This window comes from Mauremys mutica, unplaced genomic scaffold, assembly GCF_020497125.1.
Source record: "Mauremys mutica isolate MM-2020 ecotype Southern unplaced genomic scaffold, ASM2049712v1 Super-Scaffold_1427, whole genome shotgun sequence".
Lineage (NCBI taxonomy): Eukaryota > Metazoa > Chordata > Testudines > Geoemydidae > Mauremys > Mauremys mutica.
This window is the reverse complement of record NW_025423352.1, coordinates 35,483-106,720: the sequence shown is the minus strand read 5'-3', so window position 1 is coordinate 106,720 and position 71,238 is coordinate 35,483. Positions and strand designations below refer to the sequence as shown.

General features: G+C 50.9%; 3 non-coding genes across 3 annotated transcripts; 2 read left to right on the top strand and 1 right to left on the bottom strand.

Annotated features, from left to right (window-relative positions):
• Positions 1-11,015: 11,015 nt before the first annotated feature.
• TRNAT-AGU lies at positions 11,016-11,089 on the bottom strand. Its single transcript has one exon. It is a non-coding gene; the product is annotated as a tRNA-Thr (tRNA).
• A 17,515-nt stretch (positions 11,090-28,604) lies between these two features.
• Positions 28,605-28,686, top strand: TRNAS-GCU. Its single transcript has one exon. It is a non-coding gene; the product is annotated as a tRNA-Ser (tRNA).
• A 17,899-nt stretch (positions 28,687-46,585) lies between these two features.
• TRNAT-AGU lies at positions 46,586-46,659 on the top strand. Its single transcript has one exon. It is a non-coding gene; the product is annotated as a tRNA-Thr (tRNA).
• The last annotated feature ends 24,579 nt before the right edge of the window (positions 46,660-71,238 follow it).

Below are 71,238 nucleotides of genomic sequence, written 5' to 3'. Positions count from 1 at the left end.
GGGAGCTGCGCACTCCCCCCACCCTCAGTTCCTTCTTGGCAGACAACTCCGACAGAGGGGAAGGAGGCTGGGATGTGGACGAGACAAGAGCAACACATCTTGAAGGACACCAGTTACGGAACAGGTAACTATCCTTTCTTCTTCGAGTGACTGCTCCTGTGTATTCCACAGTAGGTGACTCCAAACTATATCTGATGGAGGTGGGTAGGAATTTAAGGGTTATCAGGACGGAGTACCACGCTACCAAACCCGGCGTCATCCTGTGCTTGGGAGACGATCGCATAGTGCGAGGAAAAAGTGTGGACAGATGACCATGTGGCAGCCCTACATATGTCCTGGATAGGGATGTGGGTGACATAGGCGGCCAACGAGGCTTGCGCTCTCATAGAATGCGCCTTCACTATAGGCGGTGGGGTAACCCCTGCCAAGTCGTAACACGTGCGTATGCAGAAGGTGATCCAATAGGAAATGTGCTGGATGGAAACGGGTTGCCCCCTAATCCACTTGGCTGATGCAACGAATAGTTGCAAGGACTTCCTGACCAGCCTGGTTCAGTACAGGTAGAAGGCCAGCACATTAGCCAGGAGGAAGCAGATCGTGAGTGTTTTCGACCACAAACCCCATCCCTCCAGATTTGCAACCATCCCTGGACCAGTGACAGGTGCACAACCATCCCCGGACCAATGAAAGGGGCCACTCTGGTTATCACCTTGGGGTCAGGGGTGTGCTCTGTACCCCCAAACCTTACCTCCCTTTTCACGTATTCATACACAGAAAAGTGAAAGCGCGTGCCGCAATCTTCCAAAAGATCACTCTCCTGGTGCACAGAGACCGATCAACCCCCCGCCTGCCCCACCGAAGAACTTGGGCAGCAGAGGCTCAGGCAGATTGAGGGGAACCCCCTGGGTGTGCCAGTGTTGGCCAGGGTTTGTACAGCACCTAGCGCAATATGGGGTTCCCCGAGCCGTAACTAGCTATTTTTGTGCCCTAAGCAAGAATATAAAATTACGCCCCCCCTGCTGTGCCACCCAGCCCCCTTGAAACACCTACCCAGTGCCGCCCAGCCCTGTGGAAACACCCCCGCCCCCAGCACCGCCCACCCCACAGAAACAAACTCTTCTTCCCCAGCGCCGCCGCACCAAAACAGCTGTGGGCCGAAAAGGAAGGTTTGGGGGTGGGGGAGAAAAAACGGCACCCATAGGGTGACCAGATCACAGCAGTAAAATTCCCCAGAGAAAGAAAGAGTGGAACAAAAGAATAACAAAGGCACCTCAACTTTTCCTCATTTATGGAGGACAGTCTTACAATATTCATCCAGATCTCCTCCAATCACACAAGCTGAAAATTGTTCCACTTTACTGCAGTTCTGTAACCATATGGGAACCAATCCTGTCTGTGTTCTGTGCACATCCAAAATTCCTGCTGAATGACCTGCCCTGGGAGCGAGTTACCAGTGACCCAGGGCTGGGGCGGAAGGAGGGTGTAGGTGTGTGGTGGGGAGCCCAGGGCTGGGGCAGCAGAGGATGTGTGGATGGGGGAGCACTGGTGGGGAGGGGGTAGCACAGAGCTGGGGCAACACGAGGTGTGTGTGGGGGATAGCCCAGGGCTGAGACGGCAGGGGTGTGTGGGTGGAGCCCAGGGCTGGGATGGGGGCAGCCAAATATTTTTTTGCTTGGGGCGGCAAAAAACCTAGAGCCGACCCTGCCTCCACGCACTGTGAGGTAGGTAGGAGTGGATCATTATTATCCCTACTCGAAAGAGGGAGAAGCTAAGGCTGAGAAAGGAGAATTGACTTGTCTGAGGTCACACAGCCAGTCAGTGGCAGAGTTGGGAATAGGACCCAAGAGCCCTGATTTTCAAACTAACCGTCGGATCTTGAATTTCAGACATTGAATGACCTCAGTAAAGTGCTCTCAGATGAGCTCCAGACCAACAACAGTGCACAGGAATTATTCAGCAAGTATTTGAGGAGAACTGCAATGTTAGAGAGAATCATGAACTGCTCAGAGACCATTAATGCAGAGAAGCAGCAAAATTCATCAAACACAGAACTGGTTCTGACTTATTTCCTTGGTCTTAAAAGAGAACAAGGACCTGAGTCTCCTCCCTGTCAATAACCCCCTGCTCAGCCAATCAGGGTAGAGACTGAGGACAGGAGGCTGAGGGTTCTCACCAGAGAGCCCAAAGGATGGCCCAGGTCATTGGTGGGGATCACTGCCCGAGCACTAGTTCAGCCCCACATTTTTAGGTGGACCTCCCACAGTGGGAGCTGCAGAGCACTCCCCCAAAACACACACACACACACACACACACACACCCACACACACACACCCTCTCCTGGTGTTGAGAGGGGAACAGGAGAAAGGACAAAAGAAGCAAGGGAAGAAGAGAAAGGAGGGAGGGATGGAGGAAAAGGGGAAACAAAAAGGACAAACCCCAATGTCCCCAGTGATTCTAAGGGACAAAATCCCAGGTGCGGAATAAAATTCTGCCTCCTTAAGCTCGTGTTTTCCATGCCTAGAATTCAACTCTCACCAGATGGATCAGACTGAACAGGTTTCAAACCTCGAGGAGGCTCTTACCTTCTAAACAGGGACGGCTGTTTTCTAGTAAAATCATTAAAAGGGAAGGAGGAAACTCGAAAGAGGTTCCTCCTGGCGCTCACGTCCATGAACCCGAATACTCCCTCGGTCCTCAGAGAGAGACCTGGAGAAGGAGACTTGCTGCAGCAAAGCCACAGGGGGTCTCTGAGGTCTCCCTGGCCCCTCGCCCCTGTCCTGCCTGGCTGATGTCAGCATCTCTCTGTGAGGTCACCACCTCCCCACCACCTTGGACCAATAGGCTGAGGTCCTGCAAAAGGCCTTTGTGATGTCACTGCCCCACCCCTCCCTTGCTGTGCTAATGTCCTGCCCCCGGCCAGGCACTTTGGAGGTTTGAGCTACTCCCTGTGGATCACCCCACTCCAGGAGCATTCGTTCTAGGCAGCAAGCCGGCTGGACAGGAACACATCAGACGCTGCTCCCAAAGCTACACTCAGTTTGTCAGAAATTAGTCCACTTTATGGCCAGAAGAGACCCTTAGAGCATCTGATCTGACCCTCTGCGTATCACAGGCCTCCTGTATGGCACAAGAGCTACTGTTGGGGCCAACACATTCCAGAAAGTCATCTAGTCTTCATTAAATGACATCAGGAGATGGAGAATCCACCACTTTCCTTGGTAGCTTGTTCCTGTGGTGAATCATCCTTGCTGTTGAATTTTTGTGCCTTAGTTGTAATATGAATTTGTCTCTTTTCACCTTCCAGCCATTGGGTCTTGTTATGCCTTTCTCTGCTTGATTCAAGAGCCCTTTAATACCCAATCCTTTCTCTCCATTAAGGCACTTCAATGAAGTCACCTTTCAATCTTCTTTTGATCAGCTAAACAGGTTGAGCTCTTTCAATAGCTCCCTAGAAGGCATTTTTTCCAGTCCTCAGAACATTTGGTGGCTCTTTGCTGCCCCAGCTCCAATTTCACAACATCTTTTTCAAATGAGGACACCAAAACTGGAGGCAGTATTCCAGTATCAGTCTCACTGATGCCGTGTCACCTCCTGTGACGTTATTGACATAATCTGTAACTGTATAGATCACCGTTGTGACCGCTGTTCTATATTTGCAGCCAATATTACAGAGAAGTGGTCGTGTAAGGGGTCTATGGAGAGGTGCTGATTATAATGATGCTATCTCTAGATGTGTATCATTTTTTGTAGTTGACATTATGAATTTTGGCTTTATGCTGCCTGTATTTCAAACTTGTGCTCTGCTTCAGGGAATGATACCTTTGTTTAATTGATGAAAACATAAACTAGACACTTAGAGGCTTGGAACTGATTTCAGCTGATGGACAGGTTTGCTAGGTTTTTATGCATTTGGACAGCAAAATGTTGAGTGTTCACATTCAGTTCAAGCATCCTCGTATGGTGGAGCTCCTGAACATAATGGAGAAGAATTTTTTTTTCTTTTTTTTAAGAGGGCACCTGGGTTTGAACAAAGGAGCACTTGAGCTGCAATCAAACACTCTACCACTGAGCTGTACCCCCATTACAACAGGAGTATGGAATCGTGATCTCCAGGACTTTGAAGGACAGACCCTGCTTCATCGAGCTCCTTTGCCATTCCCAGACCACAGGTGGTTTTAAAAATGGGGTTTGATTAAACTTCTTAAATGTGGTAAACACCACAGCTTGCACCCCCACTGACATAGCTTCTCCCCATGGCAGAGCTGCCACCTCCTGGGGAAGTGGACTGACTACACCAACAGGAAAACTCTCCCCCCTCAGCATGGAGCAGTGGTTCTCAAGCTGTGGGTCAGGACTGCAAAGTGGGTCGTGACCCTGTTTTAATGGGGGCATCAGGGCTGGCATTAGACTTGTTGGATCCTGGGGCTGAAGCCAAAAGTCTGAGCCCCCCCCCCCACCCAGGGCTGAATCCCTCAGGCTTTGGTTTTGCCCTCCCCCCACTGGGGCTCAGTCTTTGGCACTTCACCCCCCCCCCCCGAGTGGAGGGGCTTGGTGCTTCTTTCCAGGGCTACGTATTAAGTTATTTTGGCAGAAGGAGGTTGCAGTGAAAGGACGTTTGAGAAACGCTGGCACAGAGCATCTCCATTACTGAGCTGCAGCAGCATAGACTCACTGTTTGAAACATTGACCTGGCCTTAGCCTCTGAATATGTCTAGGCTTGGCTCCCTATGGCACTGTCGTGATCAGACCCTGAAAGTGCAGCCATGGAGACACCACACACCAGCCTCGCCTAGCTGGCAAGGATCAGACCTTCACAGAAAGGCCCCCATGGTTTTCTAGCCCAGCTACCTAAGGCCTCAGCCACAACCACTTAACACAGGGGCCGTTCTACACTCTGGTTCTGTTCTCACTGAAGGGTCATTTCCAATTGTTCACTCGGACCAGCTTCCCCAGCACCCTCACTGCTGTGCATCTCTGTACGTGTGGCCATGGCTGAACAGCCAGAGTTCCTGCCCATTTCCCCACTGGCTGGAGCATGATTAGAGTGTGTTTGTGGTTAATGATGTTGCTGTAGATTGTTCATTCCCTGCCTTGGCAGGGACAGTCCCTTTTCCCATTGTATCGCCAGCACCTCTGTGATTCCAATAACAGAGGCAGGTTTTCTCTGGGCATTGAGATTTTTGAGGGCGTTGGTGGCTCCGTTCTTTCCTCACCCTGGAGTAAACTCAGCTTTTTATTCCATCCTTGATGACTCATGGAATAACAGCAGCAGCAAGAAGAGGAGAGTGAATATCTCATTGCCAGGGGGAAGGTGGACGCATTTCCTCTGTCTGACCATTGCCATTGCAGGAGAGAAGGTTTCAGTGGAATCGAATGCCATGGCTCAGACAATAGGCACAGGGAGGTTTTGCTGTTCATGGATCTGTGCAAAGGAAATTATGTGTCTGTGTGTGAAAATGAGGAGGGATATGAAATGCCCATGTGGTGGTGCCTAAGGCAAAAGGGAACCCTAGAGGATTGGAATAGGATAAATTCTCAAGCAACATGTTTCTTACTTTGCCCATCTGTTAGGTTTGATTATTATCGATGGAACGATTTTGCCATTGGGTTGTGTTTTTACACAGAAATTGACATTTACCAACAAATACGTAATTCTTCCAAGCCTGCCTAGTCTGCTGGTGGTGAGTTTAGAGGGACACATTCACTCTCCCCACCCCCATGCCAGGCCTGTGCTCTCCAGAATGTCAACTTCCCACAGAGCTGGGATCCTTCCCTCATCTCCCCCCAGACCGCTGCCCCACCCCCACTTCTGGGTTCCCCTCCCAACACTGTCCAACGCCCCTGCTGGCAGGATCCCTTCCCATTCCTTTCATTTCCTGCCGCCCCTCTGAGCAAAAGCTCTGCATTGTTCCCACACTAGGAATTGAACCCAGGCCGCCTGGGTGAAAACCAGGAATCCAGATCACACGGGACTTGTATAGTCAATAGCACGTTTACACATTCACACCCAACAATTCAAAGTAGCCATTCAAAAAAACTTCAAAAACAGACTTCAAAGAGAAATTGCAGAGTTACAATTGATTTGCAAACTTAACACCATTAATTTGAGCTTGAATAAGGACTGGGAGTAGCTGGCTCACGACAAAAGCAATTTTCCCTCTCTTGGTATTGACACCTCCCCATCAATTATGGGGAGAGGACCACATCCACCCTGACTGAATTAGCCTTCAACACTGGTTCTCCCCTTGTACGGTAACTCCTGTCACTTCATGTTCCAATCTATATTTATGCCTCTATCTGTAATTTTCACTCCATGCATCTGAAGAAGTGGGCTTTTTACCCACGAACTCTTATGCCCAAATAAATCTGTTAATCCTTAAGGTGCCACCGGACTCCTCATTGCTTTTAATTCTAAGCTGATCTTAACCCTTTCAGTACCCTTACAAACTCAGATGCTTCTCACCACAGGCTGGCTGGTGGCTTTTCAGCCAGGCTCTCCCCTTTCATCAGCGCTTCAGTTGCTTGGTGTGGGGGTGGCTGTAGACGCAGATGGCAGAGAGAGATAAAGCCTGGCAAATGTCTCTCCTTTTATCATGTCCTTTCTTCCCTCATGGCTCCCCCACCCCCCCTTCAGAGTCAGGTGAGCATCACTGCGTCTCTCCAAGCAAGTCTGAGCAATTCCCCTGGGGTGTCCTCATGCAGGTGAGTCATTGCATTGTAGCTCTCTTGCTGGACAATGGCTGTTGATGGGTTGTTTGACACCCTGTCCGGGTGTTGGTTACTTTCCTTGCTGTTGCCACTGGGAAACTAATATTTGGCTGACTCCCCACCTTACAGCACAGTGACAACCACACTGCACAATTCTCATAACTTCATATGCATGAATGGTCTACATCTATGGGTAGAGAAATGCCTTTCAGCAGATCATATCCTTTCCCTGATACCTTACAAGTCATGCTCTATATGTAAGATCACGATGACATGAAAATGAGGATTATGGGAGTTACAGCTGCTCCCCCAAAGGTATAGAATGTCACACTGAGATTCTATTTTCCTTTGTTCTGTAACAGCATTACAGAGATCCAATGACTGACCAATGGCATTTCCAAGTGCTAAAATAGCAAGCGATGTCGGTCTCTCATTGGCCATCAGCAACTGAAGATGTGGTTTAATGAGCCAGAGCTCCAAGGCGAGGGTGGCTCTGTCCACTGCCTTCCGTTGCGCTGCTGGGCCCCAAGTCCCTGGTGGCCAATATGTGACGCTGGGAGAAGAGAGTGGGGTGGCAAGTGGTAGCAGGACTTTTGCCACCAGGGTCTAGCTGCCCAACTTCCTCCTGTTACTGCTGGCCCCCCGTCACCTTCAGGAAACCCAGGAACTAAGGCAGGAATAGGGCGAGGAAGCAAGTAAAGCTGAGCAAGGAAGGCAAAAGTGAATCTTGTCTTCATGGGCCGCTCGCAATGACGTCCTTTTTCTGTGCCACAGCTGACAACAACATCCCAGACAGAAAAGCAGGAGGCCAAAAAGAAACCGAGCAGCTGCTGAAGTAGTTCAGTTGGGAGCATGCTAGACTAACAGGCTCTTCTGTCCCCCTGTGTGCACGGGTGGGATGTTTTCTGAAAGAGCAGCAGTTCCTTTAACTGCCACGAGTCCCTCATTTCAGGCTATGCAGCAGGAAAAGGCAGCATGGGCTTCTGATTTAGTTGGGTTTGGTCCTGCTTTGAGCAGGCGGTTGGACTAGATGACCTCCTGAGGTCCCTTCCAACCCTGAGATTCTATGATTCTATGATTCTGCACGGAGCTGGCCCACCTGACCTTTCATTCTTCTCTTGCTCTTTGTCAGCAAGGGGAAGAAAAAGAAGCTCTCCCTCAAGCTGGAGTCACAAGGGCGACGTAAGGACGACTTCCTGAGTCCCGGCTCCAGTCCTCTGCTCTGCCAGCTGACCCATCAAAGGGCTGCCACCACTTTCTCTAGGTTTGTCCATCGGTCTGTGCTAGGGTGAGCAACAGCCAAGCAGATGGAGTTTCTGTAGTGTAGTGGTTATTGCATTTACATAACATGTAAAATGTCTCTGGTTCAAAACCAGGCAGAAACATGCTGGCTTCCTTTTGCCAGATCCCCTTGCTGTTCAGGAAGATGCTCCTCCTTCTCCTATTGGCCTGTCCCTGGGATAACTCCAACCCCCGCATGACAGAGGGTGCTGACAGCAGTGGAGAAAGCACCTTGGCGTCAGGCTGGAGAACCTAGAGGAGTGCGGTGTGTCACCTTTTGGAGGCTTGTGGCTTGGCCTCCTCTGCTGTTGGAGGTTGGCCGGTGGAGGCCGGCTCTTCCTGCTGGCCTCCACTGCGTGACTTGCCAAAGGAGGAAGTGAGGCAGGAATGGGGCAAAAGAGGAAAGTCAAGCTGAGAAAGGCAGGGCAGAAAGTAAGCACCTCAGTGCGGCTAAGTGGGGTTAGTAGAGCATCACCATTCGTTCTGCAAAGCCGGGGGAGGTGCGGTTGGCTGCTGGGAGGCAGAATCCTGTGCCTGCCTCTTGGCTTCCCAGGGGTGGCTCCTTGCAGCCCAGGAGAAGCGGGCTTCTAGGGGGACGGAAAAGCAGCAATGGCGAGGCTGAGTGGGCTCCTTTCTGGCCGAGATGGTGGGCTGTGGTGGGTTTGGGAGTTACCTGTAAGCCATAAGTGGACTTGGTGCAGTGAAAACCGCTGCTCCATTCTGGCTGACCTGGGGGCGCCATTGATGACTTGGGAGTGGGGGCAGGGCGCTGGCTGTGAGCAAATGGGATCCAAGAAGCCCCAGCCTGCCCCTCCAGGGGCCCAGTCTTCTTCTTCTCTCCTGCCATGGGGAGCCCGGCCTAGAGCCTGCCCAGCCTGTGCTGCAGCTCGAGCATTAAGCCTTCCTGTGTGGCCTGTGCTGGAGCTGACCCTGGACCCCTGTGGGGCACTGTTGGGGGAAATCCCGACTGCGAATAATTCTGGCCACAAGATCAACCCATTGGGTTGAATGGGGCAAGCTGGAGGCCTGGTGCCTTAGTCTGTGGGGCCAGCAGGTCAAGCCATTTTCCTGCATGTGGGGGAGGCAGCCGCTGTGGTTCGCCCTTCCTGCTCCCTGCGCTGATGCACCCTAAAATCCCTGTCGGCCGGCAAGATGGACTGAGAGCCTGGAGAGAGGAGGCAAAGGGGTGGCCCGAGCCCCCTCGGCCACTGCCCCTGCCCCAGGCAGCCCACAGAGACCTGATGCCTCCCCAACTGACACACGGAGATGTGCCGGCAGCGCTAAGGCGGCTCCCTGCCCACTCTGCCGCCTCCCTCCCTGCCACACTGCTCCTGGAAGTGGCCGGCATATCCCTGCAGCCCTGAGTGCAAACACCACAGCTGACCCACCCCCATATCCCACTGCCTAGGAGCCACTGCCGGAAGGGAGTGTGTGCCAGTCACTTTGGGAGCTGTGCTGCCCGAGGTAAGCACCTCCACCCCCAACCACCTCCTGCAGCCCTACCCCTGCCCCAGCACAGAGGCTCCCTGTGTCTTGAACAAGCACTTTCAAGGATTGGCCAAGAACTTCTGCTCTGTTTCTGTGAAAGAGACACAAAAAAGGGAGCCCAACGGACAAGTTTAGTTCACACGCACAAACTGGCAGGGCCAAGCCTGGATCTCTCAGTTACTCAGAAGGCTCTTCAGCCAGCTCTTCCCAAAGGCCAGTCTCTAGAGGCTTTTGTGACATGATGTACTTCAAAATAGCTCCCTGTAGCTCACATAGTCAGCATTCATATATGGCTGTGATATGTCCTACCAACCATTCCATGTAAGTTATCGTATGAAAAGTCATGATCTGCTGAAATCGGTTAGTCTGTCCAAATATGTATAGCATGAGGGTGTGTGAAGTTATGCATTTTGCTGTATGGTTGTTACTGAAATAGGCTATAATATTGCTAGTGACCCCTGCCGAGGAGGGTGTTCAACAGCCATGAATCAGCAGAGGAATTGTAATTAAGGGATTTCCAATTCAGTGACAGATGCCCAAACACAACACTGTGGGGACCGCTCAAGTCTATGACTCAGTTGCACAAGACCACACCAGGAGGATTCCCCAACCTAGTGACTCAGCAGAGCCCACCCGGACACGTCTGGGCAAGTGTCTTCTAGACACTTGAACTAAGGATATAAAATAGGAGACTGTGGCATCATGTTTTTGCCTTTCTCCTCCCCCACCTATGCTGGAAGCAGCAGGAATCCTGAGAAAATGAAGGTCATCTGAGGACAGTAATCCAGGTTTTAGGGGGAATTCTATGTATTAAGGAGGGTAAGATCCAGTAGGATGAGAAAATTGCTTGACCTAACTACTGCCTAGTGTAATAAGGTGTAAAGTTTAGATTTTGCTGTGGTCATACAGTGCTTAGTGCTCTGCGTTCTGGCCTCAAGAGCCATGGATGCAAGTTGAGTTACGATGACCTTTTCCTTGTCTCCACATTTCTTATGTGCCTCCTTCTGACACTTGTCAGAAAAAACAACTGGTTTCTTTTGCAAGCATTTGCATTGCAAGGCAGAGGCAGTCTTCTCTGTTTCCGCAAAAGATTCACCAAAAGGTGGGAAGAGCAGACACATTTGTTAAGGCACCACTGGGAGCTGCATCCCTAACTCCACTTTACCTGGCAGGTGAGTCACCCAGCTTAGCCATGGTGCGACTCTCTGGGACTTTTCTCCCAACCGCTCCATTTTTCATCAATGACAATCAAAAGGAAGGTGACATGACATCTGTGTGTGAACATCTCCAGGGAATCACAAGGATGTGTGGCGCAGGCTCTCGTGTTGCAGCAATTGCAGTCGAAGCAACCGCCATGCCAATGCCAGTCATAGCAGCGTTTTCATCAACTCCAGGTTTGTGATTTGATTGTTTCCAATGCTTCTCTCCAAAGAAGCCTTTTCCTTAGCAAGCAATGACTTGGATACCAAGGGAGGCCTCTTCTGTTTCCTAGGAAGACACAGGAAAATGTGAGCAGAGGAGACAAAAGCCATACACCAAGGCACCACTGGGAGTTGAACCCAGGATCTCCTGTTTACTAGACAGGTGCTTTAACCAGCTAAGCCATGGTGCCTACCTGAAGAAGCCATTTGCAACTGTTTCATTTGATGGTTCAAGTCAACACCTGCAAATTCTAAAGTACAGACGTTCCTCATTTCCCTCAAGACTTGCAGACCTTGAGGTGTCTGGCTCTCTGTGCACACAAAGCCACAGCTGAGTAGACAGAGGGCTTCTAACATGTGCCTCTCCCACCAGTCACTGTGATCATATAATGATTAGTGATCTGTGTTTCAGTCGCAGCAACCTCGGCTCAGTTCTGAGTCATGGTAACCTTTCCTTCAGCTCCAATCAGGAGAAGGCTTGCTGGAGCAGCCCATATATAAAGAGCTGCTCAGCACAGCAAGAGTTAGTCACTCCTTGGAGTTTGAGGAGGGAGGCTTGGCTGCCAGGAAGGAAGGAGCAGGGAGGGCACCATGATCAGAGTAGTGCTGGGGTAAGGGGTGCATGAGTGACCTCCTGGCTGACTACTGCCAGACTAAGGCCCTGATACAAAGGTGGAGGAAGGTTCTAGGTCTGTTGGGAAATGGTCCAGGGAAACAGATGGCAGAGTTGGAGGTTCACACCTTTTGCCTCAGTAGCCACTGACACAGGTGGCTACACCCTAGACTGCAGCCGGCCACTGAGGCAAGTGTCTGGGTAGAGGACATCCCCCCACCCCACCCAGCAGGGGGGAGAGAACTGAGTGGGGCACAGCCAGAGGGCTGTGTCCATAAGAGGACACTGAAGTCCTGAGAGCGACATGGGTCCTAATGATAGAACAGATGGTGGCCAGACGCTACTAGATGAAGGTGCACTGGTGAACCAGAGCTAATTGCGAGGATGGTCAGCAGGAGGTGCTGCAGTGAGGCATGCCCCATGGCACCAAGACTTAGCCGCAAGGAAGGCTCTCTCTGTCTTGAACAAGCACTTAGAAGGATTCTGCTGACAGATCTTTTCTTTTTCTGAAAAGAGATACAAAAAAAGGAGCCAACAGACACACTAGGTTCGGCAAGGAAGAACTGGCAGGCCAAGCCAGGCTCTCCTGATTAGTAGGAAGGTTCTTCAGCCAGCTCTTCACAAAGATCACTATCTAGAGACCTTTTAATAGCCACTGCAGATGTTCACCACAAAAGAGATGCCAAAATGGAGTTCTCCACTGCCTGCAGCCATCACGCTACCAGGAGTTCTGTGCACAGAGAGGCCCCTGCTGGTGGGAAAAGGCGTTGGTAGAGATTCTTCTGACACCACCCGTTCTCATACAGTGTTTAGCGCTCTGTGTTGTGGCTTCAGCATCCACAGATGCCAGTTCAATTGGGGGACATTTTTCCTGTCTCCACATTTGTCTAATGGCTCCTTTCAACACTTGTCACCAAAAAGACCTGTTTCTTTTGCAAGCGATGTACAGCCAGGCAAAGGCAGTCTTCTCCATTTCCTCAAAAGATCACCAAGCTGTGGGGAGAGGAGACACATTCAGCCAAGCTGGATGCTGAATCTCCTCTTTATTCAGCAGGTGTCTGTGAAGGACATAAATCTACACCGTGTAGAGGTCAGGAATAGGACTTTATTACACACAGTGCTGGTGGAGTGGGCTTATTAGGCTCAGAGACACTGTTAATTAATTAATTACAATAGAATATATAGATTTTCCATGGGCGGGGGAAAGTGACAGGCTAGGCAGTTCCACACCCCGGGATGGGTTTTGCAAGACAGGATAAGCACATTAGCCAATGGTTAACAGATTAGATAATGTCTCCACCCATGGTCTCAAGTTAGCAAGTTAACTTTTCATTAATACTTTGATAAAATGCTATTAGTATAAAATATATATGTTGAATTCTGATTTGGGATCCATAGGAATGGAGCAACTCCTTTGATTGTCCAACAGGTACATTCCTGTGGGTTAAAGCAAAGAAAGAGTGAAAGTATATGGCAATAAAGATTGTTTTCTGTGTGTCTTAAGGCAGGCATTGGTCCCTTGGAAGGGAGGTGGAAGGATGCCATATCTTATACTGACGTGCCAACTTTTCATAAACTCAAGTTGGATGTGTGGGAAGAATGTCTCCCTAGAGAAGAAACAAACACAATAGGAATAGGGATTCTTTGTTCAGTCTGCAATTCTGAATAAGACACAATCATTTAGTTCTAAGCTCCAACACCTGGCAATTTGCTGACCAGGCCTATCTTAGCAAGCAAGGCTTTCTGTTTACCCCAGCTTTCTCTTAGCTGGTCACTATCTGGACTTTGGGTCTGGAAAAGAACTGGCACAATCCATAGACCAGGTTGTTATATAAAATGCACATGGCTTTGAACCCTTCACATACAGTAATGGCAAAGTTCTTGGTTCAGGCTTGTAGCAGTGATGGAATAAACTGCAGGTTCAAATCAAGTCTCTGGAGTCTATTCAAAGCTGGGATGGGTCATTCAGTCTTTTGTACAGAGCTTCAGTTTGTAGCAAAGTCCCTCCAGAGACATGAAGCAGGACTGAAAATAAGATGGAGACGAGGCATCCGCCTTTTATAGCCTCTTGCCATGTGGTCTTTGCTTTCTTTGTCCCAAGGACACTCTATCCAGGACGTGGCACAGTAAAACCTTAGAGTTCTGTCCATAGGCAGGTCCCTGCAGACCTTGCTGAGTCACAAGGCATATCTGCCTTCTCTCAATGGGGCGATTGTAGAGCTGATGGTCCTTAATGGGCCATCAAGCAGGCTAGACAGAACTGACACCGGAAGCAGAGCACAAGATTGAAATACGGGCAGCATAGAGCCAATATTCATAACATCAACTAAAAAAATGATACACATCTAGAGATAGCATCATTATAATCAACCAATCAGAACCTCTCCATAGACCCCTTGCACGACACCTTTCTATAAGATTGGCTGCAAATATAGAACAGTGGTCGCAACGGTGATCTATACAGTTACAGATTATGTCAATAACGTCACAGGAGGTGACACGGCATCAGTGAGACTGATACTGGAATACTGCCTCCAGTTTTGGTGTCCTCATTTGAAAAAGATGTTGTGAACCTAGTTAACCTAGTGAGGAGAGCTAACCTAGTGAGGAGGGCTTTAAACTAGGTTCACCGGGGGAAGGAGACCAAAGCCCCGAGGTAAGTGGGGATGTGGGATACCGGGAGGAAGCACAAGCAGGAGATTACAAGAGGGGAGGACTCCTGTCTCAGACCAAGAAAGCGGGACAATCAGCGGGTTATCTTAAATGCCTATACACTAATGCAAGAAGCCTGGGGAACAAGCAGGGAGAACTAGAAGTCCTGGCACAGTCAGGGAATTATGATGTAATTGGAATAACAGAGACTTGGTGGGATAACTCACATGACTGGAGCACTGTCATGGATGGATATAAACTGTTCAGGAAGGACAGGCAGGGCAGAAAAGGTGGGGGAGTTGCGTTGTACGTAAGAGAGCAGTATGACTGCTCAGAGCTCCAGTATGAAACTGCAGAAAAACCTGAGTGTCTCTGGATTAAATTTAGAAGTATGAACAACAAGGGTAATGTCGTGGTGGGAGTCTGCTACAGACCACCGGACCAGGGGGATGAGGTGGACGAGGCTTTCTTCCAGCAACTAACAGAAGTTGCTAGATCACAGGCCCTGGTTCTCATGGGTGACTTTAATCACCCCGATATCTGCTGGGAGAGCAATACAGCGGTGCACAGACAATCTAGGAAGTTTCTGGAAAGTGTAGGGGACAATTTCCTGGTGCAAGTGCTGGAGGAACCAACTAGGGGAAAAGCTCTTCTTGACCTGCTGCTCACAAACAGGGAAGAAATAGTAGAGGAAGCAATAGTGGATGGGAACCTGGGGGGCAGTGACCATGAGATGGTCGAGTTCAGGTTCCTGATACAAGGAAAAAGGGAAAGCAGTAGAACAGAGACCCTGGACTTCAGAAAAGCAGACTTTGACTCCCTCAGGGAACTGATGGACAAGGTCCCCTGGGAGAATAACATGACGGGGAAAGGAGTCGAGGAAAGCTGGCTGTATTTCAAAGAAACCTTATTGAGGTTGCAGGAACAAACCATCCCGATGTGTAGGAAGAGAAGTAAATATGGCAGGCGAGCAGCTTGGCTTAACAGTGAAATCCTTGCTCGTCTTAAACACAAAAGAACAGCTTACAAGAAGTGGAAGATTGGACAAATAACCAGGGAGGAGTATAAAAGTATTGTTCAGGCATGCAGGTGTGAAATCAGGAAGGCCAAATCACACTTGGAGTTGCAGCTAGCCGGAGATGTTAGGAGTAACAAGAAGGGTTTCTTTAGGTATGTTAGCAACAGGAAGAAAGTCAAGGAAAGTGTGGGCCCCTTGCTGAATGAGGGAGGGAACCTAGTGACAGAGGATGTGGAGAAAGCTAGTGTACTCAATGCTTTTTTTGCCTCTGTCTTCACAGACAAGGTCAGCTCCCAGACAGCTGCACTCTGCAGCACGGTATGGGGAGGAGGTGACCAGCTCTCTGTGGAGAAAGAAGTAGTTCGGGGCTATTTAGGAAAGTTGGACGAGCACAAGTCCATGGGGCCGGATGCGCTGCATCCGAGGGTGCTAAAGGAGTTGGCCGATGAGATTGCAGAGCCATTGGCCATTATCTTTGAAAAATCATGGCGATCGGGGGAGGTCCCGGATGACTGGAAAAAAGCTAATGTAGTGCCCATCTTTAAAAAAGGGAAGAAGGAAGATCCAGGGAACTACAGGCCAGTCAGTCTCACCTCAGTCCCTGGAAAAATCATGGAACAGGTCCTCAAGGAATCAATCCTGAACCACTTAAAGGAGGGGAAAGTGATCAGGAACAGTCAGCATGGATTCACCAAGGGCAAGTCATGCCTGACTAACCTAATTGCCTTCTATGACGAGATAACCGGCTCTGTGGATGAGGGGAAAGCAGTGGATGTGCTATTTCTGGATTTTAGCAAAGCTTTTGATACAGTCTCCCACAGTATTCTTGCCAGCAAGTTAAAGAAGTCTGGGCTGGATGAATGGACGGTAAGGTGGATAGAAAACTGGCTAGATGGTCGGGCTCAACGGGTAGTGATCAATGGTTCCATGTCTAGATGGCAGCCGGTATTAAGTGGAGTGCCCCAAGGGTCGGTGCTGGGGCTGGTTTTGTTCAATATCTTCATTAACGATCTGGAGGATGGTGTGGACTGCACCCTTAGCAAGTTTGCAGATGACACTAAACTGGGAGGAGTGGTTGATACGCTGGAGGGTAGGGATAGGATACAGAGGGACCTAGACAAATTAGAGGATTGGGCCAAAAGAAATATGATGAGGTTCAACAAGGACAAGTGTAGAGTCCTGCACTTAGGACGGAAGAATCCCATGCACTGCTACAGACTAGGGACCGAATGGCTGGGTAGCAGTTCTGCAGAAAAGGACCTAGGGGTTACGGTGGACGAAAAGCTGAATATGAGTCAACAGTGTGCCCTTGTTGCCAAGAAGGCTAATGGCATTTTGGGTTGTATAAGTAGGGGCATTTCCAGCAGATCAAGGGATGTGATCATCCCCCTCTACTCAGCACTGGTGAGGCCTCATTTGGAGTACTGTGTCCAGTTTTGGGCCCCACACTACAAGAAGGATGTGGATAAATTGGAGGGAGTCCAGCGGAGGGCAACAATAATGATTAGGGGGCTGGAGCACATGACTTATGAGGAGAGGCTGAGGGAACTGGGATTGTTTAGCCTGCAGAAGAGAAGAATGAGGGGGGATTTGATAGCTGCTTTCAACTACCTGAAAGGGGGTTCCAAAGAGGATGGATCTAGACTGTTCTCAGTGGTAGAAGATGACAGAACAAGGAATAATGGTCTCAAGTTGCAGAGGGGGAGGTTTAGGTTGGATATTAGGAAAAACTTTTTCACTATTAGGGTGGTGAAGAACTGGAATGGGTTACCTAGGGAGGTAGTGGAATCTCCTTCCTTAGAGGTTTTTAAGGTCAGGCTTGACAAAGCCCTGGCTGGGATGATTTAGTTGGTGTTGGTCCTGCTTTGAGCAGGGGGTTGGACTAGATGACCTCCTGAGGTCCCTTCCAACCCTGAGATTCTATGATTCTATGATTCTATGAACTTGATTGATTTTTTCCCTTGTTTGGATTTTCAGGGGAAGAGGATGGGGAAAAAGTGAATCCCTCTTTGTTTGATTCAATAAGCTTGAATCAAGGTATCTTTCCCAAGGACTAGGGGAGGGGAAGGGAAGGGGGATAGGGAATCCCTGTTTGTGTTAAGATTCAAGGAGTTTGGATCTGTGTTCCCCAGGGAAAGTTTGGGGGAACAGGAAGTGTGCCAGACGCTAAAAACTTGGCTGGTGGCAGCTTTACCAGATCTAAACTAGGATTTTAGTTTAGAGGAGTCCATGCAGGTCCCCATCTTGTGGACGCTAAAGTTCAAAGTGGGGAACAAACCTATGACACAGTGGAATTAGAGCAGGGAGGGATAAGTCTCATGATTCGTCACTAACCAAAGGCTTTGTAGACAGAGCGATAATGTTACTGAATGGTCTGGCTAACCCTGCAGTTAGAAACAATCAACTCTACGGGTGGTAAATTTACAGAGGCTCTGCTGCTGATCATGAAGTAGAAGCACATTACCTTTAAACAGCTGCTATTTCAGTGCCTCTGGAAGTACAGAAAACAATGATCTGTGTTAAAGGAAAGTTGCCATTTCTCAGAGCCCCAATTTCTGTTTTGTGTGTACAGGAGGGTTTGAATGTGTAGCAGGTAGTTTGGTCAAGCTTAGCTATTTTATGTGTGTAACAGGCTCCTGCCCACCTCCAGCAGAGGTTTCAGTCACATACGATGGCAACTTACCGAATGTCACACAAATTAGTCCATCCCTCCCCATATTCAGTCTCTGACCGGAATGTTAGAATGAGGCAGAGAAATGGGAAAGTATCGCGGTAGGAATACACTAAAAAGTGGGATTAATCAGAGCTGGGCTGCAGACAGAGCCTGTTCTACAGCTGGTGAAGTGACAGGGACACCGTCCCGCTAGTGCCGGCTCTGAAATAACAGCAGAAGCAGATCGAAGAGAATGAGCTCATGGGCAGCTGCCCTGTCAGTGCATCACTCACCTGGCAGGTATTACACAAAACACAGCATGGTCCATGGTGATTCATAACAGAGCCATTGGGGAGCAGGAGTCATCCCAATGGAAATCTCTCCACTTCTTTCTCAGTGTTACCTTCTTAGCCCTGGCTTTGGAGATGACCTTAGCCTTATCCTGTCTTGATTTTAGGTAGGATTTTGATCACCTTCTGGGGCTTGGCAACTTAGAACTTTTGAGGGCTTTTCTCTGCCTTTTTGGTCCCCGCTGCAGTCAGTACATTCTAGACATGGGCATGGTGACCTCCCTGGGGATCTTGACCGCTTTAGCCAGCTTCTTGGTGGCTATTTTCCTGCTCACAGCCACTGTCTTCTTCTCATGCCTTGTCCTGGGGGCCCAGCTGCTGGTTGAATGGGAAGGAGCCAAAGTGCTGGTGACTTTAGCCCGCACCAAGTTGCCTTTGCTCGTCAGACTCCTGAACCCCAACTGGATGTGGTTCTTGTTCTTCTGCACAGCACAGCCTGGAGAAGAGGGATCTGCAAATGTACATTCATTTGATCCCTTTGTTTAATTGATGAAAACATAAACTAGACACTTAGAGGATTGGAACTGATTTCAGCTGATGGACAGGTTTGCTAGATTTTTATGCATTTGGACAGTGAAATGTTGAGTGTTACATTCATTTCAAGCATCCCCATATAGTGGAGCTTCGGAACATAATGGAGAATGGAAATCAAAATGTTTTCCCTTTTTTCAAAAATAAAAAAAAAAGAGGCTTATTAGAGGGCACTTGGATTTGAAGCAGGGACCACTTGATCTGCAGTCAAACACTCTACCACTGAGCTATACCCCCATGAGAGCAGATGCTTTCCCCATTGTAGCTGAAGCACATCAGTGATTCCAATAGCAGGGGCAGGTTCTCTCTGGGGCACAGAGATTTTTCGGGGAGTTGGTGGCTCCTTTCTTTCCTCACCCTGGAGTAAATGCAGCTTTTTATTCCATGATACATGTTTTATGGACTAACAACAGCAGCTTGAAGAAAAAGGAGAGTGAATATCTCACTCGCAGGGCTGAAGGTGGCCACGTCCCCTCTGTCTGGCCGTTGCCATTGCAGGAGAGAAGGTTTCAATGGAGTTGAATGCCCTGGCTCAGACTAGAGACACAGAAAGGTTTTGCTGTTCGTTGAACGGCAAAGGAAATTGTGTCTGTATGTGAAACTGAGGAGGGACATGAAACGCCCACAGGGTGGCGCAATGCCCTAAGCTAAGGCAGGAGGGTGAAGGAATGGGGCTGAGGAATGACTGAAGTGGACTCACCTGGGATTGAAATGACATTTGTTTGTGTCGGGCAGTGAGAAATGTGACATTAATTCAGATGCAGGGTTGAGGCTTCTTTAGCTGCTTGTAGAACTTGAACTTGATTTCCCAGAAGGGAGAAGGGGAAAGTCTGGGGCGGCCTTTAGTCCCTGGCTGGAGCAGTGTATGAAAAAGGCTCCAGAGACGCAGCTGGCAATTACAGGCCACTGAGCCTAACGTCAGTACCAGGCACATTGGGTGGAATTGTAGAGCCCAATGATTAGACACATCGGTGAACGGAATTTGCTGGGTGTAGCGGGTGGTTACCTGCTCCTGCCCTGCGGGGCTTGAAGCGCCCAGGAGAGGGCTGGGGCTGGGGTAAGGAGCCTGGGCTCATTGGGGGAAGCAGGCTCAGCTGTGGCCATGCCCCAGTCAGGCCCAGCTGGCCCCTAGAAGGGGCTGTGAGCCAGGAGCCCGGTCAGTCTCCCTCTGCTTGTAGCGAGAGAAGGGCCTGGCTGCAGGGACCCAAGAAAGACACCTAGATTGGGAGCAGGGCTGGGGAAGAGACAGAGGAGCTGGGAGCTCTGGCCTGGAAAGCCCCAGGCTGCAGGCCTGACTATAGGCTGAATAGGTGCAGGGCTGCAGTGGGGCAGCCCAGGGGGAAGCAGAGGCGGAAGGTCCAAACCCCTTTGCCTGTGATGAGTGGCTCATACTGCAGTCTGCCCCAGTGAACGGGGGCTGGATGGAGACTGGGCAGTAGCCAAGACGGAGGTGACGTGGGGATAGTGGGTGGGGGTTCCCCTGGGAGGGGGAGACCCAGAACTGGGGGGGTACTGCCAGGGGGTACTGCCAGGGTAAAAGGGTCACTGGGGTCCTGGGAGGAACGGGGCAAGCTGTGGTAAGGCGGATCACCAGCCTGCAGAGGGTGCTCTGAGGGCTGGAGAGCTAATTCCCAAGACGACCAGCAGGAGGTGCCGCCGAGTGAGTCTGCCCCCGTTTACATTGGGGAAGAATGAACATGGTTTTTGTAAAGGAAAATCATGCCTCACGAATCTACTATAATTCTTTGAGGGAGTCAACAAGCATGTGGCTAAAGGTGATCCCGTGGATATAGTATACTTAGATTTTCAGAAAACCTTTGACAAGGTCTCTCCCCAAAGGCTCTGAAGCAAAATGGGATAAGATGGAAGGTCCTCTCTGGGATAGGTAACTGGTTCGAAGGCAATAAAGAAAGGGACGGATTTTCAGAATGGAGAGAGGTAAATAGTGGTGTCCCCCTGGGGTCTGTACTGGGACCAGCACTGTTCAACATACTCCTAAGTGATCTGGAAAAAGGGGTAAACAGTGAGGTGGAAACATTTGCAGATGATACAAACCAACTCAAATTAGTTACATCCAAAAGAGAGTGCAAAGTGTGACAAAGGGATCTCACCAAACTGAGTGACTGGGCAGCAAAAAGGCAGATGAAATTCAATGTGGATCAATGCAAAGTAATGCACATGGGAAAACATGATCCCAATTCTACATCTAAACTGATGGGGTCTAAATTAGCTCTTACAACTTAAGAAAGAGATCGTGGAGTCACTGTGGATACTTCTCTGAAAACATCTACTCAATGTGCATCGGCAGTCAAAAAAGCGAACAAAATGTCGGGAAGTCATTAGGAAAGGGATGACTAGCAAGACAGAAATATATTGCCTGTGTATAAATCTGTGGTATGCCCACATCTTGAATACTGGAGCTGGTCCCCAATCTCAAAAAGATATATCGGAATTGGGAAAGGTACAGAAAAGGGCAACCAAAATGATTGGGGTGTGGAACAGCTGCCATGTGAGGTGAGATTAATAAGACAGAGGAGTTTTCGGCTTGGAAAAGAGATGACTAAGGGGGGGCTAGGATAGAGGTCTATAAAATGATGACGGGTTTGGAGAAAGTAAATAAGGAAGTATCAGAGGGGTAGCCGTGTTAGTCTGGATCTGTAGGGAAGTGCTATTTACTCCTCATAACACAAGAACTAGGGGTCATCCAGTGAAATGAATAGGCAGCAGGTTTAAAACAAACCAAAGGAAGTATTTCTTCACCCAACACCCAGTCAACCTGGGGAAACTTTGCCAGAGGATGCTGTGAGGGCCAAGACTATAACAGGGTCCACCAAAGAACTAGAGAAGTTGATGGAGGACGGGTCCATCCTTGGCTATTAGCCAGGATGGCCAGGGATACAAAACCATGCTCTTGAAGTGTCCCCAGCCTCTGTTTGCCGGAAGCTGGGAATGGGCGACAGGGGATGGATCACTTGATGATTCCCTGTTCTGTTGATTCTCTCGCGGGCACCTGGCATTGACCACTGTGGGAGGACAGGATTCTGGGCTGGCTAGACCTTTGGTCTGATCCAGTATGGCCGTTCTGATGACCAATAGAGGGCAGTCCCCACCAGCAATATGTATATTTGGTGCACTGAAAGGGCCAAGTTTCCAAAGCTGACCCAAAGGTTTAGTAAAAGTGTTTTGGAGAAAAACACTAAACAGAACAATGCGAATGAAAACTGGGAGCTATTGTTTAAGGAGCTTGTTAGATGGGGCATAAGCCACATTGCCTAATTAGCTGAGCTTGCAATGGCCTTCCACTCAACTCCCTGACATTTCTCCGTCTGCAAATGTGGTAACTGTTTTAAAACCTAGATCCAATCAATTACAACATGTCAGGGAAGATTCTAGGCATCAGTGAGCTGATCATTGGGTTGATGGAGGTAAACAAGACATTCCCATAAGGCTCCCTCCCTCCCTCTTCCCAAGAGCCACCCTTATCCTCTCTCCCCTTTCTGCTCCCACAGCCTCTGCAAACTTTCGAAGACAGATGTCTTGTGATGGCCTTCGCTCATGGGGATGTTGCCTAATGGTCAGGGTTTCAGTCCTTCGGGGTGGAAGGACGCAGCAGATGGCAGGGGAGCCCAGGGCCCCCCATGGGCTCTGACCCAGGCCACTCTGAGGGCAACACTTCCTACCACCCTGCTATTGTCCAAAGTTTGCAGTTTGTCACAGGAAGCTCTGAACGGTGTCAGCTCACTGCTTGGCACCTCTTTGTGGCTGGGTATGGCATGGCAACTCTCTCCTTCTTGGGGTGGCAGCTGTGTCTGTTACGCTGACAGATCCGGGTCAGTGACTTGTCGGTGGGTGGGATCGAACTGGGAACTCAGGAGCTTAGTGCATGGGCCTCCACAACATGAACTAAAAGCCACCTGGCTGCTAGCTAAGACTATAGAGAAGACTTGTTTTATCTCTCCCTCTAAGTGATCTTGGTGCCACTAGTTGGGACACACCACCACAGCCTGGAGGTGTGTCAGTTACATACTTCCCCTAGCTGAGGAAGCGCATCCTGAGCTTCGGAGAGTTCCCAGTTGTAATCCCGGACGACCCCTGTAACAACGCAGCCTCTAGCAGGACACTGCTGAGAGTATCAATTCAGGATAAATTGCTTGGAGCAGGGCAGTCACAGCTCGAGGCTGGGTGCCCTTTACTATTAAAGCACGTCACACCAGCCATGCAGAGAGGACTTTGGTTTTACCCCACTGGCTAATCGGACGTCATAGAATCAATTCCCTCAGCTATTCCAGTTCTCTTCTGTTAGGTTCTATGGGAGCGGTAGGCCCTCCCAGGGTGCTCTGCAAGAACGAGGCCCGCACACACTGTGAGTTATTGGCTTTAATGAAGGTAAAGTGACACACCTGCAAGGGAGACTCCAAGCATTGCTGTCACGGAGGCGGGGAACCCAGCGCCCTGGAGCTCGGCCTGGTACGGAGTCCAAAAGCAAACACAAAGCATGCTCATATTTATATAAACAGCAGCAAGCCAGCTCATACATAATGCAATAAGGACTTTCCACCCTCCGGGGCCGCCCCCTTGGCCAACAGCCTAGGCCCGGATTAAAGAATCCTTATTGAGGTTGCAGGAAAAAAAATCCCCATGTGTAGAAAGAATAGTAAATATGGCAGGCGACAAGCTTGGCTTAACAGTGAAATCCTTGCTGATCTTAAACACAAAAAAGAAGCTTACAAGAAGTGGAAGATTGGACAAATGACCAGGGAGGAGTATAAAAATATTGCTCAGGCATGAAGGAGTGAAATCAGGAAGGCCAAATCACACTTGGAGTTGCATCTAGCAAGAGCTGTTAAGAGTAACAAGAAGGGTTTCTTCAGGTATGTTAGCAACATGAAGAAAGTCAAGGAATGAGGGAGGTAACTTACTGAATGAGGGAGGTAACTTAGTGGACAGAGGATGTGGAAAAAGCTAATGTACTCAATGCTTTTTTTTGCCTCTGTCTTCACAAACAAGGTTAGCTCCCAGACAGCTGCACTGGGCAGCACAGCATGGGGAGAAGGTGACCAGCCCTCTGTGGAGAAAGAAGTGGCTCAGGACTGTTTAGAAAAACTGGACAAGCACAAGTCCATGGGGCCGGATGCGCTGCATCCGAGGGTGCTAAAGGAGTTGGCGGATGTGATTGCAGAGTCATTGGCCATTATCTTTGAAAACTCATGGCGATCGGGGGAGGTCCTGGATGACTGGAAAAAGGCTACTGTAGTGCCCATCTTTAAAAAAGGGAAGAAGGAGGATCCGGGGAACTACAGGTCAGTCAGCCTCACTTTAGTTCCTGGAAAAATTATGGAGCAGGTCCTCAAGGAATCAATTCTGAAGCACTTAGAAGAGAGGAAAGTGATCAGGAACAGTCAGCATGGATTCACCAAGGGCAAGTCATGCCTGACTAACCTAATTGCCTTCTCTGATGAGATAACTGGCTCTGTGGATGAGGGGAAAGCAGTGGATGTGCTATTTCTGGACTTTCGTAAAGCTTTTGATACAGTCTCCCACAGTATTCTTGCCAGCAAGTTAAAGAAGTCTGGGCTGGATGAATGGACGGTAAGGTGGATAGAAACCTGGCTAGATCGTCAGGCTCAACGGGTAGTGATCAACGGCTCCATGTCTAGTTGGCAGCCAATTTCAAGTGGAGTGACCCAAGGGTCGGTCCTGGGGCCGGTTTTGTTCAATATCTTCATTAATGATTAGGAGGATGGCGTGGACTGCACCCTCAGCAAGTTTGCAGATGACACTAAACTGGGAGGAGTGATAGATACGCTGGAGGGTAGGGATAGGATACAGAGGGACCTAGACAAATTAGAGGACTGGGCCAAAAGAAACCTGATGAGGTTCAACAAGGACAAATGCAGAGTCCTGCACTTAGGAAGGAAGAATCCCATGCACTGCTACAGACTAGGGACTGAATGGCTAGGAAGCAGTTCTGCAGAAAAGGACCAAGAGGTTACAGTAGATGAGAAGCTAGCTATGAGTCAACAGTGTGCCCTTGTTGCCAAGAAGGCTAATGGCATTTTGGGCTGTATAATTAGGGGCATTGCCAGCAGATCGAGGGACGTGATCGTTCCCCTCTATTCGACATTGGTGAGGCCTCATTTGGAGTACTGTGTCCAGTTTTGGGCCCCACACTACAAGAAGGATGTGGAAAAATTGGAAAGAGTCCAACAGAGGGCAACAAAAAATGATTAGGGGATTGAAGCACATGACTTATGAGGAGAGGCTGAGGGAACTGGGCTTGTTTAGTCTGCAGAAGAGAAGACTGAGGGGGGATTTGATAGCTGCTTTCAACTACCTGACAGGGGGTTCCAAAGAGGATGGATCTAGACTGTTCTCAGTGGTAGAAGATGACAGAACAAGGAGAAATGACCACATGTTGAAGTGGGGGAGGTTTAGGTTGGATATTAGGAAAAACTTTTTCATTCAGAGAGTGGTGAAGCACTGGAATGGGTTACCTAGGGAGGTGGTGGAATCTCCTTCCTTAGAGGTTTTTAAGGTCAGGCTTGACAAAGCCCTGGCTGGGATGATTTAGTTGGGGATTGGTCCTGCTTTAAGCAGTAGATTGGAGTAGATGCCCTCCTGAGGTCCCTTCCAACCCTGATATTCTATGATTATATGATTAGATGCTCTAATGGTCTCTTCTGGCCATAATTACTGAAAAACTGAGTGTAGCATTGGGAGCAGCGTCTGATGTTTCCCTGTCTAGCCGGCTTGCTGCCTAGAACGAACGCTCCTTGAGTGGGGTGATCCACAGGGAGTAGCTCAAACCTCCAAAGTGCCTGGCCAGGGGCAGGACATTGGCACAGCAAGGGAAGGGTGTGGCAGTGACATCACAAAGGCCTTTTGCAGGACCTCAGACTATTGGTCCAAGGTGGTGGGGAGGTGGTGACCTCACAGAGAGATGCTGACATCAGCCAGGCAGGACCGGGGCGAGGGGCCAGGGAAACCTCAGAGATCCCTGTGGCTTTGCTTCAGCAAGTCTCCTTCTCCAGGTCTCTCTCTGAGGACTGAGAGTATTCGGGTTCATGGACGTGAGCGCCAGGAGGAACCTCTTTCGAGTTTTCTCCTTCCCTTTCAGTGATTTTACTAGAAAACAGCCGTCCCTGTTTAGAAGGTAAGAGCCTCCTCGAGGTTTGAAACCTGTTCAGTCTGATCCATCTGTTGACAGTTGAATTCTGGGCATGGAAAACATGAGCTTAAGGAGGCAGAATTTTATTCCACACCTGGGATTCTGTCCCTTAGAATCACTGGGGACATTAGGGTTTGTCCTTTTTGTTTCACCTTTTCCTCCCTGCCTCCCTCCTTTCTCTTTATCTCTTGCTTCTTTTGTCTTTTCTCCTGTTCCCCTCCCAACACCAGGAGGTGTGTGTGTGTGTGTGTGTGTGTGTGTGTGTTGCGGGGGAGTGCTCTGCAGCTCCCATTGTGGGAGGTCCACCCAAAAATGTGGGGCTGAAATAGTGCTCGGGCAGTGATCCCCCACCAGTGACCTGGGCCATCCTTTGGGCTCTCTGGTGAGAACCCTCAGCCTCCTGCCCTCAGTCTCTACCCTGATTGGCTGAGCAGGGGGTTATTGACAGGGAGGAGACTCAGGTCCTTTTTCTCTTTTAAAACCAAGGAAATAAGTCAGAACCAGTTCTATGTTTGATGTATTTTGCTGCTTCTCTGCATTAATGGTCTCTGAGCAGTTCATGATTCTCTCTAACATTGCAGTTCTCCTCAAATACTTGCTGAATAATTCCTGTGCACTGTTGTTGGTCTGGAGCTCATCTGAGAGCACTTTATTCAGGTCATTAAATGTCTGAAATTCAAGATCCGATGGTTAGTTTGAAAATCAGGGCTCTTGGGTCCTATTCCCAACTCTGCCACTGACTGGCTGTGTGACCTCAGACAAGTCAATTCTCCTTTCTCACATGTAGCTTCTCCCTCTTTCATGTAGAGATAATAATGATCCGCTCCTACCTAGCTCAACACACTCACTCTTCCCCAACACACTCACTGTCTCTCCCCACACACACACACAGTCTTCACACTGCAGTTGAAAAGCAGCTGGCAATCTAGTAGGATGCCCATGGAACAACGGGAGAGAGAAACCTGCATCCCTGAAAGTGCAACCATGGAGACACCACACACCAGCCTTCCCTAGCAGGGGCAGGGGGGCGAGAAGGGACGTCATCCGAGCTCCCTGCATCCAGGTCACTTTCCTCAACCGGGCTGCGTCAGGGGAGGGCAGAGAGCAGCAGCTTCTGATGCTCCCCTCACAGCCCAGCCCAGGTGGGGAAAGTGACCAGGACGCAGGGAGCTCGTAGTGTTGCTCCTCGCTCCCCCCAGCCTCTATGGGGCCACGGAGGAGCATTGGGGCAGGGGAGAGCAGTGAGCACCTTTGCACTGGCACACGGTGCCCTTTGACCCCTGGAGCCCTGGGCGGCTGCCGGGGGCCCCACCCCTAAGGCCGGCCGGGCTCCCCAGCACGAACAGCACAGACACAGGGAGACTGGCCACCCACTGAGCAGAGGTAGCCTGGGCGGCTCGTAATGAAGGCTCAGGGGGGCTCAGCCTCCCCAAACCTTGCGTTGCCAAGGGGGCAGTGGGGCCCATGACTAGGGGCCCTGGCCAAATTGGGCCCCCTGGGAAAGTCTCCCCCATGTGGGCCCCAGGGCTGGAGGAGCTCCCACTCCCTGCTACGGCCTGGGGGCTGCAGCAGGGCACAGAGCTTCTATGGTCTCGGGGCCGCAGCGGGGCTGGGGTAAAGGAGTGACCGGATGGGGCCAGTGGGGGAAGGGGTGGAACAGAGGTGACAGTGGATGGGGCCGTGGGTGGAAGGTGTGGAAGGGGGCGGAGCCACACACAGAAGTGGGGGGGGCAGGGTTCCAGTGCTGGGGCCCCCGCACTTGTTCTCCCTTTCCCTGGGCTTTGGCATCACTAGCCCCTGCTGAGCGAGTAGGGGTCAGTGGTCCCCATAATGTGGGGCGTGACTCCTAGGGGGACACAGAGGAAGATTGATGGGGGCACCTCAGGGCCTGAGCCAGCCCCCATGGAGGGCAGGGAGGGAGCCCCACTCAGCCCCACTCTGTCCCAGCTCTTCCCCAACCCCACCCTCAGCCTGGGCCCCGGATCCCAGCCCGGCCTCGACCCCCTGACCCCTGTCCGCACCCCTCTCCCCAGCAAGCAATGGCCCCACTCCCAGCCCCGGTTCTCGATCACGGCTTCCGAGGGGCCACAGCCATGGGTATGAGGGCGCAGTGTGAAATGTCTGTGTTGTGTATTTGGTTGTCATGGTTTTTGTTGCTCTGGCAACTGAGTTATATTATTATGGGTTAGCTCAGCCAGCTTCAGCCGGCTGAGTGAGCTCTCTGTCTCTGTAAATAAAATGGTGGTTTTGTTAGCTGTCAGCTCTCTGGCCTCAAGTGATTTCTTCCTAAACCGGCTCCCCACAAGGATATAACAAGTGGTGGGTTAGGGTGACGTCCTCAATCACTTCTCTGCAGTCCAATGAAAGCGATTCCTCCCCCACCCACCCCTCCGTCAGGACGGCCTAGGTACGTTCCACTGCCCTTCGCTCGTACAGGGAAGAGAATAACATTTCATTGCACTCAACCCTAAAGTGATTTGCAACCCACCACCATCCCAAACTGGTCATTTTGGGGAAGCGGCCCCCTCATGCTACATAGCTAGGCAGAGTAGGGGTGTCTGTGCAAACACGGCCTGTTCCTGAAGTCTTCCCCCAGCTCCTCACAAGATGTGATGGGGGAGCTCATTCAGCCCCTGCTTACGCTTAGTATTGGGAAACTTCTTAGTATCCCTATCTCTGCTGGCCTTAGATTTCTCCTCCTGTCCCTATCTTAAAAGCTCAGATGGGGTGGCCGAGTGGTTAAGGTGATGGACTGCTAATCCATTGTGCTCTGCACGCATGGGTTCAAATCCCATCCTCATCGGCTGCATTTAGTCTTCACCCTCCTTTATAGACAACCATCTCCCCCCCTTGGTACAATGACAGATCAAACAATGTTGCTTCTTGCAAACAAAAACCTTCTCAGAATCTCAGCTCCGCCCCCCTTGCTTCAAATAAAATGTCTAAATCACAGATTTCTAAAAAAATTCTCTAGTCCGGCATTTCTTAGTTTTTATCTCAAAAGGGAACAGCCTCACGATCTCCTCCAAAGACCCTGGGACCTCCCCAAATAATTAAAATACCCCCAACCTGAGCAAGGCCACAACAGTGAACCAGAGCTAGTGTCTAGGCCAAGCTGTTCTGAAGGAGACAACTCAACCATTTTCTCTCTGCTTCCCTTGGCAAAGTCTGACTGCGAAAACAAAATTCCCCAAACTGAAAATGTTCTGCTGAAAAACCACTACTAGTCTGTTTGGGGACTTTGGTTTGAATGTACTATTATTATTCTCCTCTGATTTCTGAATCAGTTTTGTCATCCAGGTGTATTTCCAGCTGTTGAGCTGTGAGGGAGATAGGCCAACTCATGATGTCTCTACCCCCCTTTCATAGTTTCTTCCAACTTGCTAGGAAGTACCTTTGCTATGATGTGAGTCAAGCAGTGTCCATTGTCTCTGTGCTATCTCGGAGAAGTCTGCATTGTACACGGCTCCTGGGATAGTCCTTGGGAGTGTGGATCCCTTTAATGGGCCAGCAGCGGGTCTGGCTCCTCCATTCTCACACCTGAAGGGCTGGTGGTGGGCATTTCCCAACCTCATCTCAGTAACACACACAGAGCAAAACTTCCCAGCGAATGCTACACACACAATCCAACACGATATTAAGGTTCAACAGACCAAGACTTTTGAAATGACATCTCACCAGGCAGACTTTGTACAAACCGTATCATCATTATAGGAGAGTGGTGAATATGGGGCTTCCAGGGTGCTGCTTTGAGCACAGCGTGCCACACCTGGGCTGACATTGCAATGGAGACATACCCTTAGAGTCCTTCTCTCCTGGGATAAAGATGGCAGCATGGCTGGCCTGGACCATCTGATGTGGGCTCATGGAGCTAAAGCTGAGAGGCTAAAAACTGTGGTGCAGATATTTGTGTTCACACTGAAGCCTGGGTTCGGAAACCCTCACCCCTCGTGGGGTCTCAGAGGTTGGGCTCAAGCCCATCTGTCTGCACTGTAATTTTATAGTCTTGCAGCCCAAGCCCCATAACCCTGAGTCAGCTGACCCGGGCTTTGCGACAGGTGCCCTGGGTGTGTTAATCGCAGTGCAGACATAACATTAGGCTACGTCTCCAGTGCAATGAAACACCCACGACTGGCCCGTGTCACATTAAACAGGGTCATGCGGCTTGGGCTGTAACGTTGCAGTGTCCGTGTCTCGGCTCAGGCTCAGTCCCCTGCTCCAGGAGCCCAGAAGGTTGGGAGGGAGTTTAGCAAGTGGAAATGGTAAAACAGTAGTGGAGTATTACCCTGGACTCATGGCATTTCTCCATTGGTCTGTCTGCTTTCGAGGAGGGACAGAAACACGTCCTGCTGCTTTTGTTATTTCAAAGGGTGGCTTAGGATTTTCATTCTCAGACACGGTGCACAAAACAGGACTCAACCCTCGGCATAAACTAAATGAGCTGCCCACAGATTCTGGCAGCCACAATGAGCATTTGGTGTGAGAGGTCAGACCTGCCCCTGTCCCAGAGGGACGGGGTCGTCTGTGAGGGGACTGGACCACTGACCTATCAGCTCCTAACTCCCAAACTTTCAGTAACTCTATCATCAGTGCCTGTGAGCGTAATTTAAACCATAAGAAAAACCACACTAGGCTAGGCCGAAGGTCCATCTAGCTCTGAATCTTGTCTTCTGACAGCAGCCAATACCAGGTGCCCCAAAAGCAACTCAGTACGTTACCACTGGAACTTAAACCCAGGATCTCCTGTATACACAACAGTGGTTTTAGCCAGCTAAGCCATGGTGCCTACAGCTGCTGAAGGGATCATGTCTGCACACACCTGACTCTCTGCCAACCTCCATCTGGGCCTGACAAGCTTTGCTGGTGTTTGGATTCAGTAAAGCAGAGGAGCAGGTGAAGTTTTACTCCCAAGGTTCTTTGGACAGGTCTACACTACAAAATTAGATCGGTGTAACTACATTACTCAGGAGTGTAAAAAATTTACCTCCCTAAGCAATGCAGTTATATCAGCCTAACCCCGCTGCAGATAGCGCTGTGCCAACAGGAGGGCTTCTCCCATCAACATAGCTTGGGGAGGGGCTTGGTTAATGAAGATGAAGAGAATAGGTGGCCCATGGCTCTTGCATTTGGGGAGGCTGGGTGTGAGTGCTGGAAGCTCCCTAGAAGTGGGGGGCCCATTGGTGCCCAGACCATGGCACTGCCCCCCCTTCTCCTCTCTCTAAGGCCCCACCTGTGCTCCCCCCTTGCTCCTGTTTGGCCACTTCCCACCCCCGCTCTTCCTCTTTGGCTGAGGACGGCTGATCCACCTCTCGCTCGCTCCTCTCCTCCCCCAAGGCCTTCCTGCCTCCTGCTCGTGCCTCTCCAACCCCTACCACAAGGTCTGCCCACCAGCCACCACTGCTCTGACCCGTCCCTGCAACCCACCCTGCCCACCACCCACACCTCTCTGCCTCTCCCCTGAGACCTGCCCTGCCCAACACTTGCACACCTCTGTGCACCTCCCCTGAGACCTGCCCTGCCCACTACCCACACCTCTCTGCCTCTCCCTTGAGACCTGCCCTGTCCACGTCTTTCTTCGGTCGTCTGTTGTTATTCCATGAAACATCAAGAATGGAATAAAAAGCTGAGTTTACTCCAGGGTGAGGAAAGAAAGGAGCCACCAACCCCCTGGCATTGCTGCTTTAGTTAAAGTGTTTTAACTTAACAGCTATTGAATGTCCTCCCTATGCCCCTTGTGTCCCCAGAGCACATCCATGCTAGCAGATCTTGGATGGCAACAGAGAGCAGTGTACTGTGGGTAACTATCCCACTGTGCAACTGGCTGCAGGGTGTTTTGGGAAGGGTTTGCAATGCCTCACGGGCTGGTACAGCATCACATGATGCAGGTTTCTCTATCCCACCATTCCATGGGCCTCTTACTAGATTACCAGCTGCTTTTCAACTGCAGTGTGTGGCGGGGTAGAGACTGTGTGTGTGTGGGGAGAGACAGTGAGTGTGTTGGGGAAGAGTGAGTGTGTTGAGCTAGGTAGGATCAGATCATTATTATCCCTACTTGAAAGAGGGAGAAGCTAAGGCTGAGAAAGGAGAATTGACTTGTCTTAGGTCACACGGCCAATCAGTGGCAGAGTTGGGAATAGGACCCAAGAGCCCTGATTTTCAAACTAACCACTGGATCTTGAATTTCAGACATTGAATGACCTGAATAAAGTGCTCTCAGATGAGCTCCAGACCAACAACAGTGCACAGGAATTATTCAGCAAGTATTTGAGGAGAACTGCAATGTTAGAGAGAATCATGAACTGCTCAGAGACCATTAATGTAGAGAAGCAGCAAAATTCATCAAACATAGAACTGGTTCTGATTTATTTCCTTGGTCTTAAAAGAGACCAACAAAGACCTGAGTCTCCTCCCTGTCAATAACCCTCTGCTCAGCCAATCAGGGTAGAGACTGAGGCTGAAGGTTCTCACCAGAGAGGCCAAAGGATGGCCCAGGTCACTGGTGGGGATCACAGCCCGAGCACTATTTCAGCCCCACATTTTTGGGTGGATCTCCCACAGTGGGAGCTGCAGATCACTCCCCCGCAACACCCCCCCCCCTCCTGGTATTGGGAGGAGAACAGGAGAAAGGACAAAAGAAGGAAGAGACGAAGAGAAAGGAGGGAGAGATGGATGGAGGAAAAGGGGAAACAAAAAGGACAAACCCCAATGTCCCCAGTGATTCTAAGGGACAAAATCCCAGGTGCGCAATAAAATTCTGCCTCCTTAAGCTCGTGTTTTCCATGCCTAGAATTCACCTGTCACCACATGGATCAGACTGAACAGGTTTCAAACCTCCAGGAGGCTCTTACCTTCTAAACAGGGACGGCTGTTTTCTAGTAAAATCACTAAAAGGGAAGGAGAAAACTCGAAAGAGATTCCTCCTGGCGCTCATGTCCGTGAACCCGAATACTCTCTCAGTGCTCAAAGAGAGACCTGGAGAAGGAGACTTGCTGAAGCAAAGCCACAGGGGTCTCTGAGGTTTCCCTGGCCCCTCGCCCCTGTCCTGCCTGGCTGATGTCAGCATCTCTCTGTGAGGTCACCACCTCCCCACCACCTTGGACCAATAGGCTGAGGTCCTGCAAAAGGCCTTTGTGATGTCACTGCCACACCCCTCCCTTGCTGTGCTAATGTCCTGCCCCTGGCCAGGCACTTTGGAGGTTTGAGCTACTCCCTGTGGATCACCCCACTCAAGGAGCATTCGTTCTAGGCAGCAAGACGGCTAGACAGGGAAACATCAGACGCTGCTCCCAATGCTACACTCAGTTTTTCAGAAATGAGTCGACTTTATGGCCGGAAGAGACCATTAGAGCATCTAATCTGACCCCCTGCGTATCACAGGCCTCCTGTATGGGACAATAGAAGGTCCTGGTAGAGGGGCTGAGGAGATGAGCTGGCAGGCAGTGGCGGGAGGGCAGGTTAGCCGGTGGCAGGCCCCAGCTCACCTCCACTCCGCCTCCTCCCCTGAATGCCCCGCCTCGCTTTCCCCCCTCCCCCCGCTAATCAGCTGTGCGCGCAGGAAGCCTTGGAGGGAAGAGAAGCCGTGTGGCGGCTTCGCACTCAGGCCCAGCAAGGTGGAGACGGAGACGAGGTGAGCTGGGGCAGGGGGGCTGCCCGCACTGCAGCAGGTAACCCCGCGGGAGTCAGATGAGCCGGCAGTGGGGGAAGAGCTGAGGAGGTGAGCGGGTGGGCAGTGGTGGGGGGTGAGTATGCGAGCCGGGGAGGGGGGAACGGAGGTGAGTGGGGGGGCAGGTGAGCCAGGGGGAGGGGGGGTCTGAGGTCGCAAGCGGGTGGGCATTGGCGGGGGGTCAGGTGAGCTGGCGGTGGGGGAGGAGAGGTGAGGAGGCGAGTGAGCGGGCAGGTAGGTGAGCCGTGGGGGGTGGGGGACTGAGGGGAGTGGGCGGGTGAGCTGGCGGCACGGAACGGGGGGCTGAGGAGGTGAGTGGGAGGGGCTGGTGAGCCAGCAGCGGGGGACTGAGGAGACGAGGTATGAGTCGCTGGCTGACCTGTTCTGCTGATCTGGTCTGGCTCCTAGCCCCTCTCCAAGGGGTGCAGCTGTCTGGAGGTGCTGCCTTCCACGCCTTCCTCAGTTCCACCTCATTCATTCAACAGGGCGACTGATTACCAAGTGGGGGGAAGATCTTATTCTACTAGCAAGAAAACATTTTTCTTTTACCTTAACTATACTACCTTAGGGGCCCCCTATAACATATTAGCAAGGTTCATTACCGCTGTTTTGGGGGGACAGTGCTGGGGAAGGAGGGTTTGTTTCCACGGGGTGGGCGGCACTTGTGGGGGGATTGTTTCAGGGGGTGTAGGAGGATAGGGAACCACGGAAGATTTTGTTACGGCCTAGCTTAGACAGTTTCGCTTTCTCAGCACCCGGTCATTGTAGGACATGGCATGCCAGTTCCAGCCTGCCATAACCGGCTGGAACCGCTGCGTGGAAAGACCCTAGGCTGTTGGCCAAGGGGGCGGCCCCGGAGGGTGGAAAGTCCTTATTGCATTATGTATGAGCTGGCTTGCTGCTGTTTATATAAATATGAGCATGCTTTGTGTTTGCTTTTGGACTCCGTACCAGGCCGAGCTCCAGGGCGCTGGGTTCCCCGCCTCCGTGACAGCAATGCTTGGAGTCTCCCTTGCAGGTGTGTCACTTTACCTTCATTAAAGCCAATAACTCACAGTGTGTGCGGGCCTCGTTCTTGCAGAGCACCCTGGGAGGGCCTACCGCTCCCATAGAACCTAACAGAAGAGAACTGGAATAGCTGAGGGAATTGATTCTATGACGTCCGATTAGCCAGTGGGGTAAAACCAAAGTCCTCTCTGCATGGCTGGTGTGACGTGCTTTAATAGTAAAGGGCACCCAGCCTCGAGCTGTGACTGCCCTGCTCCAAGCAATTTATCCTGAATTGATACTCTCAGCAGTGTCCTGCTAGAGGCTGCGTTGTTACAGGGGTCGTCCGGGATTACAACTGGGAACTCTCCGAAGCTCAGGATGCGCTTCCTCAGCTAGGGGAAGTATGTAACTGACACACCTCCAGGCTGTGGTGGTGTGTCCCAACTAGTGGCACCAAGATCACTTAGAGGGAGAGATAAAACAAGTCTTCTCTATAGTCTTAGCTAGCAGCCAGGTGGCTTTTAGTTCATGTTGTGGAGGCCCATGCACTAAGCTCCTGAGTTCCCAGTTCGATCCCACCCACCGACAAGTCACTGACCCGGATCTGTCAGCGTAACAGACACAGCTGCCACCCCAAGAAGGAGAGAGTTGCCATGCCATACCCAGCCACAAAGAGGTGCCAAGCAGTGAGCTGACACCGTTCAGAGCTTCCTGTGACAAACTGCAAACTTTGGACAATAGCAGGGTGGTAGGAAGTGTTGCCCTCAGAGTGGCCTGGGTCAGAGCCCATGGGGGGCCCTGGGCTCCCCTGCCATCTGCTGCGTCCTTCCACCCCGAAGGACTGAAACCCTGACCATTAGGCAACATCCCCATGAGCGAAGGCCATCACAAGACATCTGTCTTCGAAAGTTTGCAGAGGCTGTGGGAGCAGAAAGGGGAGAGAGGATAAGGGTGGCTCTTGGGAAGAGGGAGGGAGGGAGCCTTATGGGAATGTCTTGTTTACCTCCATCAACCCAATGATCAGCTCACTGATGCCTAGAATCTTCCCTGACATGTTGTAATTGATTGGATCTAGGTTTTAAAACAGTTACCACATTTGCAGACGGAGAAATGTCAGGGAGTTGAGTGGAAGGCCATTGCAAGCTCAGCTAATTAGGCAATGTGGCTTATGCCCCATCTAACAAGCTCCTTAAACAATAGCTCCCAGTTTTCATTCGCATTGTTCTGTTTAGTGTTTTTCTCCAAAACACTTTTACTAAACCTTTGGGTCAGCTTTGGAAACTTGGCCCTTTCAGTGCACCAAATATACATATTGCTGGTGGGGACTGCCCTCTATTGGTCATCAGAACGGCCATACTGGATCAGACCAAAGGTCTAGCCAGCCCAGAATCCTGTCCTCCCACAGTGGTCAATGCCAGGTGCCCGCGAGAGAATCAACAGAACAGGGAATCATCAAGTGATCCATCCCCTGTCGCCCATTCCCAGCTTCCGGCAAACAGAGGCTGGGGACACTTCAAGAGCATGGTTTTGTATCCCTGGCCATCCTGGCTAATAGCCAAGGATGGACCCGTCCTCCATCAACTTCTCTAGTTCTTTGGTGGACCCTGTTATAGTCTTGGCCCTCACAGCATCCTCTGGCAAAGTTTCCCCAGGTTGACTGGGTGTTGGGTGAAGAAATACTTCCTTTGGTTTGTTTTAAACCTGCTGCCTATTCATTTCACTGGATGACCCCTAGTTCTTGTGTTATGAGGAGTAAATAGCACTTCCCTACAGATCCAGACTAACACGGCTACCCCTCTGATACTTCCTTATTTACTTTCTCCAAACCCGTCATCATTTTATAGACCTCTATCCTAGCCCCCCCTTAGTCATCTCTTTTCCAAGCCGAAAACTCCTCTGTCTTATTAATCTCACCTCACATGGCAGCTGTTCCACACCCCAATCATTTTGGTTGCCCTTTTCTGTACCTTTCCCAATTCCGATATATCTTTTTGAGATTGGGGACCAGCTCCAGTATTCAAGATGTGGGCATACCACAGATTTATACACAGGCAATATATTTCTGTCTTGCTAGTCATCCCTTTCCTAATGACTTCCCGACATTTTGTTCGCTTTTTTGACTGCCGATGCACATTGAGTAGATGTTTTCAGAGAAGTATCCACAGTGACTCCACGATCTCTTTCTTAAGTTGTAAGAGCTAATTTAGACCCCATCAGTTTAGATGTAGAATTGGGATCATGTTTTCCCATGTGCATTACTTTGCATTGATCCACATTGAATTTCATCTGCCTTTTTGCTGCCCAGTCACTCAGTTTGGTGAGATCCCTTTGTCACACTTTGCACTCTCTTTTGGATGTAACTAATTTGAGTTGGTTTGTATCATCTGCAAATGTTTCCACCTCACTGTTTACCCCTTTTTCCAGATCACTTAGGAGTATGTTGAACAGTGCTGGTCCCAGTACAGACCCCAGGGGGACACCACTATTTACCTCTCTCCATTCTGAAAATCCGTCCCTTTCTTTATTGCCTTCGAACCAGTTACCTATCCCAGAGAGGACCTTCCATCTTATCCCATTTTGCTTCAGAGCCTTTGGGGAGAGACCTTGTCAAAGGTTTTCTGAAAATCTAAGTATACTATATCCACGGGATCACCTTTAGCCACATGCTTGTTGACTCCCTCAAAGAATTATAGTAGATTCGTGAGGCATGATTTTCCTTTACAAAAACCATGTTCATTCTTCCCCAATGTAAACGGGGGCAGACTCACTCGGCGGCACCTCCTGCTGGTCGTCTTGGGAATTAGCTCTCCAGCCCTCAGAGCACCCTCTGCAGGCTGGTGATCCGCCTTACCACAGCTTGCCCCGTTCCTCCCAGGACCCCAGTGACCCTTTTACCCTGGCAGTACCCCCTGGCAGTACCCCCCCAGTTCTGGGTCTCCCCCTCCCAGGGGAACCCCCACCCACTATCCCCACGTCACCTCCGTCTTGGCTACTGCCCAGTCTCCATCCAGCCCCCGTTCACTGGGGCAGACTGCAGTATGAGCCACTCATCACAGGCAAAGGGGTTTGGACCTTCCGCCTCTGCTTCCCCCTGGGCTGCCCCACTGCAGCCCTGCACCTATTCAGCCTATAGTCAGGCCTGCAGCCTGGGGCTTTCCAGGCCAGAGCTCCCAGCTCCTCTGTCTCTTCCCCAGCCCTGCTCCCAATCTAGGTGTCTTTCTTGGGTCCCTGCAGCCAGGCCCTTCTCTCGCTACAAGCAGAGGGAGACTGACCGGGCTCCTGGCTCACAGCCCCTTCTAGGGGCCAGCTGGGCCTGACTGGGGCATGGCCACAGCTGAGCCTGCTTCCCCCAATGAGCCCAGGCTCCTTGCCCCAGCCCCAGCCCTCTCCTGGGCGCTTCAAGCCCCGCAGGGCAGGAGCAGGTAACCACCCGCTACACCCAGCAAATTCCGTTCACCGATGTGTCTAATCATTGGGCTCTACAATTCCACCCAATGTGCCTGGTACTGACGTTAGGCTCAGTGGCCTGTAATTGCCAGCTGCGTCTCTGGAGCCTTTTTCATACACTGCTCCAGCCAGGGACTAAAGGCCGCCCCAGACTTTCCCCTTCTCCCTTCTGGGAAATCAAGTTCAAGTTCTACAAGCAGCTAAAGAAGCCTCAACCCTGCATCTGAATTAATGTCACATTTCTCACTGCCCGACACAAACAAATGTCATTTCAATCCCAGGTGAGTCCACGTCAGTCATTCCTCAGCCCGATTCCTTCACCCTCCTGCCTTAGCTTAGGGCATTGCGCTACCCTGTGGGTGTTTCATGTCCCTCCTCAGTTTCACATACAGACACAATTTCCTTTGCCGTTCAACGAACAGCAAAACCTTTCTGTGTCTCTAGTCTGAGCCAGGGCATTCAACTCCATTGAAACCTTCTCTCCTGCAATGGCAACGGCCAGACAGAGGGGACGTGGCCACCTTCAGCCCTGCGAGTGAGATATTCACTCTCCTTTTTCTTCAAGCTGCTGTTGTTAGTCCATAAAACATGTATCATGGAATAAAAAGCTGCATTTACTCCAGGGTGAGGAAAGAAAGGAGCCACCAACTCCCCGAAAAATCTCTGTGCCCCAGAGAGAACCTGCCCCTGCTATTGGAATCACTGATGTGCTTCAGCTACAATGGGGAAAGCATCTGCTCTCATGGGGGTATAGCTCAGTGGTAGAGTGTTTGACTGCAGATCAAGTGGTCCCTGCTTCAAATCCAAGTGCCCTCTAATAAGCCTCTTTTTTTTTTATTTTTGAAAAAAGGGAAAACATTTTGATTTCCATTCTCCATTATGTTCCGAAGCTCCACTATATGGGGATGCTTGAAATGAATGTAACACTCAACATTTCACTGTCCAAATGCATAAAAATCTAGCAAACCTGTCCATCAGCTGAAATCAGTTCCAATCCTCTAAGTGTCTAGTTTATGTTTTCATCAATTAAACAAAGGGATCAAATGAATGTACATTTGCAGATCCCTCTTCTCCAGGCTGTGCTGTGCAGAAGAACAAGAACCACATCCAGTTGGGGTTCAGGAGTCTGACGAGCAAAGGCAACTTGGTGCGGGCTAAAGTCACCAGCACTTTGGCTCCTTCCCATTCAACCAGCAGCTGGGCCCCCAGGACAAGGCATGAGAAGAAGACAGTGGCTGTGAGCAGGAAAATAGCCACCAAGAAGCTGGCTAAAGCGGTCAAGATCCCCAGGGAGGTCACCATGCCCATGTCTAGAATGTACTGACTGCAGCGGGGACCAAAAAGGCAGAGAAAAGCCCTCAAAAGTTCTAAGTTGCCAAGCCCCAGAAGGTGATCAAAATCCTACCTAAAATCAAGACAGGATAAGGCTAAGGTCATCTCCAAAGCCAGGGCTAAGAAGGTAACACTGAGAAAGAAGTGGAGAGATTTCCATTGGGATGACTCCTGCTCCCCAATGGCTCTGTTATGAATCACCATGGACCATGCTGTGTTTTGTGTAACACCTGCCAGGTGAGTGATGCACTGACAGGGCAGCTGCCCATGAGCTCATTCTCTTCGATCTGCTTCTGCTGTTATTTCAGAGCCGGCACTAGCGGGACGGTGTCCCTGTCACTTCACCAGCTGTAGAACAGGCTCTGTCTGCAGCCCAGCTCTGATTAATCCCACTTTTTAGTGTATTCCTACCGCGATACTTTCCCATTTCTCTGCCTCATTCTAACATTCCGGTCAGAGACTGAATATGGGGAGGGATGGACTAATTTGTGTGACATTCGGTAAGTTGCCATCGTATGTGACTGAAACCTCTGCTGGAGGTGGGCAGGAGCCTGTTACACACATAAAATAGCTAAGCTTGACCAAACTACCTGCTACACATTCAAACCCTCCTGTACACACAAAACAGAAATTGGGGCTCTGAGAAATGGCAACTTTCCTTTAACACAGATCATTGTTTTCTGTACTTCCAGAGGCACTGAAATAGCAGCTGTTTAAAGGTAATGTGCTTCTACTTCATGATCAGCAGCAGAGCCTCTGTAAATTTACCACCCGTAGAGTTGATTGTTTCTAACTGCAGGGTTAGCCAGACCATTCAGTAACATTATCGCTCTGTCTACAAAGCCTTTGGTTAGTGACGAATCATGAGACTTATCCCTCCCTGCTCTAATTCCACTGTGTCATAGGTTTGTTCCCCACTTTGAACTTTAGCGTCCACAAGATGGGGACCTGCATGGACTCCTCTAAACTAAAATCCTAGTTTAGATCTGGTAAAGCTGCCACCAGCCAAGTTTTTAGCGTCTGGCACACTTCCTGTTCCCCCAAACTTTCCCTGGGGAACACAGATCCAAACTCCTTGAATCTTAACACAAACAGGGATTCCCTATCCCCCTTCCCTTCCCCTCCCCTAGTCCTTGGGAAAGATACCTTGATTCAAGCTTATTGAATCAAACAAAGAGGGATTCACTTTTTCCCCATCCTCTTCCCCTGAAAATCCAAACAAGGGAAAAAATCAATCAAGTTCATAGAATCATAGAATCATAGAATCTCAGGGTTGGAAGGGACCTCAGGAGGTCATCTAGTCCAACCCCCTGCTCAAAGCAGGACCAACACCAACTAAATCATCCCAGCCAGGGCTTTGTCAAGCCTGACCTTAAAAACCTCTAAGGAAGGAGATTCCACTACCTCCCTAGGTAACCCATTCCAGTTCTTCACCACCCTAATAGTGAAAAAGTTTTTCCTAATATCCAACCTAAACCTCCCCCTCTGCAACTTGAGACCATTATTCCTTGTTCTGTCATCTTCTACCACTGAGAACAGTCTAGATCCATCCTCTTTGGAACCCCCTTTCAGGTAGTTGAAAGCAGCTATCAAATCCCCCCTCATTCTTCTCTTCTGCAGGCTAAACAATCCCAGTTCCCTCAGCCTCTCCTCATAAGTCATGTGCTTCAGCCCCCTAATCATTATTGTTGCCCTCCGCTGGACTCCCTCCAATTTATCCACATCCTTCTTGTAGTGTGGGGCCCAAAACTGGACACAGTACTCCAAATGAGGCCTCACCAGTGCTGAGTAGAGGGGGATGATCACATCCCTTGATCTGCTGGAAATGCCCCTACTTATACAACCCAAAATGCCATTAGCCTTCTTGGCAACAAGGGCACACTGTTGACTCATATTCAGCTTTTCGTCCACCGTAACCCCTAGGTCCTTTTCTGCAGAACTGCTACCCAGCCATTCGGTCCCTAGTCTGTAGCAGTGCATGGGATTCTTCCGTCCTAAGTGCAGGACTCTACACTTGTCCTTGTTGAACCTCATCATATTTCTTTTGGCCCAATCCTCTAATTTGTCTAGGTCCCTCTGTATCCTATCCCTACCCTCCAGCGTATCAACCACTCCTCCCAGTTTAGTGTCATCTGCAAACTTGCTAAGGGTGCAGTCCACACCATCCTCCAGATCGTTAATGAAGATATTGAACAAAACCAGCCCCAGCACCGACCCTTGGGGCACTCCACTTAATACCGGCTGCCATCTAGACATGGAACCATTGATCACTACCCGTTGAGCCCGACCATCTAGCCAGTTTTCTATCCACCTTACCGTCCATTCATCCAGCCCAGACTTCTTTAACTTGCTGGCAAGAATACTGTGGGAGACTGTATCAAAAGCTTTGCTAAAATCCAGAAATAGCACATCCACTGCTTTCCCCTCATCCACAGAGCCGGTTATCTCGTCATAGAAGGCAATTAGGTTAGTCAGGCATGACTTGCCCTTGGTGAATCCATGCTGACTGTTCCTGATCACTTTCCCCTCCTTTAAGTGGTTCAGGATTGATTCCTTGAGGACCTGTTCCATGATTTTTCCAGGGACTGAGGTGAGACTGACTGGCCTGTAGTTCCCTGGATCTTCCTTCTTCCCTTTTTTAAAGATGGGCACTACATTAGCTTTTTTCCAGTCATCCGGGACCTCCCCCGATCGCCATGATTTTTCAAAGATAATGGCCAATGGCTCTGCAATCTCATCGGCCAACTCCTTTAGCACCCTCGGATGCAGCGCATCCGGCCCCATGGACTTGTGCTCGTCCAACTTTCCTAAATAGCCCCGAACTACTTCTTTCTCCACAGAGAGCTGGTCACCTCCTCCCCATACCGTGCTGCAGAGTGCAGCTGTCTGGGAGCTGACCTTGTCTGTGAAGACAGAGGCAAAAAAAGCATTGAGTACACTAGCTTTCTCCACATCCTCTGTCACTAGGTTCCCTCCCTCATTCAGCAAGGGGCCCACACTTTCCTTGACTTTCTTCCTGTTGCTAACATACCTAAAGAAACCCTTCTTGTTACTCCTAACATCTCCGGCTAGCTGCAACTCCAAGTGTGATTTGGCCTTCCTGATTTCACACCTGCATGCCTGAACAATACTTTTATACTCCTCCCTGGTTATTTGTCCAATCTTCCACTTCTTGTAAGCTGTTCTTTTGTGTTTAAGACGAGCAAGGATTTCACTGTTAAGCCAAGCTGCTCGCCTGCCATATTTACTTCTCTTCCTACACATCGGGATGGTTTGTTCCTGCAACCTCAATAAGGTTTCTTTGAAATACAGCCAGCTTTCCTCGACTCCTTTCCCCGTCATGTTATTCTCCCAGGGGACCTTGTCCATCAGTTCCCTGAGGGAGTCAAAGTCTGCTTTTCTGAAGTCCAGGGTCTCTGTTCTACTGCTTTCCCTTTTTCCTTGTATCAGGAACCTGAACTCGACCATCTCATGGTCACTGCCCCCCAGGTTCCCATCCACTATTGCTTCCTCTACTATTTCTTCCCTGTTTGTGAGCAGCAGGTCAAGAAGAGCTTTTCCCCTAGTTGGTTCCTCCAGCACTTGCACCAGGAAATTGTCCCCTACACTTTCCAGAAACTTCCTAGATTGTCTGTGCACCGCTGTATTGCTCTCCCAGCAGATATCGGGGTGATTAAAGTCACCCATGAGAACCAGGGCCTGTGATCTAGCAACTTCTGTTAGTTGCTGGAAGAAAGCCTCGTCCACCTCATCCCCCTGGTCCGGTGGTCTGTAGCAGACTCCCACCACGACATTACCCTTGTTGTTCATACTTCTAAATTTAATCCAGAGACACTCAGGTTTTTCTGCAGTTTCATACTGGAGCTCTGAGCAGTCATACTGCTCTCTTACGTACAACGCAACTCCCACCTTTTCTGCCCTGCCTGTCCTTCCTGAACAGTTTATATCCATCCATGACAGTGCTCCAGTCATGTGAGTTATCCCACCAAGTCTCTGTTATTCCAATTACATCATAATTCCCTGACTGTGCCAGGACTTCTAGTTCTCCCTGCTTGTTCCCCAGGCTTCTTGCATTAGTGTATAGGCATTTAAGATAACCCGCTGATTGTCCCGCTTTCTTGGTCTGAGACAGGAGTCCTCCCCTCTTGTAATCTCCTGCTTGTGCTTCCTCCCGGTATCCCACATCCCCACTTACCTCGGGGCTTTGGTCTCCTTCCCCCGGTGAACCTAGTTTAAAGCCCTCCTCACTAGGTTAGCTCTCCTCACTAGGTTAACTAGGTTCACAACATCTTTTTCAAATGAGGACACCAAAACTGGAGGCAGTATTCCAGTATCAGTCTCACTGATGCCGTGTCACCTCCTGTGACGTTATTGACATAATCTGTAACTGTATAGATCACCGTTGCGACCACTGTTCTATATTTGCAGCCAATCTTATAGAAAGGTGTCGTGCAAGGGGTCTATGGAGAGGTTCTGATTGGTTGATTATAATGATGCTATCTCTAGATGTGTATCATTTTTTTAGTTGATGTTATGAATATTGGCTCTATGCTGCCCGTATTTCAATCTTGTGCTCTGCTTCCGGTGTCAGTTCTGTCTAGCCTGCTTGATGGCCCATTAAGGACCATCAGCTCTACAATCGCCCCATTGAGAGAAGGCAGATATGCCTTGTGACTCAGCAAGGTCTGCAGGGACCTGCCTATGGACAGAACTCTAAGGTTTTACTGTGCCACGTCCTGGATAGAGTGTCCTTGGGACAAAGAAAGCAAAGACCACATGGCAAGAGGCTATAAAAGGCGGATGCCTCATCTCCATCTTATTTTCAGTCCTGCTTCATGTCTCTGGAGGGACTTTGCTACAAACTGAAGCTCTGTACAAAGGACTGAATGACCCATCCCAGCTTTGAATAGACTCCAGAGACTTGATTTGAACCTGCAGTTTATTCCATCACTGCTACAAGCCTGAACCAAGAACTTTGCCATTACTGTATGTGAAGGGTTCAAAGCCATGTGCATTTTATATAACAACCTGGTCTATGGATTGTGCCAGTTCTTTTCCAGACCCAAAGTCCAGATAGTGACCAGCTAAGAGAAAGCTGGGTAAACAGAAAGCCTTGCTTGCTAAGATAGGCCTGGTCAGCAAATTGCCAGGTGTTGGAGCTTAGAACTAAATGATTGTGTCTTATTCAGAATTGCAGACTGAACAAAGAATCCCTATTCCTATTGTGTTTGTTTCTTCTCTAGGGAGACATTCTTCCCACACATCCAACTTGAGTTTATGAAAAGTTGGCACGTCAGTATAAGATATGGCATCCTTCCACCTCCCTTCCAAGGGACCAATGCCTGCCTTAAGACACACAGAAAACAATCTTTATTGCCATATACTTTCACTCTTTCTTTGCTTTAACCCACAGGAATGTACCTGTTGGACAATCAAAGGAGTTGCTCCATTCCTATGGATCCCAAATCAGAATTCAACATATATATTTTATACTAATAACATTTTATCAAAGTATTAATGAAAAGTTAACTTGCTAACTTGAGACCATGGGTGGAGACATTATCTAATCTGTTAACCATTGGCTAATGTGCTTATCCTGTCTTGCAAAACCCATCCCGGGGTGTGGAACTGCCTAGCCTGTCACTTTCCCCCGCCCATGGAAAATCTATATATTCTATTGTAATTAATTAATTAACAGTGTCTCTGAGCCTAATAAGCCCACTCCACCAGCACTGTGTGTAATAAAGTCCTATTCCTGACCTCTACACGGTGTAGATTTATGTCCTTCACAGACACCTGCTGAATAAAGAGGAGATTCAGCATCCAGCTTGGCTGAATGTGTCTCCTCTCCCCACAGCTTGGTGATCTTTTGAGGAAATGGAGAAGACTGCCTTTGCCTGGCTGTACATCGCTTGCAAAAGAAACAGGTCTTTTTGGTGACAAGTGTTGAAAGGAGCCATTAGACAAATGTGGAGACAGGAAAAATGTCCCCCAATTGAACTGGCATCTGTGGATGCTGAAGCCACAACACAGAGCGCTAAACACTGTATGAGAACGGGTGGTGTCAGAAGAATCTCTACCAACGCCTTTTCCCACCAGCAGGGGCCTCTCTGTGCACAGAACTCCTGGTAGCGTGATGGCTGCAGGCAGTGGAGAACTCCATTTTGGCATCTCTTTTGTGGTGAACATCTGCAGTGGCTATTAAAAGGTCTCTAGATAGTGATCTTTGTGAAGAGCTGGCTGAAGAACCTTCCTACTAATCAGGAGAGCCTGGCTTGGCCTGCCAGTTCTTCCTTGCCGAACCTAGTGTGTCTGTTGGCTCCTTTTTTTGTATCTCTTTTCAGAAAAAGAAAAGATCTGTCAGCAGAATCCTTCTAAGTGCTTGTTCAAGACAGAGAGAGCCTTCCTTGCGGCTAAGTCTTGGTGCCATGGGGCATGCCTCACTGCAGCACCTCCTGCTGACCATCCTCGCAATTAGCTCTGGTTCACCAGTGCACCTTCATCTAGTAGCGTCTGGCCACCATCTGTTCTATCATTAGGACCCATGTCGCTCTCAGGACTTCAGTGTCCTCTTATGGACACAGCCCTCTGGCTGTGCCCCACTCAGTTCTCTCCCCCCTGCTGGGTGGGGGGGGGATGTCCTCTACCCAGACACTTGCCTCAGTGGCCGGCTGCAGTCCAGGGTGTAGCCACCTGTGTCAGTGGCTACTGAGGCAAAAGGTGTGAACCTCCAACTCTGCCATCTGTTTCCCTGGACCATTTCCCAACAGACCTAGAACCTTCCTCCACCTTTGTATCAGGGCCTTAGTCTGGCAGTAGTCAGCCAGGAGGTCACTCATGCACCCCTTACCCCAGCACTACTCTGATCATGGTGCCCTCCCTGCTCCTTCCTTCCTGGCAGCCAAGCCTCCCTCCTCAAACTCCAAGGAGTGACTAACTCTTGCTGTGCTGAGCAGCTCTTTATATATGGGCTGCTCCAGCAAGCCTTCTCCTGATTGGAGCTGAAGGAAAGGTTACCATGACTCAGAACTGAGCCGAGGTTGCTGCGACTGAAACACAGATCACTAATCATTATATGATCACAGTGACTGGTGGGAGAGGCACATGTTAGAAGCCCTCTGTCTACTCAGCTGTGGCTTTGTGTGCACAGAGAGCCAGACACCTCAAGGTCTGCAAGTCTTGAGGGAAATGAGGAACGTCTGTACTTTAGAATTTGCAGGTGTTGACTTGAACCATCAAATGAAACAGTTGCAAATGGCTTCTTCAGGTAGGCACCATGGCTTAGCTGGTTAAAGCACCTGTCTAGTAAACAGGAGATCCTGGGTTCAACTCCCAGTGGTGCCTTGGTGTATGGCTTTTGTCTCCTCTGCTCACATTTTCCTGTGTCTTCCTAGGAAACAGAAGAGGCCTCCCTTGGTATCCAAGTCATTGCTTGCTAAGGAAAAGGCTTCTTTGGAGAGAAGCATTGGAAACAATCAAATCACAAACCTGGAGTTGATGAAAACGCTGCTATGACTGGCATTGGCATGGCGGTTGCTTCGACTGCAATTGCTGCAACACGAGAGCCTGCGCCACACATCCTTGTGATTCCCTGGAGATGTTCACACACAGATGTCATGTCACCTTCCTTTTGATTGTCATTGATGAAAAATGGAGCGGTTGGGAGAAAAGTCCCAGAGAGTCGCACCATGGCTAAGCTGGGTGACTCACCTGCCAGGTAAAGTGGAGTTAGGGATGCAGCTCCCAGTGGTGCCTTAACAAATGTGTCTGCTCTTCCCACCTTTTGGTGAATCTTTTGCGGAAACAGAGAAGACTGCCTCTGCCTTGCAATGCAAATGCTTGCAAAAGAAACCAGTTGTTTTTTCTGACAAGTGTCAGAAGGAGGCACATAAGAAATGTGGAGACAAGGAAAAGGTCATCGTAACTCAACTTGCATCCATGGCTCTTGAGGCCAGAACGCAGAGCACTAAGCACTGTATGACCACAGCAAAATCTAAACTTTACACCTTATTACACTAGGCAGTAGTTAGGTCAAGCAATTTTCTCATCCTACTGGATCTTACCCTCCTTAATACATAGAATTCCCCCTAAAACCTGGATTACTGTCCTCAGATGACCTTCATTTTCTCAGGATTCCTGCTGCTTCCAGCATAGGTGGGGGAGGAGAAAGGCAAAAACATGATGCCACAGTCTCCTATTTTATATCCTTAGTTCAAGTGTCTAGAAGACACTTGCCCAGACGTGTCCGGGTGGGCTCTGCTGAGTCACTAGGTTGGGGAATCCTCCTGGTGTGGTCTTGTGCAACTGAGTCATAGACTTGAGCGGTCCCCACAGTGTTGTGTTTGGGCATCTGTCACTGAATTGGAAATCCCTTAATTACAATTCCTCTGCTGATTCATGGCTGTTGAACACCCTCCTCGGCAGGGGTCACTAGCAATATTATAGCCTATTTCAGTAACAACCATACAGCAAAATGCATAACTTCACACACCCTCATGCTATACATATTTGGACAGACTAACCGATTTCAGCAGATCATGACTTTTCATACGATAACTTACATGGAATGGTTGGTAGGACATATCACAGCCATATATGAATGCTGACTATGTGAGCTACAGGGAGCTATTTTGAAGTACATCATGTCACAAAAGCCTCTAGAGACTGGCCTTTGGGAAGAGCTGGCTGAAGAGCCTTCTGAGTAACTGAGAGATCCAGGCTTGGCCCTGCCAGTTTGTGCGTGTGAACTAAACTTGTCTGTTGGGCTCCCTTTTTTGTGTCTCTTTCACAGAAACAGAGCAGAAGTTCTTGGCCAATCCTTGAAAGTGCTTGTTCAAGACACAGGGAGCCTCTGTGCTGGGGCAGGGGTAGGGCTGCAGGAGGTGGTTGGGGGTGGAGGTGCTTACCTCGGGCAGCACAGCTCCCAAAGTGACTGGCACACACTCCCTTCCGGCAGTGGCTCCTAGGCAGTGGGATATGGGGGTGGGTCAGCTGTGGTGTTTGCACTCAGGGCTGCAGGGATATGCCGGCCACTTCCAGGAGCAGTGTGGCAGGGAGGGAGGCGGCAGAGTGGGCAGGGAGCCGCCTTAGCGCTGCCGGCACATCTCCGTGTGTCAGTTGGGGAGGCATCAGGTCTCTGTGGGCTGCCTGGGGCAGGGGCAGTGGCCGAGGGGGCTCGGGCCACCCCTTTGCCTCCTCTCTCCAGGCTCTCAGTCCATCTTGCCGGCCGACAGGGATTTTAGGGTGCATCAGCGCAGGGAGCAGGAAGGGCGAACCACAGCGGCTGCCTCCCCCGCATGCAGGAAAATGGCTTGACCTGCTGGCGCCTCAGACTACGGCACCAGGCCTCCAGCTTGCCCCATTCAACCCAATGGGTTGATCTTGTGGCCAGAATTATTCGCAGTCGGGATTTCCCCCAACAGTGCCCCACAGGGGTCCAGGGTCAGCTCCAGCACAGGCCACACAGGAAGGCTTAATGCTCGAGCTGCAGCACAGGCTGGGCAGGCTCTAGGCCGGGCTCCCCATGGCAGGAGAGAAGAAGAAGACTGGGCCCCTGGAGGGGCAGGCTGGGGCTTCTTGGATCCCATTTGCTCACAGCCAGCGCCCTGCCCCCACTCCCAAGTCATCAATGGCGCCCCCAGGTCAGCCAGAATGGAGCAGCGGTTTTCACTGCACCAAGTCCACTTATGGCTTACAGGTAACTCCCAAACCCACCACAGCCCACCATCTCGGCCAGAAAGGAGCCCACTCAGCCTCGCCATTGCTGCTTTTCCGTCCCCCTAGAAGCCCCGCTTCTCCTGGGCTGCAAGGAGCCACCCCTGGGAAGCCAAGAGGCAGGCACAGGATTCTGCCTCCCAGCAGCCAACCGCACCTCCCCCGGCTTTGCAGAACGAATGGTGATGCTCTACTAACCCCACTTAGCCGCACTGAGGTGCTTACTTTCTGCCCTGCCTTTCTCAGCTTGACTTTCCTCTTTTGCCCCATTCCTGCCTCACTTCCTCCTTTGGCAAGTCACGCAGTGGAGGCCAGCAGGAAGAGCCGGCCTCCACCGGCCAACCTCCAACAGCAGAGGAGGCCAAGCCACAAGCCTCCAAAAGGTGACACACCGCACTCCTCTAGGTTCTCCAGCCTGACGCCAAGGTGCTTTCTCCACTGCTGTCAGCACCCTCTGTCATGCGGGGGTTGGAGTTATCCCAGGGACAGGCCAATAGGAGAAGGAGGAGCATCTTCCTGAACAGCAAGGGGATCTGGCAAAAGGAAGCCAGCATGTTTCTGCCTGGTTTTGAACCAGAGACATTTTACATGTTATGTAAATGCAATAACCACTACACTACAGAAACTCCATCTGCTTGGCTGTTGCTCACCCTAGCACAGACCGATGGACAAACCTAGAGAAAGTGGTGGCAGCCCTTTGATGGGTCAGCTGGCAGAGCAGAGGACTGGAGCCGGGACTCAGGAAGTCGTCCTTACGTCGCCCTTGTGACTCCAGCTTGAGGGAGAGCTTCTTTTTCTTCCCCTTGCTGACAAAGAGCAAGAGAAGAATGAAAGGTCAGGTGGGCCAGCTCCGTGCAGAATCATAGAATCATAGAATCTCAGGGTTGGAAGGGACCTCAGGAGGTCATCTAGTCCAACCGCCTGCTCAAAGCAGGACCAAACCCAACTAAATCAGAAGCCCATGCTGCCTTTTCCTGCTGCATAGCCTGAAATGAGGGACTCGTGGCAGTTAAAAGGAACTGCTGCTCTTTCAGAAAACATCCCACCCGTGCACAGGGGGACAGAAGAGCCTGTTAGTCTAGCATGCTCCCAACTGAACTACTTCAGCAGCTGCTCGGTTTCTTTTTGGCCTCCTGCTTTTCTGTCTGGGATGTTTGTTGTCAGCTGTGGCACAGAAAAAGGACGTCATTGCGAGCGGCCCATGAAGACAAGATTCACTTTTGCCTTCCTTGCTCAGCTTTACTTGCTTCCTCGCCCTATTCCTGCCTTAGTTCCTGGGTTTCCTGAAGGTGACGGGGGGCCAGCAGTAACAGGAGGAAGTTGGGCAGCTAGACCCTGGTGGCAAAAGTCCTGCTACCACTTGCCACCCCACTCTCTTCTCCCAGCGTCACATATTGGCCACCAGGGACTTGGGGCCCAGCAGCGCAACGGAAGGCAGTGGACAGAGCCACCCTCGCCTTGGAGCTCTGGCTCATTAAACCACATCTTCAGTTGCTGATGGCCAATGAGAGACCGACATCGCTTGCTATTTTAGCACTTGGAAATGCCATTGGTCAGTCATTGGATCTCTGTAATGCTGTTACAGAACAAAGGAAAATAGAATCTCAGTGTGACATTCTATACCTTTGGGGGAGCAGCTGTAACTCCCATAATCCTCATTTTCATGTCATCGTGATCTTACATATAGAGCATGACTTGTAAGGTATCAGGGAAAGGATATGATCTGCTGAAAGGCATTTCTCTACCCATAGATGTAGACCATTCATGCATATGAAGTTATGAGAATTGTGCAGTGTGGTTGTCACTGTGCTGTAAGGTGGGGAGTCAGCCAAATATTAGTTTCCCAGTGGCAACAGCAAGGAAAGTAACCAACACCCGGACAGGGTGTCAAACAACCCATCAACAGCCATTGTCCAGCAAGAGAGCTACAATGCAATGACTCACCTGCATGAGGACACCCCAGGGGAATTGCTCAGACTTGCTTGGAGAGACGCAGTGATGCTCACCTGACTCTGAAGGGGGGGTGGGGGAGCCATGAGGGAAGAAAGGACATGATAAAAGGAGAGACATTTGCCAGGCTTTATCTCTCTCTGCCATCTGCGTCTACAGCCACCCCCACACCAAGCAACTGAAGCGCTGATGAAAGGGGAGAGCCTGGCTGAAAAGCCACCAGCCAGCCTGTGGTGAGAAGCATCTGAGTTTGTAAGGGTACTGAAAGGGTTAAGATCAGCTTAGAATTAAAAGCAATGAGGAGTCCGGTGGCACCTTAAGGATTAACAGATTTATTTGGGCATAAGAGTTCGTGGGTAAAAAGCCCACTTCTTCAGATGCATGGAGTGAAAATTACAGATAGAGGCATAAATATAGATTGGAACATGAAGTGACAGGAGTTACCGTACAAGGGGAGAACCAGTGTTGAAGGCTAATTCAGTCAGGGTGGATGTGGTCCTCTCCCCATAATTGATGGGGAGGTGTCAATACCAAGAGAGGGAAAATTGCTTTTGTCGTGAGCCAGCTACTCCCAGTCCTTATTCAAGCTCAAATTAATGGTGTTAAGTTTGCAAATCAATTGTAACTCTGCAATTTCTCTTTGAAGTCTGTTTTTGAAGTTTTTTTGAATGGCTACTTTGAATTGTTGGGTGTGAATGTGTAAACGTGCTATTGACTATACAAGTCCCGTGTGATCTGGATTCCTGGTTTTCACCCAGGCGGCCTGGGTTCAATTCCTAGTGTGGGAACAATGCAGAGCTTTTGCTCAGAGGGGCGGCAGGAAATGAAAGGAATGGGAAGGGATCCTGCCAGCAGGGGCGTTGGACAGTGTTGGGAGGGGACCCCAGACGTGGGGGTGGGGCCGCGGTCTGGGGGGAGATGAGGGAAGGATCCCAGCTCTGTGGGAAGTTGACATTCTGGAGAGCACAGGCCTGGCATGGGGGTGGGGAGAGTGAATGTGTCCCTCTAAACTCACCACCAGCAGACTAGGCAGGCTTGGAAGAATTACGTATTTGTTGGTAAATGTCAATTTCTGTGTAAAAACACAACCCAATGGCAAAATCGTTCCATCGATAATAATCAAACCTAACAGATGGGCAAAGTAAGAAACATGTTGCTTGAGAACTTATCCTATTCCAATCCTCTAGGGTTCCCTTTTGCCTTAGGCACCACCACATGGGCATTTCATATCCCTCCTCATTTTCACACACAGACACATAATTTCCTTTGCACAGATCCATGAACAGCAAAACCTCCCTGTGCCTATTGTCTGAGCCATGGCATTTGATTCCACTGAAACCTTCTCTCCTGCAATGGCAATGGTCAGACAGAGGAAATGCGTCCACCTTCCCCCTGGCAATGAGATATTCACTCTCCTCTTCTTGCTGCTGTTATTCCATGAGTCATCAAGGATGGAATAAAAAGCTGAGTTTACTCCAGGGTGAGGAAAGAACGGAGCCACCAACGCCCTCAAAAATCTCAATGCCCAGAGAAAACCTGCCTCTGTTATTGGAATCACAGAGGTGCTGGCGATACAATGGGAAAAGGGACTGTCCCTGCCAAGGCAGGGAATGAACAATCTACAGCAACATCATTAACCACAAACACACTCTAATCATGCTCCAGCCAGTGGGGAAATGGGCAGGAACTCTGGCTGTTCAGCCATGGCCACACGTACAGAGATGCACAGCAGTGAGTGTGCTGGGGAAGCTGGTCCGAGTGAACAATTGGAAATGACCCTTCAGTGAGAACAGAACCAGAGTGTAGAACGGCCCCTGTGTTAAGTGGTTGTGGCTGAGGCCTTAGGTAGCTGGGCTAGAAAACCATGGGGGCCTTTCTGTGAAGGTTTGATCCTTGCTAGCTAGGCAAGGCTGGTGTGTGGTGTCTCCATGGCTGCACTTTCAGGGTCTGATCACGACAGTGCCATAGGGAGCCAAGCCTAGACATATTCAGAGGCTAAGGCCAGATCAATGTTTCAAACAGTGAGTCTATGCTGCTGCAGCTCAGTAATGGAGATGCTCTGTGCCAGCGTTTCTCAAACGTCCTTTCACTGCAACCTCCTTCTGCCAAAATAACTTAATACGTAGCCCTGGAAAGAAGCACCAAGCCCCTCCACTCGGGGGGGGGGGGGGTGAAGTGCCAAAGACTGAGCCCCAGTGGGGGGAGGGCAAAACCAAAGCCTGAGGGATTCAGCCCTGGGTGGGGGGGGGGGCTCAGACTTTTGGCTTCAGCCCCAGGATCCAACAAGTCTAATGCCAGCCCTGGTGCCCCCATTAAAACAGGGTCACGACCCACTTTGCAGTCCTGACCCACAGCTTGAGAACCACTGCTCCATGCTGAGGGGGGAGAGTTTTCCTGTTGGTGTAGTCAGTCCACTTCCCCAGGAGGTGGCAGCTCTGCCATGGGGAGAAGCTATGTCAGTGGGGGTGCAAGCTGTGGTGTTTACCACATTTAAGAAGTTTAATCAAACCCCATTTTTAAAACCACCTGTGGTCTGGGAATGGCAAAGGAGCTCGATGAAGCAGGGTCTGTCCTTCAAAGTCCTGGAGATCACGATTCCATACTCCTGTTGTAATGGGGGTACAGCTCAGTGGTAGAGTGTTTGATTGCAGCTCAAGTGCTCCTTTGTTCAAACCCAGGTGCCCTCTTAAAAAAAAGAAAAAAAAATTCTTCTCCATTATGTTCAGGAGCTCCACCATACGAGGATGCTTGAACTGAATGTGAACACTCAACATTTTGCTGTCCAAATGCATAAAAACCTAGCAAACCTGTCCATCAGCTGAAATCAGTTCCAAGCCTCTAAGTGTCTAGTTTATGTTTTCATCAATTAAACAAAGGTATCATTCCCTGAAGCAGAGCACAAGTTTGAAATACAGGCAGCATAAAGCCAAAATTCATAATGTCAACTACAAAAAATGATACACATCTAGAGATAGCATCATTATAATCAGCACCTCTCCATAGACCCCTTACACGACCACTTCTCTGTAATATTGGCTGCAAATATAGAACAGCGGTCACAACGGTGATCTATACAGTTACAGATTATGTCAATAACGTCACAGGAGGTGACACGGCATCAGTGAGACTGATACTGGAATACTGCCTCCAGTTTTGGTGTCCTCATTTGAAAAAGATGTTGTGAAATTGGAGCTGGGGCAGCAAAGAGCCACCAAATGTTCTGAGGACTGGAAAAAATGCCTTCTAGGGAGCTATTGAAAGAGCTCAACCTGTTTAGCTGATCAAAAGAAGATTGAAAGGTGACTTCATTGAAGTGCCTTAATGGAGAGAAAGGATTGGGTATTAAAGGGCTCTTGAATCAAGCAGAGAAAGGCATAACAAGACCCAATGGCTGGAAGGTGAAAAGAGACAAATTCATATTACAACTAAGGCACAAAAATTCAACAGCAAGGATGATTCACCACAGGAACAAGCTACCAAGGAAAGTGGTGGATTCTCCATCTCCTGATGTCATTTAATGAAGACTAGATGACTTTCTGGAATGTGTTGGCCCCAAAAGTAGCTCTTGTGCCATACAGGAGGCCTGTGATACGCAGAGGGTCAGATCAGATGCTCTAAGGGTCTCTTCTGGCCATAAAGTGGACTAATTTCTGACAAACTGAGTGTAGCTTTGGGAGCAGCGTCTGATGTGTTCCTGTCCAGCCGGCTTGCTGCCTAGAACGAATGCTCCTGGAGTGGGGTGATCCACAGGGAGTAGCTCAAACCTCCAAAGTGCCTGGCCGGGGGCAGGACATTAGCACAGCAAGGGAGGGGTGGGGCAGTGACATCACAAAGGCCTTTTGCAGGACCTCAGCCTATTGGTCCAAGGTGGTGGGGAGGTGGTGACCTCACAGAGAGATGCTGACATCAGCCAGGCAGGACAGGGGCGAGGGGCCAGGGAGACCTCAGAGACCCCCTGTGGCTTTGCTGCAGCAAGTCTCCTTCTCCAGGTCTCTCTCTGAGGACCGAGGGAGTATTCGGGTTCATGGACGTGAGCACCAGGAGGAACCTCTTTCCAGTTTCCTCCTTCCCTTTTAGTGATTTTACTAGAAAACAGCCGTCCCTGTTTAGAAGGTAAGAGCCTCCTCGAGGTTTGAAACCTGTTCAGTCTGATCCATCTGGTGAGAGTTGAATTCTAGGCATGGAAAACACGAGCTTAAGGAGGCAGAATTTTATTCCGCACCTGGGATTTTGTCCCTTAGAATCACCGGGGACATTGGGGTTTGTCCTTTTTGTTTCCTCCATCCCTCCCTCCCTCCTTTCTCTTCTTCTCTTGCTTCTTTTGTCCTTTCTCCTGTTCCCCTCTCAACACCAGGAGAGGTGTGTGTGTGTGTGTGTGTGTGTGTGTGTGTGTGTGTGTGTGTGTGTGTGTGTGTGTGTGTGTGTGTGTGTGTGTGTGTGTGTGTGTGTGTGTGTGTGTGTGTGTGTGTGTGTGTGTTTTGGGGGAGTGCTCTGCAGCTCCCACTGTGGGAGGTCCACCCAAAAATGTGGGGCTGAACTAGTGCTCGGGCAGTGATCCCCACCAATGACCTGGGCCATCCTTTGGGCTCTCTGGTGAGAACCCTCAGCCTCCCGTCCTCAGTCTCTACCCTGATTGGCTGAGCAGGGGGTTATTGACAGGGAGGAGACTCAGGTCCTTGTTCTCTTTTAAGACCAAGGAAATAAGTCAGAACCAGTTCTGTGTTTGATGAATTTTGCTGCTTCTCTGCATTAATGGTCTCTGAGCAGTTCATGATTCTCTCTAACATTGCAGTTCTCCTCAAATACTTGCTGAATAATTCCTGTGCACTGTTGTTGGTCTGGAGCTCATCTGAGAGCACTTTACTGAGGTCATTCAATGTCTGAAATTCAAGATCCGACGGTTAGTTTGAAAATCAGGGCTCTTGGGTCCTATTCCCAACTCTGCCACTGACTGGCTGTGTGACCTCAGACAAGTCAATTCTCCTTTCTCAGCCTTAGCTTCTCCCTCTTTCGAGTAGGGATAATAATGATCCGCTCCTACCTACCTCACAGTGCGTGGAGGCAGGGTCGGCTCTAGGTTTTTTGCCGCCCCAAGCAAAAAAATATTTGGCTGCCCCCATCCCAGCCCTGGGCTCCACCCACACACCCCTGCCGTCTCAGCCCTGGGCTATCCCCCACACACACCTCGTGTTGCCCCAGCTCTGTGCTACCCCCTCCCCACCAGTGCTCCCCCACCCACACATCCTCTGCTGCCCCAGCCCTGGGCTCCCCACCACACACCTACACCCTCCTTCCGCCCCAGCCCTGGGTCACTGGTAACTCGCTCCCAGGGCAGGTCATTCAGCAGGAATTTTGGATGTGCACAGAACACAGACAGGATTGGTTCCCATATGGTTACAGAACTGCAGTAAAGTGGAACAATTTTCAGCTTGTGTGATTGGAGGAGATCTGGATGAATATTGTAAGACTGTCCTCCATAAATGAGGAAAAGTTGAGGTGCCTTTGTTATTCTTTTGTTCCACTCTTTCTTTCTCTGGGGAATTTTACTGCTGTGATCTGGTCACCCTATGGGTGCCGTTTTTTCTCCCCCACCCCCAAACCTTCCTTTTCGGCCCACAGCTGTTTTGGTGCGGCGGCGCTGGGGAAGAAGAGTTTGTTTCTGTGGGGTGGGCGGTGCTGGGGGTGGGGGTGTTTCCACAGGGCTGGGCGGCACTGGGTAGGTGTTTCAAGGGGGCTGGGTGGCACAGCAGGGGGGCGTAATTTTATATTCTTGCTTAGGGCACAAAAATAGCTAGTTACGGCTCGGGAACCCCATATTGCGCTAGGTGCTGTACAAACCCTGGCCAACACTGGCACACCCAGGGGGTTCCCCTCAATCTGCCTGAGCCTCTGCTGCCCAAGTTCTTCGGTGGGGCAGGCGGGGGGTTGATCGGTCTCTGTGCACCAGGAGAGTGATCTTTTGGAAGATTGCGGCACGCGCTTTCACTTTTCTGTGTATGAATACGTGAAAAGGGAGGTAAGGTTTGGGGGTACAGAGCACACCCCTGACCCCAAGGTGATAACCAGAGTGGCCCCTTTCATTGGTCCGGGGATGGTTGTGCACCTGTCACTGGTCCAGGGATGGTTGCAAATCTGGAGGGATGGGGTTTGTGGTCGAAAACACTCACGATCTGCTTCCTCCTGGCTAATGTGCTGGCCTTCTACCTGTACTGAACCAGGCTGGTCAGGAAGTCCTTGCAACTATTCGTTGCATCAGCCAAGTGGATTAGGGGGCAACCCGTTTCCATCCAGCACATTTCCTACTGGATCACCTTCTGCATACGCACGTGTTACGACTTGGCAGGGGTTACCCCACCGCCTATAGTGAAGGCGCATTCTATGAGAGCGCAAGCCTCGTTGGCCGCCTATGTCACCCACATCCCTATCCAGGACATATGTAGGGCTGCCACATGGTCATCTGTCCACACTTTTTCCTCGCACTATGCGATCGTCTCCCAAGCACAGGATGACGCCGGGTTTGGTAGCGTGGTACTCCGTCCTGATAACCCTTAAATTCCTACCCACCTCCATCAGATATAGTTTGGAGTCACCTACTGTGGAATACACAGGAGCAGTCACTCGAAGAAGAAAGGATAGTTACCTGTTCCGTAACTGGTGTCCTTCAAGATGTGTTGCTCTTGTCTCGTCCACATCCCAGCCTCCTTCCCCTCTGTCGGAGTTGTCTGCCAAGAAGGAACTGAGGGTGGGGGGAGTGCGCAGCTCCCCGTAGCGCTATAGAGGCGCCACTCCAGGGGTCACAGCAGTGCTCCAAAAACTTCCGGCACCGGTACATGTGGCAAGCACGCACACCTACTGTGGACTAGACCGGAGCAACACATCTCAAAGAACACCAGTTACGGAACAGGTAACTGTCCTTTTTAAAGGATGTCTAGATTTCATTCCTGTAGTAACAGAACTGGTGATAGGAAAGCAGGAAGGGGTGTGTGTGTGTGTGTGTGTGTGTGTGTGTACAGCTTAAATTGGTTAAATAGTCTAACTTTCAGTACTCAGTGTTTCAAAAATGATAGACTGCCAACCTGTGTCGTAGAGATGTCTTCTGTTTTTTTAAAAATCCATGAATAAAGCTACTTTAAGGGAAATTACTGCTTTGTCCAACCCTGAAGAGCTATGAGATCTTTGCTCACCAATTCTCATAAAACTTGTATTTGTTATGCCTTTTTGGTGACTTTAGTATTATGATCTATTATAAATAAAGTGCATTTCACTGATTGATTTTAAAATGAAATTAGTAACTGGAAAAAATGGCTGGTATTTTTTTAAACCTGTGACAATTATAAGCTACTGTATTCTGTCGTTTAGTTTCTAGAATCAAAAGTATATCTAAGTATAATCTAAAGTTCTCCTGCAAAATGCCGGCTGTGCAAATCCTTCTGTGGCTGGATCATTCTTGGGTTTTTATTTTAAGTAGAAAATAAATATGTATAACAAATTTAAAAGTATGTAATTAGTAATTTGATATGTTGGGTGGTGCCTCTTTTTATGTGTTTGCTCCCCTGATGTTAGAACCTGGCTATGCCACTGCTGTAGAGGGCTCATCACCCAGCAGCTGGGGGCCACCATGCGGGCTCAGCAGGGCTGCTGGCCACAGGGCCAATGGATGTGGGTGGGCTGGGTGGGATCTCGGGAGTCACGTCTCAGGGATCTGCCCCGCTCCCCAGCACTGCTCCAGCTCTGAGCTGTCTCCACTGCCTGGGACCTGCGGGGCCCCACCTGCCTCCCCGGGGAAGAGCCACCTGGGACCGGTGCAGAGGCTGGGCCAGTCTCAGCCACTCACAGGAGACAGTGGGGGCGGGGGGAGGCTCAGCTGGGTCCTGAGGGAGCCTGGCCCGGGTAGGCTCTGCTCCTGCTCCAGCCTGGCTGCTTCCACCACTCCCAAGGGGCCGGAGTTCTCCTGCCCCAGGACCAGCTCTGGCTGCGCTGCCAGCTCAGCCTGGCAGACACAGTCACCTCCCATCAGGGTCGGCTACTGTGGCTGGGGGTTAGGGTGTGGGAGAGTAGGTCTCTAGTGGGTCTGGGGGGGTGCTGGGCACTGGGGTGTGGGGAGATCTCTGTGTGTTGGGGGGCTGTGCAGTGGGGGAGATCTGTGTGTGTGTGGGTGCTGGGAAGTGTGGGGGGTCTGTGTGGGGCACTGTGCAGTTGTGGCAGTGGGGGGCACTGGGCAGTGAGGGGATCTATGGAGGGACTCTGGGTAGGGAGGTGCAGAGCACTGTGCAGTTGTGGGAGGGCTGTGGGGGTCTTCAGCTAGGGGGGCACTGGGCAGTGAGGGGATCTGGGGGGGTGTTTCTGAGTGGGTGGGGCCATGATCTGGGAGGGCACTGGGCAGGGGATTTGTGGGGGTTTCTGGGTGGTGTGGCACTGGGCGTAGGGAGCCGGAGGGGTGCTGGGCAGGGGGTTTGTGGGGGTCTCTGGGTGGTGCGGCGCTGGGCGTAGGGAGTCGGAGGGTGCTGGGCAGGGGGTTTGTGGGGGGTCTCTGGGTGGTGTGGCGCTGGGCGGAGGGAGCCGGAGGGGTGCAGGGCAGGGGGTTTGTGGGGGTCTCTGGGTGGTGCGGCACTGGGCGTAGGAAGCCGGAGGGGCACCGGGCAGGGGGTAGCATGGTGCAGCGTGGGCCCACCCCCAAGGGGAAGAAGCACAATGGCAGTGCAGGGCTGGGCTGGACAATGTGGGTCTGGCAGCTCCTGGTTTGTAAACAGGGCCCTTGTACTGGGCTGGGTGGAGTGGGGCTGTCCCTGCCGTGCCATGACCCATCTCCCATTGCCCCCGGCCAGCCCCTCGCTCTGAGGACTCTGCCCCCTGCCCCATGTCCCCATTTCCCCCATGGGGGCCCACAAACATGTTTAGCGCCGGGCCCACAAAAGGTTAATCCAGCCCTGTTTGGGGTGCAGGCTCGGGGGGGAGTTGGGGGGCGGGAGGGCTGCAGGCTATGGGGAGGTTGAGTGAGGGGGGCAGGCTCTGAGCCCCCCTCCCCCCCGGCCAGTGAATTTCTGCCCCGCTCAGCCCCCCGGCTGCGATTTGCCCCCCGGGGCTTTTCACCCCCCCGAGGAGCGGGCAGCGAAGCGCCGGGAGCGGTGAGGGCAGAGAGCGGACAGCGGCGGTTACTGCGCATGCTCCGTTCGGCTGCGCATGCTCAGTGTAGTCCAAGCTGCGAATCCGGAGCAGGACCTGTTTCTGTCGTTACACCCGACCCGTCACGTGACTCCTTCCCCAGTGGGGTGCGTCACTTCCGGCTGCTGCGGGGGAGGCTCCGGGCGCGCGGCAGAACCGGTAAGAGCCGAGCGGGGCGCGGGGAACAGACACCTGGGCCCGAGACCCCCCCCCCCCCCGCCCCGGGCCGGGAGCTGGAGCTGGGGCGGGGCGGGGGGTCCCGGTGCGGCCTCCGTAGCGGGGGGGGGCGGGAAACCCCCGTGGGGGGGAGGTGAGTGTGTGTCCATGTCTCGCACCTGCCCCTCCCCCTCCCCCACTGCCGCCCCCTCCACCCCCGGGCTCCCTGCGGCCCGTGTGAGGGGGGGAAACGTCACTGCCCGCGTGCGCTGGAGCGTCCCGTAAAATCCCCCCCCGGGCCCCTCACACCGCCCCTCCCCCCCGCGCTGGAATCGGGACCGGGAGCTGTTTCTGTCGTCACTTCCGGTCCAGGGAGCGTCCGTTACCTGGGCTGGAGAGAGCGGAAGCGCCCCGGGGCAGGCTGGGAGATGTAGTTCCTGACTCTCCCGGAAGCGGAAGTGACGTTGGGTGGAGAGACCGAGCCGAGTTGCAAACGCGCGCGGGCAGCTGCGGCTCTGCCTGGCTCGCGCGGGGCCGTTGGAGCCTCTCCCGGGCCGGGAACGGTTGGTGCCGTTGGAGCTCTGGGCATGCGCAGATCGCGGCGGGAGAGCCCTTCATTAACCCTGGGGGGGGGAAGCAGGTGACCCCCGATGAGCGGGGAGAGAAAGGGGGGGTCTGAGATCCCCTCGGATTTACCGCTGCCCCCTCCCGTGGGGACCCCCCTCCTCCCCCGTCCTGCCCCCTTTCTCCCTAGAGAGCCACGAGCAGCGCCCAGGGTGACCCCCCCTCCCCCCACCCCTGAGAAGTTCCCTGTCTCCCCCCCCCCCCCGATTGTGCCCCATTTTCTCTCCCCTTCACCAGTGGCCAGTTCAGGTCTCAGGTTTGGGGGGTTTCCCCCATTTCCACCTGCCGGGATTTGTCCTTGTGCGGGTGGGAAATGGTTCCCCCGAGGGATTCCTGAGCTGGGCAGGGGGTGAATGGGCAGAGGCTGGGGGGGCCTTGAGACAGGGACACCTCTGGGCTGGGCTGGGGGGGCCCTGAGACAGGGACACCTCTGGGCTGGGCTGGGGGGGCCACTCTCTGCTGGCAACGGGGCCTGGGAAGGGGAGGGAGGAGCCAGTGTCCCCCATGGAGACGGCCCAGCCCCAGGTTTCCCCTCCCAGCTACTTCCCCTCCCCGACCTGCCCAATCCAGCAGCCCCCCCTCACCCCACCGCTTGCTAGTCACATTCCCAGACCCCAGTGACAGCCCCTCGCCACTGATAGTGATTTTCTCACTCCAGCCCCCTCCTGTCCCCTGTGAAAAGACACCCAGGGATCCCTGCCGGCCATGTGAGTGTGGGGCAAGAAGAATCCCTCCCATTCTGTTGTTGATTCAATATTCCTGTATAATCCCCTCCAATTTCCCATCTTTTCTGTCGAGCCTTTAAATGGTGACACAAAATCTCCCAGATGTTGGTGCTTCTCTCTTATATTGCCAGATATTTAGTTTGTGCCCCATTTTCTCCTCAGTTCTGAAATACTAATATCTAATGTTCAAAAATCTTCCCCCTTTTCTCTCCAGGTGTGTGACTGAGATCAGGGCTCTTATCGTACTGCCAGGCACTGCAGAGACCCCAACTGAGATCTGGGCCCTGTTCTGCCAGGCACTGAAGAGACCCCACTGTTGTGCCAGGTAAAACTGAGACCTGGACCGAGATCACGGCCCCCCTTGTCGCAGGCAGCGCACGACTGCGACCCAAACCGCTGCCTCCATTGTGCTGGGCACTTCAGAGACCTCGACTGAGATCTGTGTCCCCGTTGGGTCTGGGTCTGGCACTGCACTGACCCTAATGAAGATCCCGCCCCACCACTGTACTGGGCACTGCACAGACTCTGACAGAGATCCTGCCCCCACAATTTGCCAGATGCTGCAGGGGCCCTAAACAAAATCCGGGATCCTGTAATGCTGGGAGTTGCAGAGTCCCAGACTGAGGTCAGGCCCCTGTTGCGCAGGGCTCTGCACAGACACTGACCAAGATCAGGGTCCCCATTGTGACAGGTGCTGAACAGACACCAAGGGTATCTCTACCCTGCCATTAAAAACCCCCAGCTGGCCCATGCCAGGTGACTCAGGCTCACGGGCTAAGGCGAAGGGGTTGTTTAATTGCAGTGTAGATGTCTGGGCTCGGGCTGGGGCCAGGCTGTAGGACCCTGCGAGGTGGGAGGGTGCCAGACCTTGGGCTGCAGCCCCAGCCGGAACATAGACACCACAATTAAACAGCCCCACAGCCTGAGTTGTGTGAGCCCAAGTCAGCGGGCACGGGCCAGCCGCCGGTGTCTAACAAGTTTGCATGGAGAATTTGGGGCAAAACTGGGAACTGAACCCAGATTGTTTGAATTCTTGCCTCTCCCCTTAACCCCAAGCCCAGCGTGTGTGTGTGCAGCGTTGTTTTGGTCTGTGTTTGCCTTGCATTGGCTTCCAAGGGAGGCTGTGGAATTTCCTACATTGGAGGTTTTTAAGACCAGGTTAGAGATACACCAGTCTGGGAATGTCTAGGGATACTTGGTCCTGCCTCAGCACAGGGGGCTGGAGTAGACGCCCTCTCAAGATCCCTTCCAGGCCTACACTGAAATAATTCTTTTTTGTGCTGTGTCCTGTTCTGCGCTGAGCTGTTTTGCGTGGTGCCATTTGAAACTGTGATCGCACCATGCTGTGTAGCACTTTTATGGTGAATTGTTTTGCCTCAGCTTGTTTGGTGCCTGTGCTGTGTTGGTTTGAGTTGCGCTATTTTCCAATGTGTACTTTTGTCCTAGGATGTCGTCGTTTGCATCTGTTGCTTTTTTCTCCTTTGTATTGTCATTTTATGCTGTGGAGTGTAGGTTGTATTTTTTTTCCCCCTGAATTGCCTGACATTATGTTGTGGTGGTTTTTATTCTGTATGTTGGGTTTTTATACGTATATATTGCATCGCATCCTAGAAATGTAGGGCTAGATAGGACCTCAAGATGTCATCAAGTCCAGCTCTCTCTGCTGAGGCAGGACCAAGTATCTGTAGATTATCTCTGACAGAGCTTTGTCCTACCTGTTCTTTAAAACTTCCAGGGACAGAGACTCCCCAGCCCCCCTTGTAAGACTATTCCCGAGCTGACCTGCCTGAGCTCTGGGGACACCCACACAGACTGTAGTGGTGAGCATCTCTGGAGAGAGAGGAGACCCCAGTGAGTGGCAGCTGGGTAAAGGGACTGAAGTTGGGAGGAGAAACATTGACGTGTCCAAGGTCACCCAGGTTGTCTGTGACCGAGCTAGAAATAGGTTCTAGTGCCACCGTACTGCTGTTTCTGAAGGTCTCTGCCACACTGGTGTTTTAGGCACTGGTGCAAACCCTTAGTACAGACAGAATTTACACTAGTGCACTCTGATTGGCACTGGTGCACCATGTCCCAGTTTGAAGGTATGAGGTGGGGGCAGGGGGAAGTGACCTCACAGAGGCCTGGGGCTGGCTGAACAGTGCAGCTGGTAAGGGAGGGGCAGCAGTGAGTGCTGGAGGTATGAGCCAGGAGCACAGCCCCACGGGACTGGACACTGACTTCTCCTGACCCAGGGGACACCCCCCCAGCGAGGTGGTTTGTCCATGGATGCACAAGCTGTCTTGGCAGGGCAGCTCAGCTGCAGTCCCTGCACACCTCTTCCTGCAGCCTAATACAGTGTGCTCGGGGGGCCTTTCCAAGCTGCGGGTGACGGGCCTCTGGCATTAACAGGGTCTGTTCCTGGCTCTGTCACAGACCTGTTTACTGACCATGGGGAAGTCACAGCCCCTCTCTCTGTAACGCTGTCTTCAGTGACTCGAGCACGAGCACCAGCCTCGGGCAGACTGGTAAGAAGCAGAGCACAAACCCCAAATTGGGTGTGAGGTCTGTATGGAGATTTCACCAACCAAGTATCCAGTGTAAATGCTTCAGGCACTGTAACAGCATTAACATGGAATCACAGACAATCCCCTTGGGTGATCCCATATATCTTGCCACGCAGGTGAGCTCACCTTCGTGACAGATGATCCCTTATTCCAAGGGTTCTCAACCTTTTTCTTTCTGAATCCCCAATGATGGAGATTCCACAACCTCTCTAGGCAATTTATTCCAGTGCTTAACCACCCTGACAGTTAGGGAGTTTTTCCTAATGTCCAACCTAAACCTTCCTTGCTGCAATTTAAGCCCATTGCTTTTTATCCTGTCTGCAGAGGTTAAGAAGAACAATTTTTCTCCTTCCTCCTTGAAATGACCTTTTATGTACCGTATTTATCGGCGTATAACACGCACTTTTTTCCCCTGAAAATAGGGGGCAAATGATGTGTGCGTGTTATACGCCGATATAACCTTAACAGGGCCGGCTCTAGGATTTCTGCCCCAGGCAGAAAAGAAAAGCGCCGCCCCCCCCCCAGCGGCGCGGAGCGGCGCCCTAGCCCCTGCCCCACTCCCGAGCAGCGCGGCCCTAGCCCCCCCCCCCAGCGGCCCGAGCCCCCGCCCTCTCCCCCCCCCAGCGGCGGGGCCTGAGCCCCGAGCCCCGGCCTGCGCGAGCCCCCACCTCCCGCGCGGCCCGGCCCTAGCCCCCTCCCGAGCGGCCCGGCCCGAGCTGCCTTAGCCCCCGCGCCCCTCCAGAGCGGCCCGAGAACCCGTCCTCCCTCCCTCCCCCGAGCGGCCCTGGCCCTAGCCCCCGCCCCCCTCCCGAGCGGCCCGGCCAGTGCCGCCTTCGCCCCCGCCCCCCTCCCGAGCGGCCCGAGACCCCGTCCCCCCCCCCCCGAGCGGCCCTAACCCGCGGAGCACCGCCCTAGCCCCCGCCCCCCTCCCGAGCGGCGCGGCCCGGCCCGGCCCGGCCCGAGCCCCCGAGCGGCCTTAGTCCCCGACCCCCTCCCGAGCGGCGCGGCCCGGCCCGAGCCCCCGAGCGGCCTTAGTCCCCGACCCCCTCCCGAGCGGCCCGAGATCCCGTCCCCCCTCCCCCCGAGCGGCCCTAGCCCCTGCCCCCCTCCCGAGCGGCGTGGCCCGACCCGGCCCGAGCCCCCGTCCCCCTCCCGAGCGGCCCGGCCCGAGCCCCCCTCCCCGCGAACGGCCAATCACGCAGCCTGCCTGCTCCTGCACGCTTCGCGGCGCCTTCCAGGGCTCATAGATGTACTCAGCGGGGAACTTCCGGAGGAAAGGGAGGTACTTCCTGCAGGAGGGTCAGGCCGCAAAGGAACAGGCAGGGTGGGTCAGTCAGCCCCAAAAGAAACAAGCCGACATGGGAATTCAGGGCCGAGCCACAGGTCCCTCAGGGCCAACCGCCTTCGCCAGTGTGTCCTAGCCAGCCCAGGCTGAGGGGGCTGGAGCATGGTACGGGATCTTTGGCCCACTCATTTCCTTATAAGTGGTAATAATATTAATAAAACAAGTTCTGAGCTACCCTTATTTTGCTTCAAAGTCCTTTATTTGAAATTTAAGTTTTTTTCCTGAAATTTCCCCCTTAAAATGAAGGTGCGTGTTATACGCCTGTGCGTGTTATACGCCGATAAATACGGTACTTGAAAGCTGATCATGTCCCCTCTCAGTCTTCTCTTCTCCAGACTAAACAAACGCAATTTTTTCATTCTTCCCTCATAGGTCATGTTCTCTAGACCTTTAATCATTTTTGTTGCTCTTCTCTGGACTTTCTCCAATTTGTCCACATCTTTCCTGAAATGTGGCACCCAGAACTGGGCAAACATTTCCAGTAGAGGCCTAATCAGCGCGGAAGAATTATTTCTCGTGTCTTGCTTACAATACTGCTGCTAATACATCTTAGAATTATACTTGCTTTTTTTGCAACAGTGTAACATTGTTGACTCATGTTTAGCTTGTGATCCACTGTGACTCCCAGATCCGTTTCTGCAGTGCTTCTTCCTGGGCAGTCATTTCCTATCTTACATGCGTGTAAGTGATTGTTCCTTCCTAAGTGGAGTACTTTGCATTTGTCCTTATTGAATTTCATCCTGTTTACTTCAGACCATTTCTCCAGTTTGTCCAGATCATTTTGAATTTTAATTCTGTCCTCCAAAGCACTTGCAACCCCTCCCAGCTTGGTATCGTCCACAAACTTGATAAGTGTAACAGAGAGACTCTGCTGCTGGGAGGGTTTCACCATGTCTCAGAGGGTTACACCCTGGTGGGAGGGGGCTAGGCCTGAACTGGGATAAGGTCACTCTGTGCTTCACAGTGTGGCAGAACCTGGAATGTCCATTAGCAGGGAACAATGCTGGGGGGAAACGACATGTGGAAAGGACAGAAACCCTGTCTGAATTCTCTCACATTGCCCTTCTCGCCCTGGCAGGCTACAGAATAATGTCCACATTTCGCCCCAAATCATCCCCTCCTTCCAGCGGGAAGGGAATGGCTGCAATGGAGCTGGCTGAGGTAAGGGATTCTCAGGGAGCTGGTGATGGGTTCTGGTTGGAGGGAGAGGAGCAGTAAATGTATAGGAGGGTGGGAGGCAGGAACTATCTAGGGTGCAGAATGGGAGGGGAAAGGATGTGAAAAACCTGCTGAGACTTGTGTACTCTAGGGTGTGATGGGTTGTCACCCCGGGGTGCAGTCTGGGGAGCTTCTGGGAACCGCTGTGCCCTCTAACCCTCAAGCTGGGCTGGCCCTTCTGTCACGGAGTGTGGGGGAGTCCGGTCCTGCACCCTTCTTCCTGGGACTCACAGTGACTCTCAGCCAGCCAGTAAAACAGAAGGTTTAATGGACAACAGGAATGCAGGTTACAGCAGAGCTTGGAGGCACAGCCAGGACCCCTCAATCAAGCCCCTCTGGGGTCCAGGAAGCTTAATCCCCTAAATTCCAACCACCCAGCCCAAAACCGAAACTAAACTCCCCTCCCTCCAGCCGGCCCCTTCCTTTGTCCACCTTCCCGGGCAAAGGTGTTGACACCCCTCCCTGCTCCCTGGCTCAGGTTACAGGCTGAGCACTTGTCTCTCACCTAAAGTAATCCCCGGCTCTGCCATCTCCCACACAGACAGCCCCTACTACATCACACCTTCTCACACTGCTTTGCTGGAGATTCCGCCAGCCTCTCCAGGCCCTGTTATCACCCAACACGACAGCAGGTGGCGCCATACACCCAACTAAGCTACCTGAGTGCTTTACCTGAGCCACTCAAGGAGAGACAGACGACAACAGCCAATTTCCCAGCGATAACTGTTAGCAAACAGATCAAAGCAGATGACTTAGCAAATGACCAAAAACTCAAAAAAGCCTAACATACTAGATGGATAGAATTTGAATTAGCAATTTCTCACCCTGACTGATGATAGAAGCAGTCCCCCAAGTTTCCATACACAAGCTAGAAATCTCTTTACCCTGGGACCAGCACTTCCCCCAGTTCAGTCTTTGTTCCTCAGGTGTTTCCAGGAGTTCGCTTGTGTGGGGAATGAAGCCAAGAAATGATGTCACATCCCACCTTATGTAGCCTTTCCATATGGCGGGACCCCTTTGTTCCAAACTCAGTTCTCAGTCCAGTTTGTGGAAAAATACAGGTACCAAAATGGAGTTTAGTGTCAAATGGTCTGGTCACATGCACTACCATGTCCTGCTGAGTCATAGTAGCAGTGACTCATAGGCTGGCTGAAACATTCACAAGAAGGCTCAGCTCTTCCATGGTCCATTGTCTTTGTTGATGAGCCATGAACACTGTCTGGCTTCTTTGTTGTACCTGAAAAGCTCGTTGTGACTGTTACCCAGAGTAAGCACATTTGAAAGACAGATACAGAGTCAATATCCATAACTTCAGATACGAACATGATATGTGCACACAAATAGGACAATCATATTCAGCAAATCATAACTTTTCCAATGACACTGAACGTGACGCATCTTGCACAAAATGCATCATAATTATGCCCTAATCATTTGATAATCATACCACTATGCTGAATGTGGGGTGTAGTGTCAGGGCCTAATTTCTAGGCACAGGAGTTGGGAATGGAACTTCCCTCTTTGTGGAACAGGAAATAACCCTCCAGCCAGGGCTGGGACAACTTCCCAGTCTCCCAGTGCTGGAGCCTGAACCTACTTCATTAGTTACCACCAACCCCAATCTTTGTGGCAACTGCAAACGTTATCAGTGATGATTTGATATTCTCTTCCAGGTCATTGATAAGAATGTTAAATAGCACAGGGCCAAGAACCAATCCTTGTGGGAACCCCCAGAAAGAAATCCACTCGACCATGGTTCCCCATTTACAATCATAGTTTTTAATCTATTTAATGTATGTTGTGTTTATTTTGTATCTTTCTAGTTTTCTAGTCAAAATGTTGTGCTGAACCAAGTCATATGCCTTACAGAAGTCTAGGTATATTACATCAATACTATTAGTTGCAACCAAACTTTTTGATCTCATCCAATAAGGATATCCCGTTAGTTTGATTGGATCTGTTGTCTCTGAACCTTTGTTAATTGTTACTAATTATATTACCCTCCTTTAATTCTTTATTAATTAAATCCATATTCGCTGCTCCATTATCTTGCCCAGTATCAGACTAACACTCTTGAAATTAGCTGGGTCATCTCTTTTAAACTTTTAAAATATTGGCACGGCATTAGCTTTATTCCAGTCTTCTGGAATTTCCCCAGTGTTCCAAGTCCTAATTAAAATCACCAGTAACAGTCCTCCACACTCCTCCACCAGGTCTTTCAAAACTCTTGAATACAAGTTATCTGGACCTGCTTATTTAAACATATCTAACTGTAATAGCTGCTGTTTAACATCCTCATGAGTTATTGTTGGAATGGAAAGACTGTCGTCGTCAACATCTTATATGACTTACATCATCCGTTTCTCTCCAAATCCAGGAGAGAGAGATTTATTGAACACTTTTACCTCTTCTACATTATTTTTGATAATTCTGCCATTTCCATCTAGTAATTTGCCACTTCCATTGTTAGGATTAATTTTGTACTTAATATACTTTTTAAAAACTTCCTTCTTATTTTCATTAATTGGTCATTGATTTCTGATGGCTTCCCTTGCCAACTTTCTACAATTCTGACCTTCTATTCTTTACTATTGACTTCCCCTTTCTTCCATATATTTTATTTGGAGAGTGGTGGGATTCCTACCAGGGAGCCACCAGCAGGGTCCAGAGACAGCCCCATCTTATATCAAGCCCTGGCTAGTAGGTATGTGATAAACATGAAGACTCTACCTCCGTCTGTCAGCTGGGAGACACAGAGGTTCTCTCTCTCCACCCTCTGATGCCTCCTGGCTGCTCTAGGCAAGGTGGGGTGGGACTCTGTTAACATGTGCCTCCCGGAGCTTCCATTTCCCTGGTGCTGCTGTTCCATGAATAGTGGGGTTGTGAGTGGGGCAGCAGGTCCTGAGTGCTGGACTCTTGCTCTTTCAGGAGCCGGTGACCTTCGAGGAGGTGGCTGTGTATTTCACCAGGGGAGAGGGGGCTCTGCTGGACCCCACTCAGAGAGCCCTCTACAGGGATGTCATGCAGGAGAACTATGAGACGGTGACCTCGCTGGGTAAGGAGTCCTGTCCCCTGGGTTATTAGAAGCTGTGGGGTCTCTAAAGAACCTGAGCAGTAATAGCTTTATACCTTTATTCATCATACAAGTTTCCTTGCCCCCCCTTTTTGCCTTATCTCCCACCCACTAGTATCATTTTTGTCATGTGCCTTTTTGGTGCCGTCAGTCATTTTAAAATTGCATTGAATATATCCTTATTGGCTACATGAATAACTACATTAATCACTGTAGCTTTCATGCCTTGTCCTCATTTTAAGAGGAAAATATGCCACCTGTAGAATTCTAAATTGAGTAAATAGGTGTATGACTCATGCATGGCTTGTGTGACAGTCAGATGAGCTCCTCTTTTGATAGGAGAGCGTATAATGTTTCCATTCAGGACCCCACGGGTGAAGGGAGAACAGAGCTGTGGGAGGGGAGGAGAAGGGGGGAGTAGATAATTCTGGGGTGCCAGGACATGGGGAGGGTGTGTGCAGGGTTAGAGCTAAGAAGCAGCAGGGAGGGATGAGGTTGTGAGACACGTGGAGGGAACACAAGAATCTCCCAAGGTGCCGGGAGGTGGTGCTGGCTGAGAATAATGGGAAGAAGTGGAGAGGAGTGTGCAGGAAGGGCATCCAGGAAGTGGCTCAGTCTCAGGTGTTGAAGCTAAGTGGCCTGGCTTTGTGGAAGAGTGGGACCCCTTGGGGGTCTAGTGCACTCAAGAGGCACCTCCCAAGGACTGTTTAAAAGCCAGGGCATTGCACAGATCCTATGGATCCATGACCGTGCCAGAGGTTCAGCCTTAAGGGGAAAATATATAAAACAAGAAAAGGATCTAAATGCGTGTTTACCATCGCTCCCTCTCAGTCCTCATGGGAATCCCTGGTCCGTTCCAAAGTGTATTAAAACCTTCCTTAAAGGCTTACCTCTTGGTTATCAGGTCATGTCCATTTGTTAGAGGGTTTTCCCTTCACCCTCCCACTTCCCTGGTTCTTGTCACGCAGACAGTTGGTAATTTCCAACCAAGCATATTCCACTACCCTAATGAACTTACACCTAGAAAAATTAATTATGTAGCAGACAGAAACAATTAGAGAACCAGACTGATTAACAAGGTAAAAGTGGTGGCCATAAAGATAGAACAATACAGAAATGAGGGTTTCACAACCACAACCATTGATAAGGGATTTCTTGCCAGACAGGATGCTATCAGACTAAGTTTTCATTAACCTTCTTAAGATCTGTTTCTTTATCTGGTGGTGATGGGCGCTATTGGGACAGGATCATCTTCCTAAGAGCCCAATAGCACCTTATTTCAGTGTGACGGGTTTGGGATGTGAGGATGTGACCCTTCGCTTCCCAGCTTATGGCTGCCCCTGCTGCTTAGCCAAAGGCCTTAGCCTAAGAACAAGGCCTCAGCCTAGCCTAGTGAGAGAAGGCCCAGAC